Source organism: Coffea eugenioides, chromosome 2 (assembly GCF_003713205.1).
Source record: "Coffea eugenioides isolate CCC68of chromosome 2, Ceug_1.0, whole genome shotgun sequence".
In the NCBI taxonomy this organism is placed as follows: domain Eukaryota; kingdom Viridiplantae; phylum Streptophyta; class Magnoliopsida; order Gentianales; family Rubiaceae; genus Coffea; species Coffea eugenioides.
In genome coordinates this window covers 14,297,195-14,369,045 of record NC_040036.1, presented here as the reverse complement: position 1 = coordinate 14,369,045, position 71,851 = coordinate 14,297,195, and the positions used below count along the sequence as shown (strand labels likewise).

Below are 71,851 nucleotides of genomic sequence, written 5' to 3'. Positions count from 1 at the left end.
ATATCATTTGGCAAGAACCTCTAAAAATCTGGAAAAAGGTGAAGAGGGATCATCATCGAGTAAAGGAAAAGAACTTTTGGAATGGGTTATGGCACCTAAACATTCCTCCAAAAGTCAGGGTGTTCATATGGAGGGCATGCTCAGGTATTTTACCCACTGGACATAATTTAAATGCTAGAATAAGATGTGAAAATAAAAATTGCAAATGCTGTGGGTGTGAAGTGGAAACTAATAAACACATATTTTTTGAGTGTGAGTTTGCCCAAGAAGTGTGGAAAGGACTTGACAAACGGAAGTTGTTGGAGAACTCTTTTGCCCCTAATTTCAAGGAATGGTTTGGTCGGGTTATGATTTCACAAGGAAAGCAAGGAGCAGAGTTAGCAGCAGTAATTACTTGGCTAATTTGGAGATGCAGGAATGAGAGGATTTTTGAAGGAAAAGTAAGGGATGCGCTCAGGGTTGGTGAATATGCAATAGATTTCTTGCAGGAATATTGGAATTGACACTGCAAAGCTGAGTTACCAGAGACTGATAGTCTGACCAAGTGGGTAGCTCCAGAAGAAGGTATTTTAAAAATAAATGTTGATGGAGCCTTCTCTGACACTGGGGCTGGAATTGGAGTTGTGGTGAGAGACCATCAGGGACAAGTGGAAGCATTAATGGCTGAAAGAGTTTCTGAGGCCCTTAATGCAGAGCATGTGGAATGCTTGGCTTTTCTTAAAGCTTTACAGTTTGCCAAAGATTTTGATATTTCTCACCTCATTCTAGAAGGGGATGCCTTGGGCATTATCCAGAGAATCAATAGTACGAGTCTTGAGTTATCGGTGTTAGGTAACTTGATCAGAGGCATTAGAGATATGCGGAAGGATTTTTGTTACATACAGGTTTCACATGTAAGAAGGAAGAATAATTAATGTTTCTGCTCATTTATTGTCTCATTTGTCTCTGTCACTTGAGGGAAGTCACGTTTGGTTTGTAAACATCCCAAAGGAGATTATGTACGCTGCAAATGCAGATGTACTTTAATGAAGTTCAGTTTCATTATAAAATAAAAAAATGAAAAAATCTATCCCAATCTCAGAAGTCAGAATATCGAGATAACCACGAGCGTGTTGATATTTTAAAGACACTATTTTGAGATTCTTAATATTTAGGATCAGTTTGCAGCCTCCCACATGCAATGTTGGCTGGCTAGAAAGTGGACAACTAAAACCCTTGTACAACAAGCAGTTGGGATCCTCTGTGCCACTATTCGGTGCCAATCTCACTTATCACGTGATGGTAGAAGAAATTTAAATAAACAGCACATGACAAATTAAATAAACAGGACACTTGGCATAAATATAAAAGTGACACTGAATTGCCACTGAAAAAGTGGCGCTGAGGATCCTGTGTGGTACAACAAGAGATCTTGTGTTCAAATCTTAAAATTATGAGCAAATTATCCGGATAGTCATTCAACTTTTCGAATAGTATAGTTTTGACCATCTAACTTTTAAAAATACGTATTTATCCGCTAATCTATCAAAATGATATCACATTATTGATTAGTTCATCAAGTAAGAGTATATGTAATTATGTATAGTGCTTCTGAAGTCAATTATGTTTTCTTTAATTCGTCAACTGTTGGAAGTCACAAATATTTATTTTTTTTCTTTTTCTTGAAGATCACAAGTAGTTGATTTCAGTGTTTAGTTCTAAGGCATTGCATCTTCCTATGCAATTTATCAATACAATATTGCTTTCCGGACTTCCTAACTTTATATTCTTATTAGTTTCCAATAGTTCTTTCTGTTATCAGTTTCGTCTATGAAGCACCAGGGCAACTTTAAATTAAGTCATGGTTGAGAAGTCTACACTCCGACATCAAAAACAGGGAAATGAAGCCTCTCAAGTTTCAGTTCTTTCTAGTTATGTAAACGAATGGAATTCGGTGTAAATTTGTATAATTTTGGTGTAAACGTGATTTATAACTGAATTGATATAAAATTTAGGATTACACCAAAAATATATCAATTCATACCAAAATTATGCCGAATTATACAACTGATCAGCGAAATTGGAAACTCGAGAGGCCCAAATCCCAAAAACAGTCTGTCGTGGGCACCATACCCCCTTTCAATTATTCACGGAAAGCTGTGATCTGAAGGCTTCAGAGGGCAACTTTAAATCAAGTCATGGTTGAGTAGTCTGCATTCTAACATCAAAGACAGTCTGTCATGAGCACCATGCCCCCTTTTAATTCTGGACGAGGGGCCTGGACGGTTGTCAGGCAGTTCTGGACAAGAGACAACCGTCCCAGGCAGTTCACGGCCTGGATGAGGCCTCAAAAATTTGTGCAGTTCAGATCACGTTTTGTAACTCGATTTTCACGCCGTATGAGACCCATAAGAATGTGTTCTATTGTTACTCGCTGTTGTTCTATTGTTACACCTTGTACAGATGATATTACACTATGTATAAATGATGTTACATCTTCCGGAGCGGTTGTCTCCAGCCCCGCGTCCTTTAATTCTTCGCCGTCAACTGTGATCTGTGACCTGCCAAAGACTTCAGAACAATTTTTTCTCTGACAAGACCACAAATCCAGAAGAGTTATTTATTTATATATTTATTTTTTGATAAAATTAATGGACCCATAGTTGTGGGAGCAGTCGAAGAAGAGTGAATTAGATAGGGAAAATTTTGAAAGCATATATATATATATATATATATATGTATGTATATACATACACAACCGATGAAAACTCGAAGGCAATAAATCAAATCAAGACATATTAACAGAAGTATAAACATATTAATGTTAAGTCGGATTCTCTAATTTTTGTTCAAATTCTTCAACAGAAATGCAAATGCCCATGGCCTATTCCTTCAGAGCTAGAAGAGATTTTTCAAATGGTTAGTGTGATTGATAATGTCTCGCATACTTTTCGTGAAACTAATAAGATTGCCGATGCTTTATCTAATGAAGGGTGTGTCATTGGATATTCTTTGATTTACACACAAGAGTCGAAACTTCCAAAGGTATCTAGAGGGGAAATTCAAGTCAATAGATTAGGATTCCCATCTCTAAGGAAATGTAAGCGTTAATTTTATTTTATTTGGAATATTATTGTAACATCTTCATATACTTTCAGAGGTTAGGTTTATGTCTCCATCTATTTTAATAGTTAATAAAATTCGGAGCTGATATCCCTTTCCCGTGTACGGGTTTGCCATTAAAAAAAAAATCAAATCAAGACGTCCAAATGCATCCACATTCTACAACCCAACCTATGCAAGGCGAGTGAAGTTTACATGCCTTACATTAGGACCCAAAGAAATTATAAAGGTGCAATTCTGTTCTACAAATGGTATAACTCTACTGTTTTACAGCAAGAAAGAAATAATTAAGATCTGTATCCTCACTTTAAATTGTATTGTAATCACACAAAGTACATCAAATTTTCTAATGGAAACATGCTATATTCTTCCGATCCATGGCTATTATTGTCTCCCACGTCAACTAAACTTGGTGCTCAACAAAATAAAAAATAACAATAATAATAAGTTTGTGCTTAACGTGAACCTCAATCGCTTGTGCACCAGAATTTAGAGATTCTAGATTCAGATTTCCTTCCAAATTCTTCTTCTGTTGCTTAGAACCTACCCTTTCCCAGTTTGATTTCTTTTCTTTTTGTAAAAAAAAAAACCATAATCACTTCAATTGTTTATATACCTCCGTTCATACCATACTCTATTATGCTCGCTGTCAGCGTTTCTTCTCCCGCTCGTGAAAATTTCCAAACAGATCTTCCAAAACAAAGATGATAATGGAATCCATATTGGCCCTCCAATCAAACTACAGTCCCTACATCATTGCGGTTGTAGTTCTCCTTCTTATTAAAGAACAATTCTCTTACCTAAAAAGGAAAAGCTTCCTACCAGGTCCAGCCCTGGTCCTTCCTTTCATAGGCAATGCAATTCCATTACTAAAAAACCCCACAAAATTATGGGAGAAACAATCCACCTTAGCTCAATCCACCCCTGTGGGAATGTCTACAAACTACTTCTTTGGCAAATTCATCCTTTACATTTATTCAACCGAGCTGTCTCACAAAGTTTTCGCCAATGCCCGCCCTGATACTTTCCACATCGTTGTCCATCCTTTTGGCCAAAAATTATTCGCCGAAACTAGCCCAGTCTATCAATTCGGCCAGGAACACAAAGACCTTCGTCGCCGTGTAGTCCCTAACTTTACTCCTAAGGGTTTAGCCACCTGTAGTTCCATTCAGCAACGTATAATTCTCAAGCACTTGAAATCATGGCTTCTTCTCATCAAATCAGACCAAAAACCAATTCCTCTTCCCTTACTTTGTCGTGAAATGAACTTAGAAACCTCTCAGACAGTGTTTGTCGGGCCTTATTTAAGCGATGAGGCATAGAAAATATTTGACATCGGGTACAGTTTTTTCAATCAGGGCGAGATGACACTTCCTATAGACTTACCTGGATTTGGCTTCAGAAAAAGCTAGATTATCCGTTAAGAAACTTGTGGAAATCCTTGCATTTTGTGCTGTTGAGAGCGAGAAGAAAATGTAGAATTGAGAAGAGCCAACTTGTTTGATTGATTTTTGGATGCAGGAAAATTTGAGGGAGAAGGCTGAGGCTGAAGAAAAATGAGTTGCTGATATTGATAAGAAATTCGATTCTACCAAAGAAGAACTTGGAGGCCATTTATTTGACTTCCTTTTCGCAGCTCAAGATGCATCAACTTCCTCACACTTGTGGGCTGTAAGTGTAACCTTTCTAGATTCACATCCTCGTGTTTCACAAAGAGTTCGATCCGAGATGGAAAAATATTGGAACCCTTTATCCAATGAGCTGATCACGGTGGAGCAGATTAGGGAAGTGAAGTACACCGAGGCTGTGGAGAAGGAGGTGCTGAGAATAAGACCTCCAGCGACACTGAGCTGATCCAATGAGCTGATCACGGTGGAGCAGATTAGGGAAGTGAAGTACACCGAGGCTGTGGAGAAGGAGGTGCTGAGAATAAGACCTCCACCCTTTATCCAATGAGCTGATCACGGTGGAGCAGATTAGGGAAGTGAAGTACACCGAGGCTGTGGAGAAGGAGGTGCTGAGAATAAGAGCTCCAGCGACACTGGTGCCACACACAGTGGCTGAGGATTTTGCATTGCCAGAAGATTATGTGATTACCAAGGGCACAATTGTCTTTCCATCAGTTTTTGATTCTTGTTTTCAAGGTTTCCCTAATGCTGATAAGTTTGATCCAGATCGTTTCGTGGAGGAAAGGCAAGAAGACAAGAGGTTTACAAGAAGAATTTTCTGACTTTTGGATCTGGGGCGCACCAATGTATTGGGCAGAAATATGCAATTAACCATTTGAAGCTCTTTGTTGCAATTTTCACTACATTGATCGACTTCAAGAGGGCACGACAGGATGGTTGTGATGATATTGTTTATGTTTCAACCCTCGTTCCGAAGGACGACCGCAAAGTTTTTCTTTCTCAACGATGCAAGAGATTACCCTCTGTAGCATGAGATAAAGGAAAACATAACTCAGTAGCATGAGGGTTATTGAATGAAATGATATTTTCTATATAAAAAAATGCAGTAATATCCAATAGAAAAAGTTAACTAACTGTCAGAATTAATCAAATTACTCTATCATTTAGACAATTAAAAGTTGAAAGAGATTAGCAATGCAGTAAGAAGTGTGAATGTGTACATCCAAATAGTAAGTTAGGTGTCCATTAGAAGTATTACCAAGTGCTCTGGGCACCTATTAAAAAATTTTTAAAAAATAAAAAACCAAGCATGTGTAAATTTTGAAACTAACTTTGTACATTTTTTTTAAACTAACTTTTACATTTAAATTCCATTTTTACTCGAATCAAAAAAGTACCCAAGCCCAACTGCCTAATTTATTTGATTAATAGCAGTTGGGCGTCATCTTGACCTATCAATGTTAGGTTGAAAGTGTATATACAAAGCCCTAAGAGCATTTGGATTGTAATTTTATAGAATTTTTGTAAAAAAATGATAGGGTGCATATTGGTTAATGAAATAGCTAATACTTGCTTGTGATTTTGACCAAATATTGCATTATTAGATTGATTCTACTCATATTTGGCAATTGGTGTTGATTATGGGAATATGGCAAAAAAAGAGTAAAAAGTAATTTAATGAAGATATTTCCAGCAAAAGACTCTTAACCTATTCCACATAGGCGTGACAAACAAGGTTCCTATTCCAATTTAACTTCTAATTGTATCTTGACAAAAAGGTGGAGGCGTTAGTCCCTATTAATTAGTGTCGGTGACTAGTTAGGAAATATATATTCTTTTCCTATTAGGAATCGGACTCTATTTTCCTTTTTATATAGATTAGTAGGTAGCAATGAAGAGGGAGAGGAGGAACGTCTTTGTTTTTGGGAGATTAGATATTAGTCTCGGCATCAAAAAAACAACGAGCCGCTTGTCTCTTTTCCTGGGTTATTTTCAATGAAGAGCAATTAATTTTCTTAATCTAGTCAAGAGGTAACAAGGATTTGGTTTAACTATAGTTATGAGATTGCATTGTTTTCATCTGTTTCTTTTATTCTTTATTTGTTAATATTCATATGTTTTATAATTTAATTTCTCATGGTTATTTCGTTGTTTGAATATCAAGAGCCTGATATTTAATTCAACCTAACAATCTATTGCTAATTAAGACAGTTAAATCTATAATTGTTTAATTATCTAAAATTAGTGGTAACTAATGTGATTAATTTCATGTGAGAGAATCATATAATCTAATTTATATAAACCCTGGTAGCATGTTTATTGATTAGAATAGGGTTTTTTTAGTTTTTAATGCAATCAAGAAATTAAATTCTATGGGCATATCTAAGATTATTTCTTGGTTAAAAAATAGTGAGCTGACGTGCCTTAACTATCGATACGGTACAAAAAAGAAAAGCTGATTGTAATTTGGATACAGAGCCCTAAGAGATTTGGATTGTAATTTTTAGAATTTTTGTAAAAAAAAAATCATTGTAACATTTTCTGGAGATCTATATCTATATTTATTTATATGTATTAGAGAGCAAGGTTTTGATGAGAAGCCTCTACAGGCATTAGAAATCTAAATCCCCTTTTACTATAATTTTAGATTTATTTTAATTAAGTAATCCCTTCGATATCTATATGTATGAGAGGACAAGTTTTTTACGAGGAGCCTCTACAGGCGTTAGAAACCTAAATCCCTTTTTACTATAATTTTAGATTTATTTTAATTGAGTAATCCATTTTTCTTATCCTTTCCCACTTTCCAATTTACATGGCTCACTAACTCACAAAATCAAAATTTCAAAATTTTAACTATGAATGACCCACTAACCCACAAAATCAAAACTCCAAAATTTTAACTAATGGATGATAACCACCCGTACAAAATCACATCTGTAAATCCCAAATCACGTCTAACACTTAATGACATAACTCAAATAATTTAAGAAACTCATCATTATGAAAATCATATATCCAAAATTTAGAGGCCCATTTGAATTACAATTCCCACAATTCTACATATTTTACTCTCACAATCAATCATAAAATTGACAATCACTAATTGATTTTCATTTGTCATCCATACAAACCAAATATAGTGCGAAAAAAAAAAACTACGTATCATTCTCTCACCATAGATGAATTCCACTTACAAGCATTTCAACAATAACTCAATTCCAAACTTGTAAAATTACAAAGGAGAAAACAACTAATTACAAAGCAAAACCTGTACCGTAGTGATCGCACTGAAATACTTCAAAAAGGTTCAGCACGACACTATCACTTCCACCTACCTAATTTGATCCACCTACCTAATTTGATTGGTATCCTAGCAAAGTATTTTGGTCTTCAATGCCAAACTATTATGCCGAACGCAAGGAAATGTTCTTTCCTTTTGCATGAAAGATGTACATAATTAATATTAAATGAAATGTGGTTATACAATATTTTTCGTTCAAGCATGAACATCAATATATTCTTAGCGTTAGGCAACGGCTCAATTTTCTTTCATATTTTTTTTCATATTCGGGCTCTTAAATTTCAGATTTCAAGGTTCAACATGATCCAACTATAAATGACTTCAATGTCTTCATAGCTAAAGCAAGGTTGCGTACTCTACATCTTAACATTGAAAAGCGTGCCATGAACTCCATCCTTCCTTTTAACTCTTCATGGTCAACTCTGACATGTCACTTTCCAAATGCATAATGCTTAAGAATACATTTCTCACTTATAACACTCTGTAATTCAGGAAGATTTAGTCAGATGAAGAAAACGTTTAAAAGCTAAAAGAACTACTATATGGTTAGCTGAAGAAAATTCTAAGGCAATTAAATGAAGACATTCACATGCATGTACAGATCAACCGATAATTTTCCATTTAAGGCCAATGAATTTTACCAGCCTATACAGCATTGGGACACAGAGAAAATAGATATGTGATTGTGACATACTAGGGTAGGACGCCGACGTCATTGCTTTACTACAAAAGGCAATATCACCGGTGACGTTTAGTTTCAACATGTATACTTGTTTTTATGGTGTATTTATTCACTTTAAGTTCCAAAGTCATAATGTGCTTCAAATAATCTAATGGAAACATGTAATGAGTTTCATATAGATGGCTTTTAATGTCACTTAGGTCAACTATAAATTCATGCTTGTAGACACTAGGGACTATCTAGGGGCCAAATTTTTCTTGCTGCTGATTTTAGTAGTTACTTGTGTATTGTTTCTGTTGTCTCGATTGTTCTTGTGTACAGCTATTGCTCTGTGTGCGAGTTATTTTGCTCTTATCTTGAATTCTTGATCAATAAAATTGCTAGTTATACTTACAAAAATAAAAAATTCATGCTCAGAAAGCACAATCACTTTGAATTGTTTATATAGCCCCCTTCTTCATTGCCTATTGCGCTCTCAAATATCAATCTTTTTTCTCCTTCTCTTGAAAACCTTCAAAAACACACCAGCCACAAACCAGGATTTCAGTGGGATCCATATTTTCCCTTCTGTCAGACTACACTCCATATATCGCAGCCCTTGTAGTTCTCCTTCTCATTCATGAACAAATCTCTTACATAAAGAAGAAAAGTTTCTACCAGGTCCAGCCCTGGTCCTTCCTTTCATAGGCGATGCAATTCCCTTAATTAGTCAAAAACCCCACAAAATTCTGGGATAAACAATCCGCTTTAGCTCAATCCACCCCTCTAGGAATCTCCACAAACTACTTCTTTGGTAAATTCATCCTTTACATTTATTCAACCGAACTTTCCCACAAAGTTTTTGCCACTGTCCGCCCTGATGCCTTCCAACTCGTTGTCCATCCTTTTGGCAAAAAATGTTTGCCAAAACTAACTTAGTCTATCGATTCGGCCAGGCACACAGAGAACTTGGCCGCCGTGTAGCCCCTAACTTTACTCCTAAGGGTTGAGCCACCTATAGTTCCATTCAGCAACGCATAATTGTCAAGCACTTGAATCATGGCTTCTTCTGACAACATCAGGCCAAAAACCCATCCCTCTTCGCTTCCTTTGTCGCGAAATGAACCTAGAAACCTCTCAGACGGTGTTTGTAGGGCCTTATATAAGCGATGAGGGGCGTAAAACATTTAACATTGGGTACGACTTGTTCAACGGGGTTTCGATGAAACTTCCTATAGACTTACCAGGATTTGGCTTCAGAAAAGCTAGATTATCTGTTAAGAAACTAGTGGAAATTCTTGCATTTTGTGCAGGCGAGAGCGAGAAAAAAATGAAGAATGGGGAAGATCCAACTTGTTTGATTGATTTTTGGATGCAGGAAAATAAAAGGCAAAAAGCTGAGGCTGCAGAAAAGGAGTTGCTGATATTGATAAGAAATTCGATTATACCAAAGAAGAACTTGGAGGTCATTTATTCGACTTCCTTTTTGCAGCTCAAGATGCATCAACATCCTCACTGTTGTGGGCTGTAACTTTTCTCGACTCACATCCACATGTTTTAGAAAGAGTCCGATCAGAGGTGGGTAAATATTGGAGCCCTTTATCCGATGAGCTGATCACGGCGGAGCAGCTAAAAGAAATTAAGTATACGGAGGCTGTGGTGAAAGAGGTCCTGAGAATAAGGGCTCCAGCGACACTGCTGCCACACAATATGGCACAGGATTTTGCATTGACAGAAAATTATGTCATTCCCAAGGGGACAATTGTCTTTCCATCAGTTTTTGATTCTTGTTTTCAAGAATTCCCTACTGCTGACAAGTTTGATCCAGATCGTTTCATGGAGGAAAGACAAGAGGACAAGATTTACAAGAAGAATTTTCTGAACTTTGGAGCTGGTGCGCACCAGTGTATTGGACAGAGGTATGCTGTTAACCATTTGAAGCTCTTTGTTGCAATTTTTGCTACATTGATCGACTTCAAGAGGGCACGAGAAGATGGTTGTGATGATGTTGCTTATGTTGCTACCATCATTCCTAAGGACGAATGCAAAGTTTTTCTTTCTCAACGGTGCATGAGATTTTGCATGATATAAATATTCCTGGTTATTTTTGCCACTTTTAGCTCAGGATGCATGTGATCAACAAACACCTTGGATGATGACATACAAATTTTCTGTTTGAGTTTTATGCCATTTCCTTCTTTCTTTCAAGGAAAAGAAATATGTTAGGAGATCGAAGTCTAATTAACGATTCCCAAGAAAAAGGTGGTATGGGTCGTTACCTATGATTTATTTGTTTGCTATATAATCATGTGTATATATCTATTTATATAGATGTACATATACATATATATATACATATATATATATATGTATATGTATATACACATATACACACATATGTATACATATATATGTGTGTGTATGTCTATATATATACATGTGTGTGTACGTACATACATACACATATATGTATGTATATGTGCATGTATATAGATTTAGTATTCTTCTTCAGTGGACGTACGTTTCCATATTTGTCAACAAAACATTCTCTATTTCATGAGTATAACAACCAAACGTCATGGTTAATCCTCAACCTACAGTCCAATTTGTGTTTTAAAAAACCAGCAAATAACAGTAATAGTAGCTCCTGAAGAAAACCAATTTGATTCTCTCATTTGTACATCATGAGGCACTCCTATGGTATTAAATTTTTTACACTTTTTGGATTATCTTTTACTCTTATAGTGAATAGTAAATTAGTCAAACCTTAATCAAAACACTTGTTTCTTGTTGAGAAGTTTTGATCTAATGGTTAAGGTTGAAACGTCAAAATTCAGAGGTCCTAAATTGAAATTCGTCTTCTCATTTCATAAATCCCGCACTTTTCTTGTTGAAAAAAATAAAAAGAAAAGGAAAAACACTAATTCCTTTTCGTGTGATTAGAAATTTTAAGTCGTGTTAGTAAATATCCATATATGTAGCTAAGTATATAAAAAGCTACTCATCTATACTTATTTAATTTCATAAAATTCATTAATAAAAACTGATTTACAAAGTGTAAAACCAATTTCGATGAAAACATCGTTTATTAATAACTACTATTTTTTATTCGCACAAAAGTAGATACATATAAAGTCTAAGAGGCATGTGGTGTTACTTTTTGTTGTTATCATTTGGATTACCTGTTTTTTCCCTTACTACAAAAGGCAAAATAGGACCACCTAATATCTAAAAAAAAAAAATGAATGAAAAAGGACTTGTTAATCAGTAACTACCATAACATGCTTTGATTCTATCAATTGTATCCTAACCAACTGCTAATGCTTCACATTAGTTTTAAGTTGTATATCTAATCAGTCAACAAAATTTCTGCAGCAACCTAATTCCCCTGCCACATGGAAAAACTTAAAAAAGAAGGCATCCTGTCCTAACTTCAAATAACTTAATCCTCTTCCTTTTTACTTTTATCTTCTTTGTAATTTCTTTTTCTCGACCCAATGCTCTAAATTTGTACACAAATTGTGTGTGCTTATATAACTAGTACTGATAATTGTCGTCATGGGAATCAGTTTAAAGTCTATGGTGGATCGAGTTATATTGGATATCTCAAAGTTTTTGTAGTCCAAGATGAACAATCTTTTCAATCGAGATTGACCTTCCAAGCTCTATGGAAACACATATACTCACCCAAATTCTAGCTCATTAGTTTATGTTTAGTTACTTTGTTCAACCTTGGACAATTTGGATTTTTTTTTTTTTTTGGTGACCAAGCTCTCCAGAGAACCTCTTGACCGGTAATAAATCAACAAATTTAGCAAATGGACCAAAGGTTTTCGCCGTGTTTTTTGTGTTAAACTATTCACAACGACATGCACAATGTGCAAGTTTAAAGATTTCACTTGGCTTACTTATGGCCTATTTTCAACCCCTAAATTCTTTTCTTAAATGTTCAGGTTCGGTTTATGAATAAAATCATAAACATCCAATAAAATCTGGAAATTGCATTTTAATATTTATAACAAAACAAACCCCATGATGTATTATTTATAACAAAACAAACCACATTTACCCCCCGGGGGGGGGGAATTCAATTTTTTTTAAACTTTAAAATAACCTATAAAAATTTCAAATTTTAGTATTGTCCTACTTTTGCCCCTCAGAATTTTAATAGAATTCTCTTTAAACTCACAATTGCTCCCCAAAAGTGTTGAAATTTTTTACAATTGTATTCACTATTTCCACAATGGTGAATCTTGAACTAAAATATATTACACTATGCTATTTTTTTCTCTTTGTATTAAATGTAATTTGCCTTATTCTATAAGCAAATGTTATTTATTTAATATATAACTTTTCTTACATGTCCTTTTTATATAAATTACAAGCCAACCAAACATTAATTTGACAATTCAATTATGTATGAATTATTTGCCTACTATATATGTTAATTAGAACAAACATCTTATGTTCTTAAGCAAAATTTAATATCATTGGATGACCTGAAAAAAAATAAATCTCAAACCATAGCCTTGGTTTACTATAACAAATATTTAATAATTCTAGAAATTTGCAAACCAACACCTTATAAACCTAAATTAATACTATCACACCCCTCTGAATAAAGATCTTGGCTCTGTCACTGATCACGAAATAAAAATTGTTAAATATTCGTGAGGTCTAAGTAAGCTTATTTTTCACCGAAGAAAAAAAAAAGAAAACAAAAAAGAACTGAAAAAGCTCTAAGTGATTAAGCTTAACGTCAAAACAATATAGATATGTCTGGTTTAGAGAGAGAGAGATATATATATATATATATATATATATGTAATTGGGAGTTTTTATTAATTTGTTATCGTAGGCCTTTAGAGCACACTGAGGGGCAACGTGAATTAGATTAATTAAACTTTTGTGCAGCAACATCCAAATTTAGTCAGTTCAATAATTTAGCCTTGATCGATTGAACGATCATTTCATTAGAGGAGCATACATGATGAAATCAATCAATATGTATCATGCTTTATGCTATATTATTGATCTCAACAAGCAAAGCATATTTTTACAGCAATATAAATTAATAGCTCTAACGAATGTAAATTGCACAAAGCAAGTAGCCACAAAGTAAACGACAACTATACGTGCACCCAATTTAATGTGGTTAGGATATCCTTCTTAATGTCTATGTCCATTCTATGACCTCCTCCTACTTTCGAGCTGGACATTTCTTCAGGGGTGGAACAAAAGACCTGTTTAGAACGAAGACAATTCAACTCCTTTTAGACTATACCAAACTCTTCAGTTTTGGATTTTAATCCTTGGCATTAATTTTAGTAATGAGTTAGGTGAAAGTTAATATATATAATACGAGCAGCAGATAAGTCCCATCTAGGAAATTTAAGAGTATAAATTTCTAGAGTCGCAATTAATAGAAGAGATGCACCACTTAGAACAGAAGATTTTACATATGGCGTGGTAGCCGTACACTCTGATTGAACGAAACTGATAGTGGGCCTTTTGTGGGAGAGCATAGTATGTTAGTGTTTTAGCATATGCAAACTAAACCCAGTCATTTCAATTCAATGAAATTAAGCTAAAAATTTGCTATAAACTAAGCCTTATATTGTAGCTTCTTTATTACACACACATATGTGTATATATATATATATATATATATATATATAAAGCCTTATGTTTCTCAAGGATGAACTCTATATACAGATTCCCGGGTAAAAATTCTTAAAATTTGTATAATTTGTTATGCATGACCTTTGAAACAAAGTTTTGTAACTTTCTAGTCACTGATAAATAAGACAAAAATTATGTCTACGTAAAAAATAACAATACAAATTTGCAATAAAAAAAAAATTCATAAGATGTAAAGTGCTAAAGCATCAGAAATATAGATGTAGTATAAAATATGTACGTAATACCCAAAAAAAAAAAAGAAACATTCAAAGGTGTGATAAACTCTGCTAATTTGATTTTAGTTGTGTACAAAATATGAAGGCTTAAAATCCAAATTCACATTATTATGCACTCATTGAATAAAATTATGATCATGTCCAACTTTTACATTTGAAACATACAACCAAATCATCATTCCTAATATAATTAAGTGAAAAAAAAAGATAAGAAGTAGGTTTGAGAGGAAATATTTAAATTTGCTTAATGGGAGCATAAGACAGGCTAGGGGAAGAAAAGGGCCCATTGATCAAGCCCATAGCGACATAACGATAAGCTGCATCCGTTAGGTGGATACCATCCCAATTTGCATGAGTAGAAGGACTTGTACAAGTTGTGGATCCAGTATGACCACATCTTGCCGAATTGTTGAAATTGTACGGCCCACCTCCTCCACAACAAGCCACTAACCTATCCTCAGAAAATCCTGCAGAAGAATATCATTAAGTAACAAAAGTTCATGAATGATAGTATTCTGTTATCTGTCAGGAGAAGTACTCTCCATCGGAGCTGCAAACGAATAGAGTCGAATCAAATTTTGGCCTAATCGAATCGAATCTTGACTTAATTTTATTAAAGTTAAACTTGAGCTCGAGCTCGACTTGATTCGAACCGAGCTCGAGTTCGAAAAAAATAAAAAATAATTATTTTATTTTTAAAAAATAAATAAAATAATATTTTTTTAATAAATAATAAAATATTAAGGATATAAATGTAATTTTACTATTATATATATATATATATACTCGAGGCTCGCGAGCTAACGAGCTTAATATTTTGAGCTCGAGTTCGAGCTCGATTTCGACTCGAGTCGCTCACGAGCGGTTCGATTCGTTTGCAGCCCTACTTTCCATCCATAAATATAATGTAGACCTACTTTTATTTTTACACATATTAAGAAGTGTTAGTTAATATTTCATACGAGAGAAGACAGGGTTGGATGGTACAGAAAAAAGAGAATACAAGTGAGATGTTCGAAATTTAAAACCTTTCATTTACACTTAAAAAAAATTTTATGGGTATTTGCAGACATTGTTACATTGAAATTGAAGTAAATATAATATTTAAAATTGGAAGGGAGCCAAGTGAAATGGGAGGTTTATGAAATTATTCCAAAACAAAATCATTTATTGGTCATATTAGGGCTCATTTTGTTTATGTAACTAGTCTTATTTTTTCCTTTTTTTTGTTGCAGTGAATAGAAAAGTAATAAATCCGAAAAGGAAAAAGGAAATTAGATGAAATTTTTATGGCATTTTGTTTGCATGGCAAGCTTTTCATTACTGTGTTTCTTAAAAACTCTAAACATTTTTAATCTCATTTTTATCTTACAATTACATTTATAAACAAATGCAACTATAAATATTTCATAAAAACATACTTGCAATCAACACATCTATAAACGGAATAATGTCAAAAAAGCTCGAGTATTTTTTTTTCACTAACTTCTTTATAAGTTCAGAAGTAAAACTCACCATAATGCTTGGGTGAATGCACAAATCTCTTAGCTGCACCATAGTAATCGGCATAGATGATTTTGGCTTGAGGGTACTTCTGCCTTAGTTTCTCCAAGCCAAGTCTAAGTTGAGCATTGTGATACTTGGCAAAGGCATTATACACTTTCAAACACCCATGTTCGTCATATGCTGCTTTATTAGGGGTTTCAAACAGTGTCAAGTACACTGCTGAACATCCAATTGGGAAATTTCCTGGTACCACCAATTCTACGGCACCGTCGTCTATCAATGCCTAGGAGGAAATATAGACAAAAAGAAAAGAAAATAAAAAAGGATAAAGATACTCTTTTAAATCTCAGAACAAAAAAAGGAAAAAAGATTAATTGGATTTAATGGTGATAAAAAGAAAATCGAGACAGGAAATTTTAAGTACTAATATCTAAGCTCACACTTATGGTTGCAGCAATGGCTTCAACTACCACAGGGACCGTGGCTTTGACTTGTTTAATGGTTCCACCAATAAAAAATGGGTAATTATAGTCGTTTCCACCAATTTCACCCACTAGAAAGAGAGACCTCTTGAAAAAGTTTTTGCACTCTGTTGAACGAAAACAAAAGTTGGGCTGGAGAATTAGCAAAATGTACAAAAGTAAGTAGTAACTAGGAATTGATGAAAAAGGTTTACAGTTTACCTTGAGGAGTGGTGCAAAGGGTGGATTTCACCTTCTTGAACCAGCCAAGCTGAACACTCAACGAATCATTTGTCCATAAAATGGGTCCAAGCTTCTGGTGGTAGAAGAATTCAGGATCTAATGCTGTAGCCCCAGCAACAGCAAAATTCACCCCATGTTGGAAATTCCCATCTCTTGCAACCGCTAAGTACGGTTTTAGGTATGGTAATCCATATGCATCGGCTGTCATTTAGTTGATTATCAGCACAAAACATAGATATTAGTATTTCGTTGATCAAGCATGTTACCATATTCGAAAACAGAAAAAGCTGGACACCCATTTGACAAATCCTTTCGAGTAAACTGACTCCCAGGGTACTGAATCTTGGCCTCAATAGCATTAAAATTACACCAAAAAAAAAAAAAAAGAGATGGAGAAGTAATCCTTACCAAAAAAGTCGACTACTAGGCGGCCATCTGAGCAACGACCAGTTGCATGGCGAAAGAATGTTTCCCCATAAGGAAGTCTTTCAATGACTGGAAATGCAAGTGCACCCGTTCGAAGAAAGTTTCCAGTATCAGCAAGGGAGTCACCAAAGCTAAAGATTGAGTCATACCCTAAAGAATTTGCTGATACGGCCTTCAAAAGAACAACAACCATTAAGACAACGATTTTCATTGTGCGGATGGACGATGAGACCGTTGGGATAGACCTTGAGATACAGCAAAAGGCCCCAGTCGAGTCGAATTGAAGGAAAAATGATTCTTGTGAAGGCATTAAATAGAACGTGTTGAACCGTACGTTATGAGCTGTTGATTTGGTTGTGTGATGTCAAATAAATGGCCGATCTCTTTATTTTGCTCATTTATTTCTTGCTGTTTTGCTTAATGAGGCCGTCACATCTACAGTATTTCATTTAGGCAATTAGGATTTCGAAACAGACTCAGGTAGACAAGGGGTGATGTTTTAGTGCTTGACGCCTGGATAAAAAATACGTGCAAGTTCGTGGCTGGTAACTCTTTTCTTAAATCTTCAAAACATGAATCCGAAGGACGAAAATGATAGTAGTAAAAGTGTGATAGGTTGCAGTTTTAGAAGTGAAACACGACTCTTTTGTAATGTATTTTATAAATATTTGTCTAAAATTTTATTATAGTTTACCGTACATTTTTAGAAAAAAAAATGCTAGTGGTCATCTAAAACATTCAAAATATCCTTTATTTTTTTAAAAAAAAAAGTTTACCTTCTCTTTACCCAATACCAGCTAATCACCAGGCAGTCTCTACCACCTGTTACTAGTCTTTACCACCAACTACTAGTACAAACCACCTTCTCTTCGCCCCGACGTCCGCCCAGATAGGATCCTCTATCCATTATATCTATTTATTTTTTCTGTCCAATGCAAAATTACGTAGTTTCACTTATTAATATTACTGATGTGGTACATAACATTGAATGCATATTTAGGGGGTGTTTGGTGAATGTGTTTCAAATTCAATAATATCTTAATTGTACTCATAGTCTTCTACTTTGGGATTTCACGCCGCACAATTCAGATGAGATTAGACAAGCATTTGAGGACCAGATCCTTGAATTTATCATAGTTATAGTTACATGCAATCATGTTGATTCAGAAAGTAGGCCATCCATGCTAAAATTGAATATGAAATCCATTTACCAAACATCCTCTAAATATGTATTCAATATTATGTGCTACATTATCATTATTAATAAGTGAAACTACGTAGTTTTGCATTGAACAGAAAAAATAGACAAATATAAAGGACAGAGGATCCGTCTGACGCCCACCAATCACTGACAGTCTCTACCACCTATTACCAGTACTCACCTCCGCCACTGATGCCTTGTGTCATGTACTTTCTTTTTTGGCATTTTTTTTAAAATTTGTGAGTGTTTTAGACTTTTAGTGTGTCACCGTGGATGATGTTTTAAACAAATTTTGTTTTTCTAAATCATGCCAAAAAGAGGTCATTTGAATAGAGCCCCTTTTTTGAATATTTCAGCTCTGAGACTTTTTTTTTTTCTCTCAATGAATATTTCTTTAACCTGTCCATTTTCCCTCATCTTTTGGAGAATATTAGACTGTCAAACTAGTTGTTTGTTTAATTTGAGGACCAGGCAATTTCTTACTTTTTTATTTTCAAGTCATAATTTAATTAATTCTCATCTCGGCCATCGTCTTACTACTGCATACAGTTAAGACATCTCACAGTAATTCAGAGAATGGCGTATTTAATGGCCAAAAGAAGTTTAGTTCTCCATCATTTTTCATAATGATCAATTTGGTACCTCATGTTTTTCCCAAAATTAAATGTTTTCATCATCTCTTCTATCGTAATTAGTTTATGGTATTTGACAACATTCGCCACATGTAACGTGACATGCTCAAATTTCCGCTAGAAAAATTAGTCCAAGTTAGAAATATAAGAGACAAATCTAGTTTTTTCTTTGTTTGTCCTTTTCTTTTTTGGCAAAATTTTGTACAGTGGTAAAAATTTTGAGCTAGAGATGAATATGTAAGTTTTAGTCAAGTATCAGGGGACCAAATTGTTTAATACTAAAGCGCCCCGGGGGGGGGGGAACAAAAATGATAATTATCTAAATCTTTTAAACTCAATTTTTTTTTAAACAAAATTCACTAGTAAAAGTTGTTAACCACAACACAATTATATTGACCCGTTCTAATCTGCCCTTTAATAAGTAAATTTGGGTATGCAATAAGTTTTGAATGAATCTAAATAGGTGACCCAATTAAACTCATTTAATTGGTGAATAGTAGGTTGATTCGGCTCAGTTATTTATATCCATTTAAAAATAATTATACATGTAAACTTAATTTTTAGTGGGGGTTAAGTAGATAAATTGAAATTTTCTTTCACTTTAATAACAATACAATTTCATTATTTCTTGTTAAATAACATGTGAAAAATAAAAAAAAATACGTAAAATTTTAAGTAAGTCATAAATGGGTAATTGGCTATACCCTCACCCATTTATTAAATGTGCATAAATGAGTTGATCCATTTTGACTTATTTATCAAATGAATAAAAATGAATTAACTTAATTATATCTATTATTCAATTATGATTCACCTAGACTCGTCCGAATCATCAATTTTGACACCGCTACTCACTCGGGCCTTTTACAATTCATTCGCATAATGAACATTGACAAATTTCTTACTCGTACACGTGATTTTGGACGTATCAAACCCATTTCATGATTTTCGATTCTCATAAATCTAAAAATCTAAAATGCGTTATGGTTGTCATCATTTTCCAATACGAAACTCTATGTTGACTTACTCAACCTGAACGGGTACATGTTTAATGAAATTCCTACTCTTCTAGTTGACATTTATTAATATTCAATCTTCTAAGGCCATCCACAAAGTGATTTGTGGCATTAAATGACGGATTTCCGTTTTGCGTGAAGATTGATTTAAATCAACTCATGGAGTTGACATAAATTTGAGAAGCAATAGCATTATTAGTCATGCTGGGTTGGTGGGCTGCTGCACCAATTTCATTAACCAATACCAGAAAATGTTCAAAAAGAGAGGCTATTAAAGACATTGGCAAATTATTATTCTGAACCTGAGTAGACAAAAAAAAAAATCCTTATATTAAAAAAAAAGAGGAATTCCTAGAAATATGTCTTAAGCATAAATATTATATAGCTTCCCAATGTGTTTGAGTGAATGACTATTACAATAATTTTGTCAGAAAAAAAAACTCCAAATTTGAGCAATCAACCTAAGGAATGGATTAACCACTGAGGTCATCCCAGTGACCAGAGAGGATTTTTAGAATTTTTTTCATTCAAAATTCAAATCTTGTGCCTGACAATTAAGAGTTGGAAAAAAAAAACGTAGGAATTTGAAACTGATTTCCAGTTGGCATCATTATTTGTCTTCCATTGAAGACAACAAGTCACACAACAGAAGAGAGTCCAGAGACATGCTAAAGGCCTAAAGGACACAAGTTGTTATATGACTTAGTGAAGGCCCTTGAAACTCAAACACAACCCGAAAGAGCCCAAAAGACTAGGTAGATTTATTCAGGGGAAGAAAAAGAAGGAAGGTCGTTGCTTTATTTATGATCGTTTCAATTTTTGTGTTGATGGCAGTATAATATTTGGAAGTTGCTAGTATTGTTTTGGAAGAAAAAAAAAAAAAGAAAAAAAATGAGTAACGTAACAGATGAATGTGTTGATTTTTCACCACTATAGATTGTATTAAATATTCTACCTCATTTGACGTCCATGAAGTTACAAGAGGCAAAGAAGTTTTGGCTGCCTGCTAATGCTTTTATGTCACTTCCAAATAAAAGCTATAATAGTAGGATTCAACTAACTAAATCAACTCAAAGTAACATACACACAATACATTCAAAAAAAAATTTCATAAAATAATTTATACACACAATACATTCTTTGTATTTATACACTTTTCTAATTCATCTATAATTTTTCATAAAATCAACATCTAAACGAGTGTCACTAGACCTATGACAGTAATACAAGTTAGGATTTTGAGCACTTTAGTATATTTTTTGGTGCGAAATTTAGTATATTTTTGTTACAGATAAGATAAGAAAAGAAGGGACTGCCTCACGAGAAGCTAGTATGCAAGCCGGGGATCTAAATTGGTGGATGCAGGACTGCAAACTGTATTAATAGGAGGAGTTGAAGATGGTCCTTCAAGCAGCCCTCGGGCTATCCACCTGTAAGCAGCTTCTGTCAAGTGCAAACCATCCCAAGAAACATACAAAGACGGGTCATCACAACTAGTTGCTGGTTGGTAGCCACAAGGCACAGAGGAATTGTAGTTGTATGGGCCTCCAGCTCCACAGCAAGCCTTGAGAACTTCTCCTTTGAATCCTGTGCGACGACAATTTTCATCAGTTGATAAATTTAAAGCATGGATCAACTCAATGATAGAGCCAAGTTTAAACAAATAGAAGCTGAAGTCTTTGTTTTGGAAGACTTCCCAAGGCTTACAAAGTTAAATTTGTTGAAAGAACTGCAGTTTGATCCTCTCTATTTCTGTCCTTCCCGTTAGAATGGTTATATATAACTACCACAACCGTAAATAATCAAAATGACCGAAATCATAGGTCATAAAAAATGTAGTCCTGAGTTCAAATCTCGCTCCATACGAAATTTTCCTCCCATTATTAGTGTATTTATTTGTAGTGTTGCAAAGTTATAATTCCCCGTATGTGTGGGTTGGTTTATTGAGTATAATACCTATAATCAATAAAACCTATAATGTCAGCTACTATGGTTTCAAAAGAAATGTGACGCTTATTACCAACCTTAACCCAATGATTAGCAAGTTCATAATCGTTTTTTGCAAGTATATACATGTATGTGTGTGTGTGTGTGTAATGTGTAATGTGAATGAAGTTGAAAATTAGAGAAATACCATATTTGTTTGGAAAGCGATATAACCGCATCGCAGCGCTGTAGTAATCAGCATAGATAATGGTGGCGTGAGGGTTAAGTTCTCTAATGCGATTCATTTCTGATTGAAGAACTTGATTATGGTACTTTGCAAAATTGTTTAACCACTTAATGCAACCAGTATCCGTGTCGTAGTCTTGCTTCTTGGAACTTTGATAATAAGTCAGGTAGGATGCCGAGCATCCGATTGGAAAATTCCCTGGAACTACCAAAGTCACTGCTCCAAGCTCAATCAACTCCTGAAATCATTAAACAAGTGTTTATTATTGATCATGTTCGCAAGAAAAATATAAAGGAGTTTCTAATACAACATTATTCTCATTGAGATTCTAATGCAACAAATGCATGCTAATTACTCATGCACGCAAGGAAAAAGGTTATAGAGATTCCGATTTCGTATTCTTGTTTAAGATTAATTAGCCACATGCCCAGACCACTGTACTCAATGAGTTAAGTGCAGATCTTACTTGGATAGCTGAACTGATAGTTTGCACGACGAGAGGAACAAATGACTGAACCTCTTCTATGTTTCTTCCTTGAAGAAGTGCATAATTATAATCATTCCCACCAATCTCTCCCATTAGAACTAGCGAGCTTTGGAGAAAATCCTTGCAATCTGCTCATAGAAGCACATGATTGGACTGATACATGTTAAAATGAGAAGTTCTTCGAAAAAAATAAAAAGAGAGGTCAAAATACTTAAGAAGCAGAATTTGGGCTCGAACTTCTAATCATTATTTAAAAATGGCAATTTTAGAGCCATCAAATCCAATGTCAACATCTGCATGGATACTCTTTTTACTCATATTCTTCTTCAATTCAATTGTCCTTTCTACAACATGAACAATCCATGCTTTAAATGATGTGATTTAGAATTTGATGGTTGGAATTAAATTCGTGGGCACAAATTTCACAAATTTTTAATAAATGACAGAAGTTATCGCTGTTTTTACATGTCGTTATCTTAATGTCTACGTTATTAATTTAGTGTCTACGTTTTTGTGTTAGAGTCTACTTTGCATGGTGCAGTTGTCACTGATAAAAGCAGAAACCCTGAATCCTTTTGACAACATGAAGGTAGGCCTGAAACGTCTCTGAATGCACTAGCCTTTCATTATTGTTTCTTCTAGTAAAATTCCATTTTTAAGGAGCAGAAGATTCGTATTAGTACCAAATAAGTATTAAAAAATCGGGATAAGAGATAATTACTTACTAAACCGATTACTTAATTAATGGAGTATCAATAGTGAATAACTTGTGCAGTGGAGATTTTTCAAAGTCGCTATCCTAACCTAATGCTTTGAGATTATGCCTTTTGCATTCATCTTATTAAATGGCATATAAAATTTTGATGCTCACAAGTATTATAAAAAATGAGTCAATAAAGTGGGAAATATTTCCCTTAATGTCACGGCTATGTAGCGCATTACGACGGCTCACCTGCTCTGTTTTGAAACTCGGACCGGACCGGCCGGTCGAACCGGGAACCGGCCAAGTATCCGGTCCGAGTCATGGTAAAAAACCGGAAATTTAAAGCCCGGTCAAAAATCGGATTTGACCAGGTTTGACCCGAAAAAAATCGGTTTTTCCGGTTCAATGGGCATTTTTTTAAAAAAAAAACTCAATCTTTTCAATATTATGTTTTGGCCCCCTAAATTGTTAAAACTTATTAATATACCTCAAATATTTCATACTTTATAAATATTGTCCTAAAATTTGATGTTATTTTTCAATTAAATTCATAATTTTAATTCTAAACTTGTTAATATTTATTAAATAACATAAATTGCTACTTGATTGTTCTAATTTCTTTGTATTTTCTTGTTAAATATATTTGAAACATCAAATATATATGAATATACCTTTATTAATATTAACATATTATTAGATATTTTATATATAATATTTTAATTTTTAAATAATTTTTATTTATGACGTCATCCGGTTCGACCCCCGGTCGAACCCATTGACTCCTGACCCCTGACCTCGGCCGAGTCGATACCCGGTCCGGTTCTGAAAACATAGCTCACCTGTCCTCAAATATAAAAAAGATTTATTATTAATTGCTGACCTGTTCCGTAGTGGCGCGTTGGTCCACCCGAGTCCTTACTTTCACTTACCGCTGGCGGACAACCACCATAGGTTTGTTTATGACCACAAAATTTTGGGTGGATCTTTCGAATGTTTTATTTAGGGAAAATCGTTCAAAATACTATTCATATTTTACTAAATAAAATTTTTCATTCTTTATTTTTAAGATATTAATTTTAAATTTTTTAAAAATTTAAAATTAGCATAATTTAGTCCCAAACTTAAATTCTCGATCACTTTTTAGACTAAAATCACCATGTGACCTACATACAACCATTTTTTAATATACAAAAAGGCCAAATCCACTTTTTAGTAGAAAAAATGAATATAAATTAGATCAGATCTCTTTTTTTTTATGATAAAAATGAATATGGATTGGAATATTTCTTTAACTATAAATAGGATCTAATATTTTTGCCTCTAAAAAATGACCATATGCGGGTCACGTGATGGATTTAAGGTAAAACGTGGTCGAGATTTAGATTGAAACCAAATTTTATCAATTTGATTTTCTCAAAATTACCATTTTAAACGTGAATGGCGAGAAAACTCATTTGGTGAAATGTGATGGGCATTTAAAATGATTTTTCCTTTTGTTTACGAAGACAGTTCATTGCAATGTTAAAGAGCATACTAAATTATAAATGAACAAATTACCTAATTACTCACTAAACTTTTGGAATGATGTAGCTTTGATCACTCAACTTTTATGAGTATGAAATTACCCACTCAACTTCCAAACATATATATTTTTGACCATTCCGTCTGTTTTCACCAATCTCTCTTTTTGGACCAAAGAATCTATTTCTCAATCTTGAATCACTATTTATGTCTTATTTAGAAGATAAACAGGAGATAAATTACGGGACATGAATTACCAAATGAGATGGTGGACGAATCACGTGGCAAATGTAAAAGAATCTAGTTAATGTGATGTCTTAGACCATTTAAGAATTTCTTTCCCACATTACCGCTGCAATAATAATGATGATAGCAGTAATAACAAAATGGAATACAAGATGCGAAAGCACGCATCTACTTGCCTGATTTCTTGCAAAAAGACTGCAACATATCTTTGAACCAACCCAACTCAGTTGCCAAAGACGCATTGGTCGCAGGATTATCAATTCCTCTTTCCCGGAAAAATGAGCCATCGAGTGCTGTAGCTCCTACTACTGCAAAATTCACGCCTTCGAGAAAATCTAAACTTCCACTTGTATCTTTTCTGGCAAGATACGGAGGTAATAAAGGAAGCCCAAGACTCTCAGCTACCAAGCAAAATTTTCAATCCATTAGAAACTAATAGATCATCAGACAAAGCAATGACTATCTATCTGATTAAACTGTTGCTTCATAATCATAACTGAAAAAACTGCTTAAAAAAAGTAGAAGTGCAAATGTGACCGTGAGAATCAAACTTTTTTTTTTTTTTTTTCAGGTAAGAAGTGAACACTTATTCTAACACCATCAGATAAAGTAGTCCATGTAATGCCTGTTGAATTTTTGCATACCAATGAAATCGACGACGAGACGGCCATCGGAACAACGACCTGTAGGATGTTGAAAGTAGGTTTCTCCGTAAGGTGGCAGGGACAAGTGAGGAGTATCGGACGATGAGGAGGGGCTGTCTAGGTGGAATAAGTTGCCTGTATCAGCGAGGGAGTCACCAAAACTGATTATGGATTTGTAGCATATTCCGGCTGATGCACTTACTGTAATTGATGAGTTTAAGAAAGTAAGTATGATTATTGTGAATGCAGTTGTTAATGGTGCGAGAGAAGTTGAAGCCATATTTTGCTACTGTAAAGGTTAAAGAAGTTGGAAGATCTTGGAATTGGTACTTTCCTTCAAGCAAGGAAGACCTGCGATTTTAAAAGGTTTCTTGGACCCTCATCCAAATTTTATAAATAAATGGTTAGAGGACGTCACCGATCATATCTTCACATTATCCACCTAATATATATATTATCCACCTAATATACATTATCCACCTAATATATATATATATATTGTAATGTTAAGCATAATTTTAATTACATACAATTTTATATTATTAGATGGCGCGATAATTTTTGCAAATACCCAATCACAACTGTAGATGCTTTTAAAATTTTTTTCTTGTAAAACTGAATAAATTGAGGTACTTATAACAAATGTTTACTTATAACCATTAGAGGAGAGCTATCCTGTATTGTCATTACAATAATTATTAGGTAGTGGAATATTATAATTTGTCAGATAAACAAAACTTCTTTGAGTAGGTCAAGTTTATGGGTGCACTAGGATTCAATAAATTACTATGCTTAGTTGTCAAACAATATAATCAAATGTTGTTCAATCAAATTTTGTTCTTTAAGCATCAAATACGCACCATGTCATGCGAATTGCAAGAGGACGTCAAGTCACTACCAACCATGACATATGTACATTTTTTTTTTTGCTATCTAAGGGGTGTCCATTAGGCACTCGTTAAAATATATTTCAGATGTTATAATTTTAAAAATATAAGATTAATCAGAGAAAATAAATAAATACAAAGAAAAGTAAATAAGATTAAATAGAGAAAATATATAAATACAAGAGAGGTTAATAATTGTAGTACATTATATGCGTGGTAGATCAGATGAATTTTAGGTATGTTAATGAATGCCCAATGGGTACCCATTAGATAAACCACTTTTTCGGGTTTTGTTGGGCACCAATTAACATATATAAAATTCACCTAACCTATCATGTATATATGCATACTAACAATTACTATTTTCTCCTGAATTTATATACTTTTTGTATTTAATTTTACCTATCCTCTATTGTATTTATTTAGTTTTTAAACTAATCTTACATTTCTAAAAATATGACACCTGAAATATATTTTGACGAGTGTTCAGTGAGTACCCGTTGGACAGACTTTTTTTTTTTTAATGTGCGGCAAGAGATATTATAGGCTCTGCTGATGAAGTGCTATTGGAAGTAAAAGATTATCCCTTCAACTTGTATAGATTGTATAGAAATAAAAAAAAAAAAACATTAACCCTTAAAAAAAAAGATTATCCCTTTAACTAGTATAGGTTGTATGGCAAGTTTTTGGTTACTGCTATGTAGCATACTGTGCTACTGAGGAGGGGGAGGACAAAGCCACAAATAGTGACCGGTGAAAGGCAATGATTCAACCTTGACCTTCCACCTCCGCTAAAACTTAAAGATGTCTTGATCATTAACAGCCCGATGGGCTGTTGACACCTCAATTTATCCTTTCAATTTGTAGAATCTGTTCCAAACCGATTGGTGACAACTATAAGCATTGAAAATGCATTTACCGTTTGTACAGTGCTAAATTAAAAGTAATCCATCACAGTTTCGAATAGTGATGAAGCCAGGAATATATAAAAGGGGACGACTGATGACTGTTGATACAAATACTTTTTAAGTCTTAAAAAGAGTAAACATCGAATTTTTTCATAGAGAAAAAGTAAAAGAAGAGAGCCAATATATAGTCTTAAATCAAAATTTTAGGGGAGGCAAGAAAGGATTTCTTAGAAAAAAAAATTGAAATTTTCCATAAGAATTAAAATAAATTTTTATTATTCAGGGGAGCGGGGCCGTTGGCCCCTGTTGCCTCGACTCTTGAGATTTACTACAATCTGACAGCAATTCATGCATCCCTTAGAAAAAAGGCCATTGTCCCCCGGCAAAAGAAATATTTTTTTTTTTTTGAGGAATTCCCTGGCAATTGGTACATCAACAAAACTTTTTTGAGCAGCTAAAGTTTATAGGTGCAATTTCGTTATACGATCATGCGTTGTTGTCAAACGGTCAAATGTCTTTTATGCTCACCAGAAGGCCACGCATTGAATTGACTCTCCTTAGTAAAATCACTCTTAAGTGGGGTGTTCACACTTCGCAATTGAGATCACACACTTAGTAAAATCACACTTAAAATAACCGCCGTCCAATTGAGATCAAGAGTAGGATATTGGTAAAATGGAATTCTAGAAAATTGATTACATCTCAATCATAAAATTTGGTAAAACAGTTTGGGGATGAATGTTGAAATTCGATTCCGAATTCTCGATTATCGACTGAATTATCGAATTTCATATTATAATTAAATATTTTATATATTTTATTGCCTATTTATATATCATATTACATATTAACTTATTAGTCAACAGTGTTATAAGTTATAATTTATACTTATAAACAAATACGTGACCTTAAAAGCATATTAATTAACATATTAAAAACTTTATGTATTATTAATTACATATTAAATATACTTCACTAATCTATATTAAAAAAATCAATCTAAAACTTTGGATATTTTACTGAAATACCGATCTAATTGCCAAATAAAATTTTGGACGGTAATTGGATGTTGACCCTATTGCAAAAAAATCAAAAAAATTTTTTTTTTTTTACTAAATTACCAATTATCAGTCGATGAACACTCCTACTCTTAAGTTGAAGGAAATTTGTTAGTTACTTAAATATCGTTAATAATTATCACTAATTGCTTAAAGCACTTGAACCGGGGGGTACTAGGGCGGCTATCTAAGGAGTTTAGAGATTGTCTTTTGTACCAGTGGAAATTTTTTTAATTTTCAATTACACCCTTATCAAAATCAGAATTCGTCCTTTCTGAAACTTAAGAAAAGCTATCAAGTTTTCCCTGCTGCTCGTGTAAAATTCCTGCATCAGTCTTTTTAATACGCTTGACGCCAACATCCTTTTTAACGTAATATGCATAAATTTCTCTCAGATTCATTAGACCGTGTATTAAAGCCAGAGAAGTTCATGCGTATAATGAACACTATAAATCTTTTAGTGCAACTAGTGTTTTTGACGGAGGTTGGTACTTAGGTGTAATCTCGATTAGATTAATCTTGTTTCAAAATGAAGTCAGTTAACTTGTGGTATTAAGCTATTATTTAATTAGAAAATTACACAGTAAAAGCAATCCTGTGAAATAGAATCAAATCGAGAGCGGTGACAGAATGATGTTCTGTCGAAGTGTTATGTGGCCATAGAAAAAATACAATTTAGTCTTTAATTTATCGGGTGTGAACCAAATTGGCCCTCCATGTTTCTGCTAAAAGAAATATGGTCATTAAAAATTTTCCTTTTAGTCAAATTCATCTCTAATGTTTTGCCTAGACAAGTATTTTTTCCATGATCTTATCTAAAAAATTACAAAAATTCATAAAAATATAATAGTACATAAAAATTTGAAAAGATTATTAAAAATCTGTAGAGTGAAAATAAAAAATCAGTAACTATGAAAATTTATAAAAACGTAATACAAGTATAAAGTATTCAATTTTGAGCAAATGAGCATGTGCTCAACTTACTATCTTTTATACTTTAGATAGCTATAAACATAATGTTGAAAAGTTGGTTGTAAAGTTTATACATGGATCACTATCCCCTTTTTTTTTTTTTACTATCCCATCCCTCCCCCACACTCTTTCTACTCGCAAATGTCAGATTTAAGATTTGAATCTGAATCTGACAATGCAGAGAACCTTAAAAACCCTTCCCTTACCCGCCATTGAACCGACCCCCCCAATGGTTCACTATCTATTTATTAAACATATATCGCAAATACAGAAAATTTAAGAATAGAAGTTGCAAGTAATTTAGAGCCATCCCTAATAATTTTTTCCTTTAGAACTCAAGCCGAAGACCTGAAGCTCGTGGATGCAGGAGGACAGAATCTATTAATACGAAGGGCAGAATATGGTCCTTGAAGTAACCCTCGGGCTATGAATCTGTAAGCAGCTTCTGTTAAGTGCAAACCATCCCAAGCAACATATAAAGACGGGTCATCACAACTGGTTGCTGGTGCGTAGCCACATGGCGCAGAGGCATTATAGTTGTATGGGCCTCCAGCTCCACAGCAAGCCTTCAGAGCCCCAGCTTTGAATCCTGTCCAATAACATTTGATCTGTTAATTGCCTTGTTCTTGATTATTTTAGATTTTGCAAAATTAGATTATCGAAAGTGATTATAGAAAACAATTAGAATCAGCAAAAAGTTGTTTTTTTTTTCTCTTAACTTTTTTGTTATTAACAAATACATAATCTAAACAGAAAAGCAAATGCGAACATCACAAAAACTGATTATCCAAAATCAGAATCTGTAATCAATTGAAAACAAGCCCTACATGTGAGCTAATTATTGATTATTATTGCAAAGGGATGATTTTTGAAAAAAAAAAAATGTTCAACAAAATTTAGAGCGGATTGTAAACGAAGGTCGAAACTAAAAAGTTACTAAAATCTTTCTTTAAATTTTGTTAAAAAAATTGCTGTTCGATCCTCTATAGTTTTGTCCATCCCGCTAGAATAAATTAATTGTGTGTATACGTTACTTCTCAATTGTAATTAATCAAACTCACAGGATATTAAAGCTGTCGTTGAGCTCAAATATCATTTCGAAAGAAATCTGGTGGGTTTTAGCTTCTTGTCCCATCATCATTATGTACAAAGAGAAATAGTGATAATAATAAAGTCAAGGAAGAATGCAAATGAACTTGAAAAATCACAGAAATACGTACCGTATTTTTGTGGGGAGCGGTATAAGGTCATTGCAGCGTTGTAGTAATCAGCATAGACAATCAGGGCATGAGGATTGAGTTCTCTAATGCGATTAATTTCTGTCAGCAGAAGTTTATTGTGGTACTTTGCAAACTCGTTTAACCACTTAATGCAACCGGTTTCCATGTCGTAATCATGCTTGTTGGAACTCTGAAAATAAGTTAGGTAAGATGACGAACATCCGATTGGTAGGTTCCCTGGAACCACCAAAGTGTCAGCTCCAAGCTCAATCAACTCCTGAATTATTGCAAAACAAGGTGTGTTGATTATTCATGTTCTCATAAAAAGCATTAAAGAAAAGAAATTCTAATTAATCTTCTTCGTTAAGATTAAGTCACATCGATGTACTAAAAGAAATTAGCGCAAATCTTACTTGGATGGCTGAACTGATAGTCTGCACAACTAGAGGAACAAATGATTCAACCTCTTTAATCTTTAGTCCTTGAAAAAGTGCATGATTATAATCATTCCCACCAATCTCTCCCATTACAACAAGTGAGCTCTCAAGTAATTCCTTGCAATCTGTTCATGAAGTAGTGGATGATTAGATTTAGGGATCGCCCGCGCCACCCCCGCCCCATTGCGACCCCTAAATAGATTAGGATCATAAATGTCAGAAACTTGTGAGAAGCATATTCCACGGTCGAACTCCTTATAATCATATGAAAAATTGAAATCTTGGAGCCATCAAATGGTAATGTCAACACTTGTAATGATATTCTACTTTATGAATATTCTCCTTGACTCAATTGTCCTTTCTCAAATCTGGACTGGCAGCTTCAATTGACAGCAAGAAGTTTTGCCATCATCTACTTTAGGACCATTGGAATGAATCTGATGACTTTGAGGCCCCATTCCGATCGAGGGTGCAGAAAATGAGCATGGGCTGGTTGAAATAAGTTTTGCATGTCATAACTGAAAAAACTCCTCGTCTACTTCAAAAGTGTTACTAAGATTTGTGCCAAACACGAAGAAATTAACCGTACTTTTTTATCTTTTGGCTTGTTCCGTCAGAACTCACAAGTCAAGTTTAATTCAAATTAATTATTTTGACTAATTGTTTTTACGTAAATGATAAGAAGTCTTTGATATAATTGATGGTGAAGCTGGTAATAAAGCCTTAATTTTCTAATCACTCAAGCTGACTAATGACTAAATGAAAGAGAAAACCTAATTTCAATACCAAACGAAAAAGAAAATTCGACTCAAGTGCTAGCCTGCCGCCCATGACCATTTACTGATAGCGAGTGACCTCTTTGTAAAAAGGCCTTTCTGTCAATAAATTGAACTGTTACCAAAACCAAAAAAGAAAAATTTTCCGTGTAAATCAACTTAGTATTCGAAACATTTTTGCCCCTATCATGTCTCATTTAGCAACCATGAATATTCAATTTTCAGGGAGCAGGCGTTCCAAATTCATATAATATCTTATTCTTTAAAAGTCAAGTTGAGTTAAGCTTCATTATAGTGCAGTGCATGTATGAGGATGAAATAGGCATTACGGAAAAATCAAAGCAATGATCAAATGCTGACCCAATTACTTAGAACTTAGTCAAGTATCCATGTTATAAATAGTACTCCGTGATAACTTGTGTGGGTGGAAAATTTACAAAGTTGCTATCGTAACCTACTACTTTGACATTAAAGTCTTTTCCATTCATCTTATCAAATGGCATAAAAGTTTAAATAAATCTTATATATATTAACAGTGTATATATTATTACAGTTGACTATATGACTCATTTATAAATTTTAAAATTTAAATTTAAATTTAAATTATGTGTCATATATTTATACACTATCAGTATATAGAAGATTAATTTTAAAACTTTCCATGATCAGAAATATTTTAAGAGCATAAGTTTTGGCATTTCTAAACAGTGAATCGCTGATGTGGCAAATATTTCTTTTAAAGTATGGTGGACAGCTTGCATATTCTGGTCTGAGTCTTACATGTTGGACTGATTATGAGTCTTTACATTCACCTACCGCTAACGGACAACCACCATGGTTGCGTTGGTTTATGACAATAATTAGCTCCTTTGATTAAGAGCACAAGAAACTATAAATTGATTGAACAACAATATAAAAATTCAGCCAATTTGATTTCTTCATAGATAGAAGGGATAATTTCACAAACCTTTATTGATGTTTTAAATAATTGCAAAAAAAAAATCCCCTCAAGTTATAAAAATTACATATATCTCCCTTACTTTTACTATTTATGTAACAATGTAGGTCCAATAAACTAGATTTTCTCTCAAAATCCTAAATTATCCTTTCCTACAAAACTAAAAAAGAAAAATATATTATACTCAATTACTTCTTTCCACACTGTGCATAAATCCACTATCCTAATCTCTAACAATCACTCAAGTATAAACTCCAATTCCAAATTCAAGTAGATGTCAAAAAGATCCCACATTATATATATAGCATCAATACTTACCATGCAAAATAAAAAACACATACACATATGCCTACACCTACCTCTCCCCATTTTCAGCTAATTTTATATTCCAAAATTAAATTTCAACGCCCCAACACCTTTCCAATACAAACTAATCTAACCTAGAACCACCATTGTAATGCTCTCATATCTTTAAAAATATTAACATTTAAGAAATATAGAATAAATTCTACCTCTACAACAAAATCATAAGCAACAATTACTAATCAAATGAAAGAAATTCTTATGCAAGTTATTGACATTTTACAAAAATTTTTCTTGATAACAGAATTCCATACCTTTCATCATTCTTCCTATTTCAATCATTAATTTCATTATTTTTTCTCTATCACCACGAGTCTGTTCATTTCATTCGAGTTTGACACATAATATGCTCCCTTTGTTGATATTACAATTTCAATTTGCTAATATCCATAAAACTAAAAACAACAAAAAGAGGGTATAACAATATAACATCTAGGGAAGAGAGGAGCGAAAATAGACACGAGGTAGAAATAGGATTTTTTTGAGTTTTATAAATATATTACCTTAAATTGTGAATTGTCTACCAAGTGGAGAGTATTATAGGTACTTTACTATGTTAAAGAAGGTAAGTGTAGTTACTTAAATCTGAGAGGAGTCGAGTGAAATTGTCAAAAACCTCAAACGAGGTTTCTAAAATTATCCCTAGATAGAATGGTCAGAAACCAACAGCATCCTAGCAATTAGGATTCTAATCTAGGGTTATCCAAGTTCAATAATTTTAATTAACAAGAAGGTCCGGATTTAATGGCTAAATTTAAGGTTTCAGGAATTAGATGTTTTGGGTTCTAATTTATCTAATTCCTATTCTCTTTCTCCGCTTCTTAAATCCTACCTCTTTCCGATTGAAATTTTTTTAAAAAAGTTCAGCAACTTCATTTATCAGGGGAAATTGTTTAAAACATCATTCATATTTTGTTAGATGAATTTTTTCAACCTTCACTTTTAAAAGGGTTAATCACAATTAATTCCCTTAAAATACATCCTATTTCTCACTTTATCCTCTAACCTTTTATTTGTCTCACTTTATACCTTATTGGACAAAATTATCCCTTTATCATTCTAATTTTTTTTAAAATTTTTTCTCTCTTTTGTTATTTTTGTTTCTCTTTTATCCTTCCTCAATTTTCTTTGTCTTTTTCTTCTTTGTTTATTTCTTCCTTTTTCCTAGAAGAAACATCATCTAAGTGATTGAAGCTAAAAATAAGAAATCCCAAAGATTTATATTTTTCCTCAAATGATCATAAAATATTCAAACCCTTTCCCCAAAATACCATATTCAACCTTTCAGTTCTTTTTCTTTCCCCTTCCTGTCCCATTTCTCAGTTCATTCTCAAGAAATCATCATAAGATGAATTTGTAATCTGATTAACAATCATTAGTTGTAATTTGTAATACATGGCATCGTATATAGATTGAAATTAGCTTTTGATACTTTTGAAAGCTTCATCCAGAAATCCAATTACAAACTTTAGATAAAATGTTCTGTTGAGATGAAGTTTTCTGTTTAGAAGGATGGAAGAGAGAAGAAAGAATAAAGAGGAAAAGAAATAAAGGAGGGGAAAAATAGGAAAAGATAAAAGATAAATGAAAAGTCAAACTAATGAAAGGGTAATTTTGTCATGTAGATGGTTAAGTGACAAAATTTAAAGCTTAAGGGGTGAAGCGAGAAATGAGATATACCTTAAAAGGATTAATTGTAATTGACCCCTTTTAAAATGATAATTTTACGTGTTTTACAAAATTAAATAGGTAAAGTTTGATCCCAACCTAAATTTTCGATCATTTTTTTCCTTGAATCAATCACGTGATCCACACATGTTCATCTTTTTTGGGACAAAAAGTTAAATCCCATTTATAATTAAATAAATGATTCTATTCATATTTATTTTTGCCATTAGAAAAGTAAGATCTGATCCGAACTATATTTTTTTTTCCTAAAAAAGTAAGATCTGATCCAATCTATATTTATTTTTACCATTAAAATGGTGGTATCAACATTTTTGACATAAAAAATAACTGTATGTTGATCACATGGTAATTTCAAACTAAAAAGTATTCAAAAAATTAGGTTGATACCAAATTTTGCTAATTTAGATTTGCAAGGGATGTTAAGTTAACATTTTAACAAGTGAAAGATGAAAAAATTAATTTGATAAAATGTAAGAGATGTTTTGAATGTTTTTCCCCAATTATTATAACTTGTAAGTGTATATGGATTGTACTAGGAATGCTCCAGAATAACTTGTAACCATCAGTAGAATAATACCAAGCATTCTACTATCCACTTATCTTCGAAACACCATTCGGTACAAACAAGTGGTGTACAAGTTCTCCAGAATTTTTGGATTTCTATGCTGTAAGATTTTTTCCATTACAATCTTTTTAGACGGATTGTTTTTTGTCTGTAATGAAACGGATGATAATATATACGTCTTGACTTTTTCAAAAACACAATTAGCAACAGAATAAACTGAATCTGCCTCGAGAAAGATCCTTTTTTTTTTTTTTTTGGAGAATGAGTACTAGATAGAGTTGAACGTCATTTCTAGTTCAAAATAGTGAAAATTTCGTTCTACGGAAGTTAACTAATTAGCAGGGTAGAAACTCAATCAACTAAAAAAGTCTTGATTCGTGAATGTAAAAAAATACATAAAGAAATAAAATTGTAAAAAAATAAAATAAATATAAAAAAATACACATATAATAGGAAAAAGAGAGCAACTAAAGTACATAAAGAATAAAACAGAAAGAGCAGGTGCAGTTTCAACCTTGGGTTAATTTTACTTTCCACCCTTTAACTATGTCTAAATTTTTATTTTAGTCCTTAAGTTTTTTTTTTAAGGATTTTAGTCCTTAAGTTTAAAAAAAAAGATACTTTAAATTCTAAAATATAAAATTTATTTCAGTTTAATCTGTAAAGTATAAAATGTGTCCCTCATTAGCCCCAAATATATAAAGTTTGCTCCACTTTAATCCCTAAAATATACAATTAGTATCATCTAAGTATAAAATCTATCTCACTTACGTTAATCATTTTACTTAAGTTGGAGAAATTTTATATTTTAAGAACCAAAGTGTCCCATTCAAAAGTTTATCAGATCAAAATAGAAATTCGAGAATAATTTAAGGACACAAAGTGGAATTAACCCTTCAACTTTCAGTGCGCGTAAGCATGACCACTACTTACCAGATGACTCTTTGCAAAAAGAAGCCAACATCTCTTTGAACCACCCCAATTGAGTTCCCAAAGACACATTCGTGAAAGGATTATGAATTCCTCTTTCCCTGAAAACTGAATCGTCTATCGCTGTAGCTCCTATTACTGCAAAATTCGAGCATTTAATAAAATCTGACCTTCCCCTTATGTCTTTTCCGGCAAAATATGGCCGTATCAGTGGAAACCCGAGACTCTCAGCTACAGTAAGAAATTTTCAATACATTAATACCTATACAAAACAAAGAAATGGCTAACCAGCCAATAGAACAACAATTTAGCAGTCATATTTGATAATTTTTCTAAGAGAAGTAGGAATCGAACGCTTGCCTTGGCACGAAAAGAATAAATTAATGTGTGCATGCACATGCGTATGTATATATGTGTGTGTGTGCGGTGATTTAGTCTTTTGACCTACCAATGAAGTCGATGACAAGACGACCATCGGAGCAACGACCAGTAGGGTGGTGAAAGAAGGTTTCACCATAAGGTGGTAGGAAAAAGTGTGGAGGAGTATTGGAGGAGGAGGAGGAGAGGCGGTCCAGGCGGAGTAAGTTGCCAGTGTCAGCAAGGGAATCACCAAAACTGATGATGGATTTGTAGCATGTTCCAGCTGATGATGCTCTTGCTGTAATTGATGGATTTAGGCAGGTAAGTATGATTGTTGTGAACACAGATGTTAGTAATGGGATAGAAGATGAGGCCATAATCTAGTGCCAAATGGCAATAATGGTAAAGGTTTAAGAACTTAAAAAGAATCTGCAATAAAGTTTGCTAGATGCTGAATGCTTCTTATTTAAAAAAGTGGTGTCCTTTTTATGCTGATTGATTGAACCACTCCACTCCACTAACTTGTTGCAACTGTGAGAGAACGTCACCACCAAGCAAGGGCTTGTTGGCCTCACGTCACCACCAAGCAAGAGATTGTTGACACGGGACTAATAAAGACTAGTATTCTTCGGAGTATGACAATAACTATACGATTTGACATCTAATTGTCTTTTTTTTTTGGGTTAAATTTCACTTGAAACCCATCAACTATAAACACACATCTATTTTTAGTCCTTAAACTTCAATGTTGGGTACTTTGTCTGCTAAAATATAAAATCAATCTCGCTCTAGTCCTTTAATTTCAATTTTGGACACTTTACTCCCAAAATTCATCCCACTTTAGTATTTAAATTTTGAGTACCATACTTGCCTACTAGATTTCATAGGATGTATTTGAAAATTTCGTAGGATGTATTTTATACTTTAGGGGATAACATATCCAAAGTTAAAGTTTAAGGATTAAAATAGGATGAATTTCATATTTTTAAGGCATAAAGTATCCCAAATGAAAGTCTAGGAATTAATGTGAGAGTGTTTCCATAGTTTAAGAACGTAATGTGAAATTTAGCCCTTTTCTCTTGGGAAAAAAGATCCTCCAACCTTTCTATACGCACAAGTCATGGATATGCCGTACGTGTGTTTACATAAACGTCTATTTTGTGTTTTTAGATGCATGCATGCGTCAATAATGAATAAATTCCAAAATTTCAAGCTTTAAAGTTTTGCTATAGAGAAAGAAAAGATTATCCCTATCAAAATTAAAAAGAGTTATGGAAAATTGAGTAGTTTCAATTTAACCTCTAAAAATTGTTACTATCTCAAATAAGCCCCCATAAATCATTTGCCACAATTTATGCCTTTGACTATTAAAATATGTTTAAAAAACGTATTTAAAAAAAAAAAGACTTTTAAAGTACGTTGTAATCCAACCTCTCTTGATAACACTATAATCTAACATACGTATAAGGACTCTTCATGGTGTTTTTTTTTCCAATCATACGAAGACTTAAAATTGTGCGACGGAAAGATGAAGCCTACATGTGCAAAAAGAAAAGGAAGAAAGAAAATAAAAAGATTCTATTCTCTAGAAGAAATATTATCTAACTCCCCAATCCAATTGGTGATAACTAAAAGCTTTGAAAATGTTCAAGGGCTTAATTGAGATCATTGTTAACTTTGATGGGCTAAATTGATTTTTTTGATAGTTTTAGAAAAATTATTATTATTATTATTATTATTTTGTATAAGGACCAGGCATCATAGATATAGGTAACGTGGAAAATAGCGGATTGTAAGAGGGTGAGATTTATTAGATGGCACTAATTCGCTGACTTGCACTATTATATTTTGGATTATTACGATTAAATTTGTACAATATGGTATGCATATTTCAATTAGTGTTTTGGCATATTGAACAGGTAAAGAATGAGATAATAATAAGCTAGATATATTTACATATAATATCAAACTAGAAATGAGCATGTTCATTACAAGTATATTGGACACCAATTATGACCTTGGATTATTTATTTGTGCACAAAGACTGTAAAAATTTGGCTTGGCCTCAAGCCAAATTATGACCAATTATGAGTATGTGCATTGCAAGTGTACTGGACAGCAATTATGGCCTTGGATTATTTACGCTCTCTACTTATCCGTTTTCTCTTTACTCTCAACCTTTTCTCTACCATTTTTCCTCCATACGGTAAAAAATCTTGATCTCAAATCAAGGTCTCCCTTCCACTTCCTCTGTTGACAGGTCGTCAGCCTGTGCAATAATAAAACCTGCTCAAACTAAAGTTAATTTCTGTAGATAGCGGTAAGCAGGGTCGAATCCACAGGGACTGGGAGTAATTGTTTCTTTTTAAATTCACAGTGACAAAGGGGGATGTTCTTATCTCAGGGGTGACAATTTAAGCAATTCAACTAAAATCTAAGAAACTACTAAAAAATTAAATAACCAATTACTAAAATCAAATGAGTGATAATTAAGGATCTAGCCAAGAAATAACTTCAGCAATGGTTCACCTAGTTGATCATTGAAGCAAAGGCAATTCCAATTATTCATCAATAAATAGGTTATAACTACCAAACAAGCGATGGCAGTCAACCCCTCCTTACGGTGTCGGTGATCAAGGTACGCCCGTTAATCACTGCTCTAATTGAGAAATAATCCTAGGTACGCCCATAGAATTTAATTCCCCAATTGCCTTACGTATTAGAGGAGCCCTATTCTAACCAAATAACACACTATCAGGGTTATTTTAGATTTGCCCGCGTATTCCCCTGACACAAACCTAATCATGCCAGTTGCCACTATTTTAGAGCAATTAAACAATTACGGATTTAATGCCCTAATTGACAATAGATTACCCAATCAACTAATTATCTGGATCCAAGACAATCAATTAATTAAATAACCATAAGCATAGCAATCAAGAAATGTGCGGATACCAATAAATAAAAGGAAAAGATTAAATTAAAACGATCTCACAATTTTTAGGTGAATCAGAGCCTTCGTTGCTCCTTGACTAGAACTGGAAAATTAGTTCATAATTGATGAACTAAACCCACCAGAAATTGAAGTGATAGTTGCGGCCATTATGTGGTAGGAGGAATTCACTACAGACCGCAAGGAAAAATCAAATGAAAAAGCTACAGGGAAATGATTCAATGCTTCAATGGCTCCTGACATCCGAGAGGCAACTACTACTAAGAAGCAAAGGAAGGAAAAGTCAAAAAGTGAAAGCTAAGCTACAGGACGAAAGGCTAAGGGAAGCCAGCCGTCTTCAGTCCTCTGTTGCTCTTGCCTTGTGCGGCGGCTCCCCCAAGGGAAAAGAACCACTCCCTTTCGGTTTTAGCCCTTCCAAAATAAAGGGCAAAAGATCTTTTTTTCTTTGCCAACACTGCCCTTGGGCTAAACTCTGTGACTTGGGCTCCTTTTCCCCACAAATTGGCACTTGTTATCGTATTTTCGTTCTACTCCCTGAAATAAATGTAAACTACGAAAAGTGAGTAGAATCTAATAATTAATCCATATCAGGTCAGGTAATAGGGAAAATTAATAATAAAATAAATGACAAAATCGCACCCTATCATCTGTTTTTGTTTTTTAGTTTAATAAAATCTCTCCTACAATATTTTAATGAGAGTTTTGTCTCTCCTAGTATTTATTAGTAAAAATTTTCCGCTCTCTAAGACTATTCTAATGGGAGTTTTGTTTAGTTTTTTGTTATTTTTTCTTAGATTTAATTTTTTCATATCTATATGTTAAATCTAAAATTTCTTATGGTTTCTTGTCAGATCTCATCACTAGTTTTGAGTTTGAACCAATTGGATAGCAGATTTGAAGAAATAGACATGCACATATATTTATGAAACAACTCGTGCAGTTAATCAAATCTGATGGTTTGTAATTCACAATATAATCTTTAATGATTTTTCATATCAGATATATCTGTGACATGTTTTATGTATTTTTTGCTATTAGTTTAGATGGTTTTGTCCAGCAAATCATGCTGGATGATTTTCAGCTATTTTATTAATAATAATTACTTTTTTATCAAAAAAAGGGCTGTAAGAATTTGTAGACCCTCTTGTCTGATATAATGACATTTTTTTTTAGAAAATTTTTAAGTTGAATCTTTAAATACCTAAGAAAAGAAATCTCACATGAGATTGATGCGAACAAAATAAATAAATGCTCCATTTATTTTTCCCTTTTTGGCACTTGTTATTTGCTATGCAAATTGAAGTTTAGAAAAAGTATTGGAGTGGCAATTTATTTAAGAAGAGCAATAGGATGACAGACACTGTGAATTTCACCCTCAAAGACGTCAATGAAGACGGTTTCTTCAATTTTACAAATTTAGTTTCTTAATTATGCTTAATTATTAAGCGAGCCCTAAAGCTTTTTTCTTCTCCATCTGATTCTTCCTCGTCCCTTTTTGGTGCCCATATCACAATATCCCTATTCTCTATTCTCCTTTCTCCTAATGTAATCCACCCTGCTGTGGAAACGAATCTTTAGTTATTATTATACGACAAAATTTCATAGTAAATAATCAATTGAATCAACTTACAAGAAACCAACCCAGCTCCGCCAACGACAAATTTAAAGAAATCTTTCACTCTTTCACGAAACCCAACCCAGCTCTGTCAACTTCGAATCCAATCAAAGATTCGTTTTCTTATCTCCAATTTAAATAAATCTTTCATGTAATTCCTTTTAAATACTTCAAACACTCCACTTCTTAGGTTAAGACTTTTATGGCTTACTCATGGAAATTTTGCCCTTCATAGTTTCCATGAAAATACTCATTCATAATCATAACACACGCATACATATATTTTCTAGTTTACATGTATATATACATTATTCACCGATGGACACAAGTTAACATTTTAGAGAGGTTAAAATAAAGTGATATAGATAATTATTGCATCATAAAACTATGACCATTGCTTGTGGAGTTGAGGGGTTCATTTTATTTTATTTTTTTTCCTCTCTCACCCGTCTCAACACCCTTCCCACCATTAACTTTCAAGTCCATGATTCAAACTCTAAACCTGATAGTGGGGTGAACTCTAAGAACCACTTGATCAACCCTAATAGTCGGTTCATTTTAGTTTTAATTATGCAATCTACTAAAAAGTTTTGGAAAATGGCCAATTTAATCCCTAAATTTTTTTTCGTCGATTTAGTCCCTATATATTATTTGTAGCAAATTTGATCTTTAAACTTATATTTCGGTTCTAATCAAGGAACTTAGCAGTGGCATCACAGCATAATTTCCATCAAGCTCCTAATCGAGCAACCCAAAAGGGGTATTTTAAGGATTTTAATGTTGGGGTTGTGACCAAAAAGAGTAAATCGATAAAAAATTTCATTTCTAAACCTAGAGTTCTTTCAAGAAAGAGATATCTACTCAATTTTCCCAAACACGCGTACAAAAAGCACTGCAATTAAATGAATCCGAGAAGGAATTGGGACAAAGCATGCTCAAGCTTAGCTAGCAATCAAGTTTCTAACACTGTCGTCTGCTCCAATGGATGTTCAATGTCCTTCCCAAGATGGATTTGATGAAAGATTTTGTTGGTAACTGTGTAGATATATCAGATAATATACTGGTTGTTGTTGAAAATAGTAAAAAGTTTGATTCTGCTTTCTAGGGTCTGAAGGTAAAGCTTATAGAAGTCACGGCAAAAGTATTGAAAGTAGTCGGATATGGAAACGTGATTCTTCTTGCACAATGCCGAGTATATTTGCTAAAGACATGGCTTCCTGTTAGGAAATTGGCTTAATTTCTTTTAGATAGAATTCTTATTTGTATGGAAGTAACTAGTTTCCTAATTGGTTTTAGTTACTTGAAGTAGTAGTCAAGTAAAGCCCTATTTAGCTAGATGCTATTTTCTACTCTATATGAGTTTAGGAAATAGTATTGGTTTCCTATTGTTATTTGATTTTTTGGCAGTAATGTTCTCTATAAATAGGTGGGTTGGCATACTACACAAAGAGAAACACAAGGAGACACAAGGAGCATCATGTAACCTTATACATAGGGTGTGAGAGAGGCTTCTTGGGAGATGAGAGATGGTATACAAGGGTTGGGTTTGGGTTTAAGTTGTATTCTTGTATAGGGTTTTTCCCTCATAATAAAGAACGGATTTCTCTCCGTGGACGTAGGCTCAATGGTGGAGCCGAACCACGTTAAATATTGTGTGTCGTCTATCTTTCATACTTGTGGCTTGTTCCTCATTAAATTGTTGTGCACTTGATATCTCAATAGTTGTTTGTTCCGCGTTTGGATCCTAACAAGTGGTATCAGAGCCTGGTTGCGAGACTGGGCAATAGAGCAAAGTTCATGGTTGGATCCTAGTTAACTATTGAGATCAAGTGAATTTGTAGCTGTTACTAATTGAACAATTTAATGAGTGGTATCCTTGTTTCAATGGTTTTGGCAAAAAGCATTGATGGTGAAGGATGAAAAGTCGAAAAGTATGGAGATGCTTGATGGTGAATCTAGGCAGGTGATTCAATGGTCAAGAAAAAGGTGGAGTCCAATGTTGATTTTGGACGTGAATCGGTAGAGACTTTCTCACACCTCCAACGGTTGATACTTCATTCCGGTGGATTTTAGATTTTGGTTGTGTTTTTTGGGTGGTGTGGCACGTGTCCCAAAAAAATAAGGAGATCTAATTTCTATGCGCCAGAAGACTCTGATAGTTACGAGTTTTTCGTTTTAGATGGAGTCTTGAAAACCATACATAGCGAGATAGTCCTGAGGATGGGAAGAAGTATGGTGATTTTACCACTTGATTGCCTCAATGGTTAGGGTTAGAGCTCATAGAAGGGGATCCCAAATTGCAAGTGGTGGTGAGAAGAAATCTTGCAAAGGGAGATGGTAAATTGGGGCACCGTCTCACGAGTCAACTGGAGGTTGGATTCGGGGTAACTACACATGTTTATTTGCCGATTGAATCAATTTGGTGTCAAGACTGTATTGATTCGGGTGTGTAGTTTGGTACTATATTATTTGGTAGTTGAAGGCAAATGGTTGCTAAAAGAAATTTTCGCCAAGGTGGAGATTTGTTAGGAAATTGGCTTAATTTCTTTTAGGTAGAAATCTTATTTGTGTGGAAGTAACTAGTTTCCTAATTGGTTTTAGTTACTTGAAGTAGTAGTCAAGTAAAGTCCTATTTAGCTAGATGCTATTTTCTACTCTATATGAGTTTAGGAAATAGTATTGGTTTCCTATTGTTATTTGGTTTTTTGGCAGTAATGTTATCTATAAATAGGTGGGTTGGCATACTACACAAAGAGAAACACAAGGAGACACAAGGGGCATCATGTAGCCTTATACATGGGGTGTGAGAGAGGGTTCTTGGGAGATGAGAGATGGTATACAAGGGTTGGGTTTGGGTTTAAGTTGTATTCTTTCTTGTATAGGGTTTTCCCCTCATAATAAAGAACGGATTTCTCTCCGTGGACGTAGGCTCAATGGTGGAGCCGAACCACGTTAAATATTGTATGTCGTCTATCTTTCATACTTGTGGCTTGTTCCTCATTAAATTGTTATGCACTTGATATCTCAATAGTTATTTGTTCCGCGCTTGGATCCTAACACTTCCGTACATACGGTAGATAAAGCCCCTTTTAGATTCCATGGCCGACAAGGAGACCGAGTTCCCATTCAAGTTGGATGAACATCTGTGCCAGAGCATTGAGAGAGCCATGGTCCCATTGATTTTGGCATTGCCATCGAGTGATCAAGCCGACATCCTTGTGAACTGGATGAGCTCTGTGCAGTTAAGGTATCCTAATCTGAGCGAGGCTTTTTGAGGTCTGGCGTTATCGAACCAAGTCAGCAAAGAGAAGATTGGTGGAGGGCTTAAACAATGTTGGTAACACCGCTGTCAGCCTCTAACTCATCTAAGCGTATTTTGTGTTGCATGATTAAATTTTGACGGAGGTGGAAAAGAAGCCTCCACTTTATGTATTTTTTGATTGATGTATGGTTTCAGAGATGGTTTTTTTTTTGGCTTCATTCTTACTTTTTGGAAAAATTCCAGTGGTAAGTTTTGATATAACAAATTTGTTTTAGTGATAAGTTTTCTCAAAAAGACTTCTCTGTCAGTTAATTTGATATAATTTTTGTTATAGTCCCAGCATCGAAGTCTCTAAAATACCCCTTCTGGGCTGCTCGATTATGAGCCTGATGAAAATTATACGGTGACATCGCCATTGAGTTCCTTGATTGAAACCAAAATATAAGTTTAAGGATTAAATTGACTACAAAAAATATATAGGGACCAAATCTATGAAAAAAAAGTTTAGAAACTAAATTGGCCATTTTTCCAAAAGTTTTTGGTATCATTTCTTAACATTTAGTGTAGTAATCTTCAAGCCAAGTAAAAGTTCCGACAAACACAAATGCAATGACAATTAAAATTCGTTACAGAATCCGTCAAAATATAAAACCTCGTGTTATGCCATGGTGTGCAATTGACTAAAAAACACTTAAAATCCTCATTTATATAGCTAAATTCAGTCACATACTCAAACAAAGATTTACCAGTTGTGGTACGGAATCTCGCATCGCTGTTGTTATTTTGAATAGATAATGTACGTATTTCTTCTATTTTTATCACTTAAAAGTTTACTTGCAATATTAGAATAATATTATAATGCGCATAATGAGCATTAAAGAATCTTAAAATTATAATTTGTAGACTGAATCTTTTTATTTGTTTTGAAGTAACAATTCTTTTTGGAAGATGACCTTTAATTCTTGACCTAAAACTTTCATCTATCCTGTACGACGGGTGGAAGGGTAAGACGCAACCGGATTGGACTTGGGTCATCGTACTCATTTCAACATGAAGGTACTCGACATCTTGATGTCAAAGTCAAACGAATACAGCAGTCCTGTGAGATAACATTGAAGAGGAAATTGGCATGGGCTCCAAAATTTAATGAGTGCAAGGCGGCCTCATTACTACTGATGGCGAGAGTAGAAAATTGCATTTTCAATCGCCTTATTTGCCAAATGTTTTTGTGGTACAAAAACAGCTAAGCTAAATTAGTGCAATGGTGATGGAGGATCATATGCAGTTGTCTAGCAATTAAGGGCAGAAGTTATTAGTAGCCTCCCGATTAAATTGATGCTCTCCAGAAAGGGGAAAAAGAAAAGAAGAAGAGAGAAATCTCATGACATTTTAGGGGCTGGTGAAAAAAATGCTTATTAAAATGTTAATTAGCAAGTGAAAAAAATTTATAGGCATGTTTGGATAACTAATTTCTTTTAAAATAATATTTCGCTTATATTATAAACACATTTTTAAACTCACGTTTTTATATTTTTAATCACATTTTTAATTTACATGCACTATATCACAAAAAAATGCTACGACAATTATTTCAAATAATACAACATTTATTTGGACAGAATCCTCGTACTCAACTCAACCTGCTCATACCCCTGTGAGCCTACTAAAATACCCGGACCTTAAATAATCTTCAATTCCAGAAAAAATCAATGATTGGTCAAACCAGAATAGCATCCTTAAACTTACCAGCAAATTAATCCAGTTTCCGATTTAATAATTTCACTTGGCATTAAAATTTTATAGTCCTTGCACGCTGAAAAATGTATATATGATGGACACACCAACTCAACAAAAATAGATTCAAACAAAAAAAGTACTATTTCACGGCTTGTATAGTGACATGTACACATAAATCTACTTGACTTGCAACCCAGCAAATGATCGATAGAACACTTGCCCTAAAAAATTAAGTGATGGAACCTAATCTTGAAGCAAAAGCCCTGAACTTGTGGATGCAAGAGCACAGATTGTATTCATCGGAGGAGTAGAAAATGGTCCTTGAAGTAGGCCCCCGGCTATCGATTGGTAGGCAGCTTCCGTCAAGTGCAAACCATCCCAGCAGACATACAAAGACGGGTCGTCACAGCTAGTTGCTGGTGGGTAGCCACATTCCACGGAGGAATTATAATTGTAGGGGCCTCCACCACCGCAGCAAGCCTTTAGAGCTCCTCCTCTAAATCCTGTTATGTAACAACGTTTGAGATATCAATAATATATGTTCCAATTTTGGGATTATAAAAGCAAGAGAGCAAATTTATATTGTGAGCTTTATTTATGATAATTTTGGGGGGAAAAAAAGGAAATGGTTTATCAGAATTAGCAGAACTGACATTTTATATTATTTTACGGTCCAGATTAGATTGAAAAGAAAACCAGAAAAAGAGTAAAAAAAAAAAAAAGAAGTAAACTTGCACCTTTGATTCTTTATATTATTGTCAAACTCCATTGACTACATTTAGTTACCCTACATTATCACTAAAATTTGCAGTAATTAATCCAAATTGTAGGGCCAAGGCGGCTTAATTTTGTCTTCCTTCGTTCTTCATCATTATATATTATGATAGGAGAGCAGCATTGGATAGGAAGGGGAAAAAAAAAAAGAGTCCAACGCAAAAGTAAAATGTAAATCAAGTTGAAAAAAAAAAGAGAAATACCATATTTGTTTGGGGAACGATATAATCTCATTGCAGCATTGTAGTAATCGGCATAGATAATGGTGGCATGAGGATGAAGTTTTCTGATGCGATTAAGTTCTTTCTGCAGCAATCTGTTATGGTACTTTGAAAAATCATTTAACCAGTTTATGCAACCAGTAGCCTTGTCATAGTCTTGCTGGTTGGAACCTTGAAAATAGGTCAGATAGACAGCTGAGCAGCCGATTGGAAAGTTCCCGGGAACAATCAATGTCACGGCTCCGAGCTTAATCACTTCCTGCATTATTACCATGGAATTGTTCATTTACAAACTTCTGCAACAAGAACATAGGAGCTACTACTCCCAAGTCCCAACAATGGATGGATGAATTTAAGAAAATTGTCACTGTAGTAATTTTTTTGTTTTTTGAATACATGTGATGTAATCTTCAAGAATTACATTCTAATTAGTTTATGTGATTCTGCCGGGTTTTAGCCAAAAAAAAGAAAAAGAAAAAGAAAGGGACTACCAGACTAGTTGTTAAACAATTTCAGGTTGTTATTTACCTCGATGGCTGAACTGATCTCGCTAACAACAGCAGGAACAAATGATTTGATCTGATCTATTTTTATTCCTTGAACAAGTGCATGGTTGTAATCATTTCCTCCAATCTCTCCCATAAGAACAAGCGAGGTTCGAAGAAATTCCCTGCAATCTGTTCATGATGTACACATTTGAATTAGAATCCTATATGTTATTGCTACTATCTTTTTCTTTCTTTCTTTTGGGATAATAATCATACAGGTTGAATTACCAAAGATGCATAATTCACATAAAGTTGGTTTTCTCATCATTTTCTGGATAATGCAATTTCAGATTAATCAAATCTAAGATCAACACGTCTACATATAATTGTCTACATGTTCAAAAACTTTCTTGGCTTGATTGTCCTTTCTCGATGTCATGAAGGAAAGCTTTGTCTAATTACGTGAAGACAGCATTTGAAAATTAACAAAAAAAAAATCAATTTCTTTAGGCCAATCAATGACTCATCACTATGTGATCCTATTGTGGCCTGCAGAAACTGACTACCGGTCGCTTTTGAAATTAATCATCTGATTAAATACTAAAGTGATCACTAATCAGGTCTTAATCTTCAAAAAGGCCAACATCCCGTGAGAAATCAGCTTGAATAGTTTTTTTTTTTTTTTTCTCGATATTGTGCCCCGCCTACAAAGCTGGTACAAGTGTCGATGCAATTTGGAGGTATTTAGGTATGCAATTTGGAATATAATAGGCTATCTACTAATTTTTCATATCCAAAACTTATGTCCCCCAATATACTGAGGATGAATGGACCAAGTTTTCTTTATTTAAGATTTTTTTTTGATAAGTGAAAAGTATCTTCTGTTTATAATTCTTCCCACCTTACCATCTAATTCAACTCTCTTTTGAGTAAACCAAGGTTAGAACACAAAATACCAATACTCAAAATTTTTTGAACATCTATTTTCATTTCTCCCCTCTTTTCTTCTTCATTCCTTGCAAAAGAAAGATGGTTATCAATTGAAAAGTATAACCAATTCAGTGTATTGAATTCAAATTAGCAAAGATTTCGAAGAGACATGCATGTTAAGATAGAAGATTAAAGCAGCAATCCACCAATGGGATATAGAAACATGATGTGCCCTCTTTGCTCTTGAAAGACACAGGCATTTACATGCTTCATCGCGTCTATTATTCCTAAACCTTCACTAAATATTCCGGGTCCGTTTGGATTCCTTGTTTTTGGGCCTGTTTTTAAAAAAACTGTTTTTCACATTCCAAACGCTACAGTAAATGTGTATTTCAAAAACAACTCTAAAAACACCATATCCAAACAATATATCAAAAACAACTCCAAATACATATTTAATATGTTTATTTCAATTTGTATATCTCAATAATGTATAGGATATATATATATATTATATTAATTTAAATATATTTATTTATACATATTATAAATATTTTATTTTATATAAAATATATTTTTATACATTTATAATATATTTATATAAATATTATATATTATATAAATTATATATAATATAAATATGTAATTATACATTTATATAAATTTTATATATTTAATATATACATAATATATATTATATATATTATACATTTCTATAAATGTACATTTATACATAATATATATATTTATGTATATTTATAATATACATTTATATTATGTATTATATATAATATAATACATTTATACATTTATATTAATATACATAATATTAATTATACATTTATATTTATTATATTAATACATTTATACATAATATTAATATATATTTATAATATATTAATTTATACATTTATATATTTATTTATAAATATATAAATGTATTATATTATAAATATATAAATGTATTATATATATATTTATATATAATACATTTATATATTTATTTATAAATATGTAAATATATTTATTTATAAATATGTAAATATATTTATTTATAAATATTTATAAATGTATTATAAATGCATAAATGTATATAAATACAAAAATATATAAATTATAATATACATTTATATAATATTCATTTATAATAATATACATTTATACATTTGTAAATATTTTTGTATTATGTATTATATATAATATAATACATTTATAAATATTTATAAATAAATGTATTTATAAATATAAAAATTTATAATTTATAATTTATACATTTATATAATATTCATTTATAATTTATACGTTTATAATAATATACATTTATACATTTATAAATATATTTATATTATGTATTATATCTAACATAATACATTTATATATTTTTTATATAAATATATAAATATATTTATTTATAAATATTTATAAATGTATAAATATATATTGTTATAATAATATATAAATTATAAATTATAAAAATAATCGAAAATATGTTTTAAAAATACATCTAAAAATAATCCATAAAACATCTACAGTAAAAGATTTTCATATAGTTTTTGAAAAACAACCCCAAAAATAACTAATCCAAACGGACTTGTATTTGAAAAATGAAATGCTACAGTGCTGTTTTTGAAAAATAACCCCAAAAACAGCTAATCCAAACGGACCCCATTTTTAGGGATTGAAAACTCCAAAAATTAAATAAAATACTCTTTTGTTTGCTCGTTTTAATAACATAACTTAAATGATAAGGACGTTTACCAAATGAAAAGTTGGTGGATGATCTTATCCAAACGTTTGGGGCAGGCCAACTGTGGTTGATAACCAAAGTGCTTGGCCGATTTTGACATTTTTGGCAAAATAATTAGTTAAGAACTTTGTGTGTTGGACAATTGGCAAAGTCGCCATCATCACCTACCTCCTTTTGGCGTTGTCTTCCTAATCGTTTTACCATTGAAATGGACAAAATTTTCTTTAATCAGAAACGTTTCTATCTAATTAACTAACTTAAAAAGTCTGATAAAGAAAAAAAGAAACGTTTCTATCTTTTACTTTTACTTTTACTTTTTCCTTTCCCATAATCAGAAAAAGACAGGTAGACACCAACCGACGCTCGCAATAGAGCATCTGTTAAAAGTAGTTTGGGAAGAATGGATCAATAAAATAGCAAAATTCATGTTATGAACGTCTAGCGGATTGGCGGTACGTTCCATTTTGAGACGGTCCACAGCACTCTCGCCTACTACTACATGCCAACCCCATCATTTTCTTTGCAAACTAAGGCCTCCTCTGATGCATTTTTTTGGAAATCTATCTAAAACTTTATTGTAGTGTATTATAGAAGTTTGTCAAAAATCTTTTTGATACCGCAAGTTTTTAAAATTAATTAATGTTTTAGGAGAATAATGAACAAATCAATAAATAAGTTATAAACATGATAAGAAATTATCCTAAAATTTGTTTGGATTGTCAATTTTTTCTCAAAAAAATTTTACGTTTTTTATGAACACATTTTTTGATCATTTTTTTAATTTGACACATATCAAATCGTTATAGTATATTTTTCTATGAAAATTTCAAAAAATAGCAATCCAAACGCTTGTAAAATAGAAGAACCACAAATCAAAAGGGTTGTTGCTCTTTCCATTTTTTATTTAAATTGCCGACTACTTTTCGCTTTCCGGCGAGTTAGGTGTCTTTTTCGAGGGTTATCCACATTCAACAACTTCATTCCTCTGACTCACCTGGCCACACTTGGACCAAAACCATTAAACTCTTACCAACCACAGCTAACCAGAATCTCAACTTCTACAGTTGGCTTAACTTTGTAAAGATCATCCCTTAGAATTGACTCCTGTATACCAAGTAAATTCTTGATCTAATTAATGACAAAACCAAACAAGTTAAATTATTAAACTATCAAACACACAAGAGTTTTTTATCTAAAAATTCTGCCCACAAGTAATTTACCTAGCATGTGCATGGGTCCATCTGTGACATTTTGTCATCAAACCTGTGTGCCAGTACCCATATATTGTCGGACCCCAAAAGGGTTGCAAAGGAAAATTTACATCATTATTAGATAATGCTTGTAAGAATTGAGCATTTCCCTTTTCAGTCGGGATTCCTACTCAATTGTTGTCTACATAATGAAACTTAATTTAACGTTATAATATTGAAATTAATTATTTACAAGTCCCATTACCGTGCTAGAATTGGGTAAGAAAAGTGTATCTTGGACTATATTTTCGTTTGGTGTTATTTGCCCGTGGTTAGAGTCATTAACAACTTATAGGTTTGAGGAATAGCTTTTTAGATACACCAAAATCTAGGCATGTATTACTATTTTTAATCATATAAAGAAAAACATTGAAGTAAAAAAATAAGACAACTGTAAAAAATTTGGAGGCAAATATGGTTAATCATATCAATGTAAAGCTAAGGTGTCACATCCAAGCTGGCATTGAACAATTGCAAGAACTCAGAAGAGATTATTGACCCCCACTCAAACTAGTACAGAATATTTGACTTATGATCAGATGGACGAATTTTAAAAATGTGTAAATATAACCGCGTAAGGTTATAAATCAGCTCTAAATTTTCCACCAATAAATTTAAAATTAAATTATACTATGAAGATCAAAGGAATAGACAAGAAGGGAATGGAGCAAGACAAATTCCAAATGAACATGCAAATTAAACGAGTAAAAGGACGAGATTCATTTCAACTACCCAGTAAATAAAGAAGAAAGCACTTACCTGAAGAGTTGCTGCAGAAAGACGGCATCACATCTTTGAACCACCTTAACTGAGTTCCCAATGACACATTCGTCAGAGGATTACGTACTCCTCTTTCCCTGAAAAATGAACTGTCAAGTGCTGTAGCTCCTGCTACTGCAAAATTTACGCCTTGACGAAAATCCCTTCCCCTTGCATCTTCTCCGGCAAGATATGGTGGTATTAACGGAAGCCCAAAGCTCTCAGCTGCAATGCCAAAAGATATACATTTATAACAGATTAACATGAAGCCCTACATATGAATTTAAGGAATATTAAGGTTTGAGATGATCTCAGAATCGAATACTCGTTCTAAAACAAGAGAGAAAAATCTTCATATATCGCGACATGGAGCAACAAGAGTGCGTGATGCACTTATGTGTTACTGCTTACCAATGAAATCAATGACAAGACGTCCATTGGAGAAGCGACCAGTAGGTCGGTGAAAGAAGCTTTCGCCGTATGGTGGTAGGGAAAAGTGGGGAGGATGATTGGAGGGGCAGAGGCGGAGTAAGTTGCCAGTATCAGCGATGGAATCACCAAAGCTGATGATGGATTTGTAGCATATTCCAGCTGATGCTCTTGTTGAAGTACATAATTTCAATAAAGTAAGTATGAGTATTGCTAATGCAGGTGTTAGTAATTGGATAGAAGATGAAGCGGCCATATTTTACTAGTAACTATGGTGAAGGATCGAAGGTTAAAGAAGTTAAAGATTCTGCAATATGGTTTGCTTGTAATCAAGCCAAAGGCATAAAATGAGTTTTAGATGCTCCCTTGCTTTTCTTAATTGGCTTTAAGGAGAAGCCTTTTATGTGGATTTGTTGGACCATCCACCAAGTTTTAAAAAAGGATAATAGGAATGTTACATATTATTACCCTTATTAGTCACTAGTTTGCTTATATCTATTGTTATTTTACCCCTTTATCTTTACATTTTATATATTTTCACCCTTGAATTGTAGATGACTAGTTACTTTGAGAAACGTTTAAAATTCTAAACAATACAAATTAAGTATTAAGAGAGTTTTATTACGTATGCAACATCGAAAGTTCCACTACCAGAATCCTTTTACAGATTGTAATAGGATGTCAGGATATCACTATTCCCCACCAACCAAGACTTGGTTTGAGACACGGTTGAACTTATAGAACTTACCATAACGGGTAAAGTAATGGAGTATCCGACAGGAGAAGAATAGAATCGTTCCATTTTGATTATGAAAGAGTAAAACTTCTGATTGCTTCTTCAAAAGTTGTTAGGAAGAAGTTTCTATTAAGTTTCCACCATTCTTTTTCTAGTGTTATTTCTTAAAAGTTTATCTTTTACATATTTGTCATCAGAAACAAATTTTGAAAGATTAAAGTAACGCTATATAGGTTATCCGGCAAGAAAGAGAGAGAGAGTATAGGATTTTTGGGGAACAAATAGTGGATGGCTATAGTTGGAGAAAATGATTGTTGCTAGGTGGAGGACCATGCAAGATACGCACATCATGTGGTTATAGGATGGAAAAGAGGTTGAGATATGTGAAGTCCATACGTAAGTAGCATGCTTTAATTAATTCCCGGAAGGAAGTTGTCAAGCAGATGGTATTTTAGTTCTGAGACCATGCAGCCATTAAGAAAGGGAGTTGAGTGAGGACTTGAAATTGTTCCCTAATTCATTGATACTATAGTATGATTTGTTGAAAGTAGGATGTACTACTTCTTGGATAGTTGAAGTGTTTAGGTGAACTAATAATCACCTTATTGAGTAGAGCACATGTCGTTGTCAAACTAGAGAAAGTTAATGCAGTGATAATAATGGTCACAGAAATTATGTCAATTTTTTTAAAAAAAAAAATAAAGAAAAAATCTCTGATACTTCAATGGCGGCGATGAGGGTGGGAAGTGTTTTCTTGAATTAATAAAGAGCATGAAATCAATCTCTTAATCAATAGCTTTAAATTGAAACAAAGCTTGCTAGGGAGAAAAGCATTTTAGGGTTCACCAAACAAATGGGACATAGTCACCGTATGAGCAGAAGATGTGTAGAAAATGTGTAGAGAGGGTAAAACGAATTAAAAGATGATTTCCGACATTATATATGTGGTGTTAAATGCTAGAATTTAGGCCATTGGAGTAGGTAAAATTTAGGGTCAGACAAAAGACTCAGTAGCATAACAATGTGGTGCAATTCTGCTGGACCGTTCACCAATGTTGTAATTTAGATGAATACTAAACAAACACCAATGGTGCAAATACGATCATCACCAAAACGAAGAATTATATGACGACCCAAATTAGAGGAATTCAGCACATTCATTGTTGTCCCATTCATATTTATTACCCTTCCTTCATAAGAGACATTCATTGTTGTCCCATTCATATGTATTACCCTTCATAAGAGTGCTAGGCTTAACAAAAGTTAAATATGGATGTCAATTTAAATATAATTTTCATTATAAATTTTAAGCACAATTTAGTAGTTTCAAAAACATATTTAACATAGAAATAAATGAATTTTTAAGATAGACGTATTCATTAGTTTCAAACTCTATTATATATTACAACAATTCTTGTGCTAATGGAGTTTGATCTCTCTAATTCTGGGTCCTGACTTCGCCACTGATCCATTCCCTTTCAAGATAGAATTATATATTAGTAGTAAGCTAGGAAGTGGGGAAATTTGATGGGGATTAGATGGTATCTTATACGTCACTTATTTAAATTAGATTGCTTTTGAAGATAGCACTCTACCACCTGTCCGCAAGAAAAGTTCAGCAGGCAATGTGGCCAAGCTTGGAGCAATCAGACAATGACTGGGCTAAACAAACTTCCTCAAATGCATCAAATGGAGAGTGGCAGTTGACGGCTGGAAGAAGTTTAATTTGGGCAGTAATCAAAGTCCACGTTCGATTGTGCTTATGAAGCTACATGGATCACATCCTTAATAATTGGTCTATAAAGGATTTTTTCTTGTTTTAAGGATTGGTTTCAGAAATGAAGCAATATCCTAGTGGACGGTACCCCTCATCCAATACAAGAAAAGATCAAAACCAATCAAACCAAAATAATAAACCGGTAAAAATCTCTACCATATGCAACCAGCTATCCTAGATTGCTCAACGTTGTATGGTTACACTTGCCCAGCAGAAAGTACAGTACATCAATTTAAACTAACCATTTTGTAGTTTCTGAAATTTTCAGCCAGGTTCGAAGGACCACATAATAAGCATTTCTACAAACAGGCAAAGTTGAAATAAAATTTCTCCGACGAAAGAAGAGTTCAGATTAAAGTCTTCCATTCTTTTCCCGTTGATCATAATATCCGTGGATCTTGGCATTCATTTTTGTGTCTTCAAATTTTGTTTGTGCTCGTACATGAGATTGAGGGAAATCATTTAAAACGTCCATCACATTTTGCTAAATAATTTTTTTTTATCATTCATTTTTAAAATGCTAACTTGGCATTCCTTACAAATTCAAATTAACAAAATTTTGGTCCCAACCAAAGTTTCTGATCACTTTTTAACTTAAAATTGTCACGTCGCTCACATGCAATCATTTTTTATGTACAAAAAAATGATCGAAAACCTAAATTGGAACTAAATTTTATCGATTTGATTTAATTTATCAGGAGTGTAAAATTAATATTTTAAAAATGAAGCACAAAAATTTTCATTGATTGAAATGTGAGATGAGGCTTGAATGATTTTTCCTAAGACTGAATATATAAGTGGTTGAAAGATGGCCATGCAAGAGTAAATTTGACTGGATTTGCCACTTTGGGCTGGACAATGAAGTCAAACGTTTCAAAATGGCACGTATAATTGGTTATTGGGTTGGATCACATAATCTAAGAAAAGCTGAAGAAAGCCTGCTGCGAAAAGCCACTCAAGCATACGAACGAACATATCCGTGAAGCCTGTTTCAAATCTACAGTAAGTCCATGAAATGGCAATCATATTCCTGGGGAAATCCATGGCCAAGCCACCTTTCGATCAAGGTGTATCTTGCCACATTGGGCTGCAATTCTTGGATCAGGAGTTCATGATGGTTAAAACTATCTTTAACAATGGTGATGACATCATCATGGATCATTTCTTGGGTAAACTGCTATATTCTGTCATATGATTTTGCAGATTACTATAATACTCTCTTAACGTTTTAATGTATTGAAATAACTCTCATAGAAAATGAGAAGTAACTCCAGTTATGCAGATTGACTCAAATAAGCTCCAAAAAGATGTGTATTGAAATTATAATATCCATTTAAACTTGTTCTATTGTTCGCATATATTCGAGTAATTTTTTCTATCGTTTTTTGCGAAGTAATCAGCACCACGTTATCTTTAGCATTTAAGAAAAATAGCATTTCAACCAATGATAATATGGAAGCCATTTTTTTTTTTTATCAAATTTCCTCTTTATATGAAATTACAAGAAAGTCATGTAATGTTTTAAAAGATTTGGAGATCATGTCGTAAAAAATGAAACCACAGGTTACGTTATAAGTTACCCTTATTTATTCCTGGTGAGGAAAGAACACATTACACATGTTTTCGAGTTATGTTCCAGTAGAAGGGATGAATGAACAATATGGGGCTACTTCATTTGGGCTTATAACGCCTCGAAGTCCAGGATTTTCAATCTCTTAGATACCACTTTCGGGCCTCTTTTAAGGATCGTTGCTTATTTCCCTTTTGCAGTATTAGACAACAGACACCGCTTAGTACTTAGTGGGATTACTGCATGTAGTATTGTTGACTAATTATTCCAAATAAAGTTAGTTGTTCACTTTATTTGTCTTGCAATTTTCTTTAGCTGTCACTTATTTGTCTTGCAATTATATAGCTGTCAATTATTAGATGTCACTTTCCCCTTTGTTTGTCTTCCTCTTGTGAACCTCAAGCCTCTAGGACATGAGGTGGTTGTGCAGGTAGACGATGGGAGAAACTTAATTAATCGTTCAGGGCTTGACAACCTTTCACTTTAGCTCGAGTTTTGAGTTTTAAAATGAAGTTTATTGACTTCGACCTCCAGTTTAACTTTGATAAAATTGAATCAATCTCAGCACGTTCAAGCCCAGACTCGACTCAATGAGCCCCTTGTTTCCAACAACGATGTGAACTAGATAGTTTCTTGTATAGGCCTTGCTTTAATCGATCGTCACTGACTTCATAGTTATATCGGTGAATCCAAAAAAAACGTCGATTGAACCGTAAATTTAAAATTTTTATTATTTTTATAAGTTATAATGTATTTTTATATTATATAATATAATTGTTATTCAACCTATAATTGAACCATTTAACCCACAATTGAACCGATGATTTAGTGATCCGATCATCTCTCCAAATTGAACTTCGGACTGGGTTTAATAACACTATATGATACGGACAACTACTTTCGCTGGAGGACTCTACGAAAGTGGCGGGTCAACGTTGGCAAAAACAAATGTTCACAGCTTTCGCAAGCACTGTCGCTGGGTGGTTGGAAACAGCTAACTCTAGTACTCGTTCTTTTATTATCCTAGGTGCTGCATTTTTGCCGGTTGTTGGATACAACCATCTCTAGTACTCGTTCCTTATCCATTCTTCACGGGCGTACAACTATCTAGAAGCTCCGGGAGGTAACAGATTCAGATGTACGATCTAGGGTGAAAGAAACCCTTGTGGCGGACATTGTGGTTAGTGTCTAACAAACAACGTCCACGTTTATCAGCTTCAAGAAAAAGTACAATTTGTCGGATTCCGAAAGTAGGAGTTTTGAGTCCATGAGATACATATGGATTCTAAATAGATAATTGGCCTTAATTTCATTTGGGCTAAATTGTATCTTACACCGCTCAACTTTCATCACTTTTCACTTTATATCTTAAACTTTAATTTTGGATATTTAGCATCCTAAATTTTCAAGTTTATCCAACTTAAATCCAATTAATGACTACGTTCTCAAAATTAATGAGATAATATCGGTGAAAATTAACGAAAATGCACTGTTCTGTTTTGATCGCAATCTCTTAATTTTTTGACCACTTTTAGTACACTATGATTGATTTGTAAAGTTTCAATTATTAATATCGTTAGCAAAATTCATTTACTACTATCGTTAGCAAAATTCATGAAATAAAAAATTGTGCAAATTAATGATAATGTATTATTTTATTTTTATTATGAATTTATAATATCTTAGCACCTTTTGACTACTTTCGGTACATTGTCATTGATTTATTGTATTCTTTGTGCCGTTAATTTTGTTAATGTTATTGTTCATTGGATTTAAATAGCACAAATTTAAGAATTTAGTGTGCAAAGGGCTCAAAATTAAGAATTTAAAATACAAAACGTTCAAAATTGAAATTTAGGATGTAAAGTGAAAATGTGATATCGAGGTGCAAAGCGGAGTTCGTCCATTTCATTTTGAGGCTAAGGAGTAAGGATGCATGATAAAACGTGAGTTTCATTTCAGTTTTGTCGAAAAAATATGTTTTTCATTTTCAAAAACTTGTATACAATTCACAAGGTGAGCGTTAATTGTAGACACCTTATAATAGACTCGACCTTTATCTTTCTTTTCAATGTAAACTTCGTTATGAGTGCAGGCAACAGAAATCCTATAGATAAATCCTTCCTTGTATGATCAAAGTAGAAAATTAAAATGAAATGGGTCTATAGCTCCTCGTCTCCAATTGAATACACAAAATGGAAAAGGACTATGGAAGCAATCTTTTGCTTTCAAGTGCTCAAATGGAAGAGATCTAAAATATATAAATTATACAAAACAGAATCTTTTGCTTTCAAGTGCTCAAATTAAAGTGTTTTGCTATGAAGTGGGAGGCCATCTCTTATTAGCCTTCAAGTCGTCATTTCAATTTCACCCTAAATACCGAAGAGCAATTCGACATATCAACTAGGAAAGGAAGGGGATCATACCCCACGTGTACGTGTACAATAACAAAGGGCCCTTGTTCATTACAAACAATTACGACAAAGACAAATTTCAATGTGACAAATAATAATGTTCAGACTCAATCAGTGTCCAATCACTTATCTAAAATTCCCAGCATGATCATTTCACACGTACAAGCATTTCGAACAAATCGTACAAATCATCAAGGGACGCAATTATGCAGCTTCCCTTTAAATCTGTACCTACCTTTCATATTTATATATAAATCTTCTCCATCAATAAATGCCTAAGCAATTTTTCTAAAAATTCTGGCCCTTGAGTTATTGTAAAGCTATTATCAGCACCACTGCATCAAACAGAGAGCATCCAGCTAGGCATCCGTGAAGTGTCTAGCACTGGCAGCCTCAGAAATGCAGGAAGTATCGAGGTGAGGAAGAGTGTATGGCCCTCTCAACAAAGCTGAAGTAATCCATCTGTTGGCAGCCTCTGTGAAATGAGGGCCATCCCAGTTGATATATACGGAAGGATCGGGGCAAACAGTTGTCGGTGGATCACCACACTGCACCTCTTTGTTGTAATTATAGGGGCCCCCATCTCCGCAACAAGCGGCAGTGGTTCTCCTAAACCCTGAAGAAACATATATATGGAATCCAAGGCCATAACTTTTAATCTGTTTCGTGGAATCCAAGGCAAAACCATTACTTTAATCTGTTTTGTGGAACCCAAGAGCGGTGGAGGTTCTTTTATCTACCCGAATATTCTAACCATATCGTATTAATCAAGAAAAAAAAAATAAAAAAAAATATACAATGATTGAGACTTACCATATTCTTCTGGGTTGCGGTAGAGCTGAAGGATAGCATTGTAGTAATCAGCATAAATGATGGCAGCAGTTGGATGGCGTTTTCTAGCCATATTCAACTTTGTTTGAAGTAGCTCGTTGTGATACTCAGCAAACTCATTTAACCAATTTATGCATCCAGTTGAAAGATCATAATTCCCCGTATTCGGACTCCCAAAATATGTGAGACTCACCGCTAAGCACCCATCTGGTACAAGTCCTGGAACCATCACTGCACCAACTCCAAGTTCAACCAATTCCTGTACAAATGGGGTAACCTAGTCAAAACTGTGCTAGTGAGAACAAATGTGAACTGCTTTAGACCATATATATATGATTCGCCAAACTTTCTACTATTTATCTCAATGATTTTTGCACAGATTCTTTCCACTCTGTTTTTTTTTTTTCAGCTTCAACTCTCCTAATAATTACTTCTACTTTTTCTGCCTTTGATTTGTCATAGTCTTACATTGACAGCTGAGACCGCGGCATCAGTAATTAGATGTGCAAGCAGCTTTCTCTCCGCCAGACTTGCTCCCTGAAATAAAGCATAGCGATAATCATTTCCTCCAAATGGTCCTAAAAGGACTAGTGAACTCTTCAGCTGCCCTCCACAATCTGCAAATGATTGAACATGAATTTACAGCGGATTGAGCATTAATTCTTCTATTTTTTTCAGTATGAACATAAACATTTTTTATTAGGGCATTCGAACATAATTTGATTCCAAAGACAATTTAAAAGTACATAGAAACGCATCGATGTAAGAAAATGATGACCACTAAGTTTTGAAATGTATATTTCAGCAAAGGGAAAATGACTCCAGAAGTCCTTCATATTTAATCAATTATCTATTTGATCCACCAACTTGTTAAAGTATCTGTTACTTCCCCCAACATATGTATATTCGATTCTAAATGTTTTATCCAAACCAAATCCAAGTATGGTAAGTGTCAGTTGGCCCGAGATTCGATTTCTTATAGAAGAAAACAATCAAATTTTTAAGCTGAGCCACACATTGGATACTTTTATAGGCAGTGATAGAGCTAGAACCCTGTGATGAGGTAGTGCAGCGGTTAATTTCAGCATAAATCATACTCTTAAATTTATATAAAAAATATATTATGTACTTTGATTTAAAAAGTCAAATCCCTTTTTCCCATTACAATGTCATTAATATTTAATTTGAAATAGGTCCAAAAATTTTGTTAAAGGTAATCAATAGAAAATCTTTTTTTTAGGGGGGGGGGGGGGGGGTTAAATATTGAATAAGGGGGGAATATATAAAACTTCAAAGGCTAATCTTTATAGAGAAAGATTTTTTTTTTTAATTTAAGGGGGAAATACAACAAAAAGAGAATATTTTCTGAAATTCAGGAGGTGTAAAAATGGTGCAAACTTAAAAGAACCACTAGAGTCATTTGCCCTCAGACAAGTAAGGGAAAATTAAGTCAATGAAGCATCAATTGGTATGATTTGGCTTCATTTCGTCAAATAAATCTTGACAGACATGAAAGAGGCATGTTCGTTATTCAGATAATCAAAAGCAAACCCATCCATGGTTGAATTTTCTAAAACCGTGTCTGTCAATCAGGAGGCCAAATTCTTTTAGCTAGGAATTCGACGAATTCGAGTGCTTTACTGTAGAAACTAGAATTTTCTCCGCACCTTAGCACGGTTTCTTTTCTTGTTTATTGTGAATTTATATAAATATGAAAATTAACAACAATCCTATATGTTCATTCATATTCACTTTAAAAAATTAATGTATTCTAAATGTTCAATTATTTACTAATTTTTAAAAATTTGTTCACATACTTTCACTATAAAATGATAGTATATATCAAATAATGTATTCCATATCAAAAACTTGGTAGATATTCTTTTTTTATGAATATTCTTTTAGATAATTTAAATTTTTATAATGACCATAAATCTAGAACTATATATTCACATTTAATTAAGTAGAAAAGATCCAACAATTCAGTTTTTTTATCAATAAATATTTAGTTTCCAACAATACTGATAAATCTGTCGGTATAACAGTTAATTCTCTTTTTTGTACTAAGTTAATTCAAAATTAAGGGAAAAGATGATGAACAAGTTGAATACTAATCAATGATATGGTGATGAAATGAAGTAATTTATGAAATATGTAAGATTTTAATAACAGTGATTTGAAAAAAGTTTTACTATAATTTTATATAATAATTTCATAGAAAGCATTAAGATAAGATTAGTTATTTTAAATATCATTAAGATAAGATTAGTTATTTTAAAATTAAAAATAATTTTTAAATATATAATAATATTCAATATGTGTAAAATCCAAATAACTCATAATTCATTAATTATCTTCAATTAAGCAGAGTGAGAAACAATTCTAATTAAAATAATTATTTTCACACACACACATGCACGTATACTTGTTCCAGGTGCCAGTCCGGCCCCACACGTAAATTGTTGGGTGTGAACTTGGAATGATGATAAATAGTCTTCTGAACCTTCCTCTAAAGTTGCTCGTATTTGTTGACTTCAAGAAATGCCACTTAATTAAAAGAGAATGCACAAATGCGGCATTACTCCAGTGACTAATACGTGATTAGGTTCTGCTTAGTTGTAAAATAATAGGATTGTACTACAATGCTGTCGTTTTCAAAAAGAAAAAAAAAATTACCAAACCAAGAAGGGAGACCAACGTATCGTCGATTAAATAATTAATGGGCCATTTGCAAAGATTTCTGGAAGTTTGACTAGTTACTGGCACTACAAATTCGGTACTGACACTCTAATCCTCTAAGTCGGAAGACGCAAAAAAGACAAAAAAAAAAAAGGTGCCAATGTCACTTGACAGCTCAGATAAAATCAATTCGGTGCCTTTTCTTTCTTTTTTTTTCTTTTTTTTACTATCATAAGGACTAATTCCACTTTGCACCTCTAAATTTACACCACTTTTTACTTTGTGTCATAAACTTCAATTTAGATAATTTGCACCTTAAATGCTCAATTTTAGACACTTCTTATCCTAAATTCTCAAGTTTGTCCATTTAAATTCAATCAATAATAACATTAACAAAATTAACAGAATAGAGATCTAAATCAATAATAATGTACTGAATGTGGTCAAAAGAAGTCAAGAGGTCGCAACTAGAACAAAATGATGTATTATCATTAATTTGCATTGTCTTTTATTTTGTTAATTTTGTTAACAATAATATTAGTGATCAGGATCACATACAAATTAATGATAATGCACTAAAAATGGTCAAAAGGAGTCAAGGAATTAATGATAATCGCATCTAAAACAAAACGCTATACTGTCATTAATTGCTTCATTCTTTATTTCATTAATTTTGTTAATACTGTCATTGATTGGATTTAAATGGGACAAATTTAAGAGTTTAAGATGCAAAGTATCAAAACTTGAGAGTTTATGATAGAAAGTGTCCAAAATTAAAATTTAAGATGCAAAGTGAAAAAAATAATACAAATTCAGAGGTACAAAATAGAGTTAGTCATCTTTCCGAATAATAGTTCCGCTAAAAGATTTTAAAGAAGTTATTCCACTGCCTACTACGGCTCCCTCTCGAGTTATCAAGTGAGAACTGAATCTATACTCTTCAGCAAGCCAGAAACAATATGCACTTGCAATATATACGCATATATGTGTGTGTGTCTCTTATCGCCAAAGAATAAAGTTGTATTTCTCCCCCTAAGTTTTTACATAATTAAAGCAGAAGCAAAATGCATTTCTAAAAATGTAGTCCTCTTTAGATGCCAAATAAATTCATTTTTGGTATGTAGTGATCCATTTGATGTGCATCCGTGGTCTCACCAACCAAGATTCATTCATGCAGAGGATAATGTCGTGATAATCAATGCAAACGTCTGCACCCTTATCTGTATTAACGTCTTGTCAAGTCCGCATGCTGATTGGGAACACGCAAAGTTTACGTAGTGAAATTCTCAATTCAGGACATCCGCTAAAATTCTTAATTAAAAAAAAAAATAATTTGTTACCACCTGCACCTCTTTATTTCATTCTTCTTTTATTTTTCTGATTTTAAGTCACTTGCATTTCCCACAAGGTTACTGATATTTTCGTTCCAATGTGGAGCAAAAATAACATACACATTACTACTGGAAATTTCGACTACAATAAATACGTGTAGTGGGAGGGCTACACATTCTTCAGGGCTAGTTCATTCATCTCCTCAGACCATATGATTAAGCTACATGAGTCCATTTACTCAACAACCTCAACAAGCAAAACCCCAAAAAAATAAAAAAAATAAAATTGTGCTTTATTTTCAGATAATTCAATAAGCCATAATCATGTGCATGAACACGCAAAACTGAGCATCAAATGGGTATCGAAAGCTACTGCACGGTATTGCGTATGTCAACTGTCAAGTAGAAAAAAGGCTTTTCTCATTTGTCAAAGACGGAAACTCTTAGAACCAAGGAAGATGACTATCCCAGCTCAACCTACCCCTATCAAAAGAATTTTGTGAGCGCATTTTACTGAAAAAGTTTACGTAATCCAACAAAAAAAAAAAATTTAAAAGAGAAAAAAAAAACAAAAATAGAGGTGGAGAAATCCTATTTGCTTTTTGTTGTTGTGGAGGGAGCTTGTAGGAAAACGAACTTACCTTTTTCGGGGCCACATATAGATGGCAACATGTGTTTGAACCAATCCAGCTGAACTCGCAGGGTATCATTAGTGACAGGATCAATTATTCCAATCTTATCATAAAAATCAGTGTCCAGAGCTCTTGCTCCTGCCACTGCAAAATTCACCCCAGCACGAACATCCATTGTCCTCTCTTTCGAAACTTCAGTATAAGGTGGTGGAATTGGAAGTCCAAATTGCTGAGCTGCAACATTCCAAAACAGCGTGTGAAAATGTACCATGGCCAGTAGTCATTCGACTAACCAAAATAAAAATATATATATATATATATATATATATATAGAACTTAAATATATAACAGTGCATGATTAACCTAAGAAATCAACGATGAGACGGCCATCGCAGCATCGGCCAGTTGGATGGTGGAAGTAAGTTTCTCCGTTGGGAAGGCGGCCCTGGTGTATAATTCTTGGGGCCGAGAGGGCAAGCAAGTTTCCATTATCCGTGAGGGAATCACCAAAGGCAAAAATGGATGTATAGCACCCTTCGGCTGATTGAGCAATGATTAATAAGATAGGAACAAAACACAGAAATGGATGATTGATCATTGTGAGAACAGAAAATAGTAGTAAATACAGAAACCTTTGGATTTAGCTTTCCACCCTTTTTTTTTTGGAAAGGAATTCGGGATCATTTGAGCAGTGCAATGTAGGTGTGTATATATATTGCGTGTTGGGTCATGCGTGAGGGCATATTGCTTATCCAATATTAGGTAAGAGGACTATGCCGCCCTTAAGCAGTCAAAAGAAAACCATGCATTGGTTCTTCTACCTTTTTAATACTTCACTTTTTCTCTTTAAGTTTCAAGTGGACGGGGCTGCTTGTTGGGTTGTTGGAAGCACAATAATTCCAATTAGTGTCTTAAAACTCAGCTCGCATCGTTCTGTCGGATGGATTGAACCATTGTCCAGTCTACTTTCGGTGCAAGCATGCCTCAAAACTCCAAGTCTTGTTTTGCTTTACAAAGGAAAATTTTTTACATTAAGGTCTGTTTGATTTGGTGTAAGATATTTTCCCTGAAAAATGTTTTCCAAAGAAAAGTTTTTAAAGAAAATAAATGCTTTCCTAGTAATTTTCCTGTGTTTGGTTGACTAGTTTGGCCTCCTAGGAATTTAAGTCCATTAGATCTCGAATATCCAACCCACAGCAGCATCTTGCGTCCTAACATACGTTTTGCTTCGTCATGCCTGCCATCCATTTTCTTTTCCCCTTGTCACCATAGCTGCAATAAACTCCTCCCAGTACCACCATCACCACCACTTCCTCCTTGCCAGTCCCAGCACCATCCCTACCGCATCCCCACGGCAAAAGAAAATTATCATTAATGGGGAAGTCTTATGAAACAACAAGAAGTTTTTCAAAAATACCAATTGCTGGCAAATGGTATTACAGAAATTAAGATTCATCAGATTAGTTCATCAATATTCAGAATTTGCTTGTAAGATGTAAAAGTCGCCCTTGATTGACAAAGCAAGAATTTGGGTGTTTAGAGAGAGATTGCTATGGGAAAATACCGATGCAGCTAGGGTCACCAAGGAATTATATGGGTAAAGATTGTGTGACAGATTTGAGTTCTTAACTATGGCCTTTGAAGGGTAGTGAACACGTCATTATCCTTTCTTTAAATTAAGTGGCGGAACGTGAGTAAAATAACTTCATTAGGGCGAGAAAGGAAGTTGTTTTACACCGTTCGTGTAAAATGTTTTCTGACAGAAAAGATTTTCCCATGCACTTATGCAACCAAGCATTGGAAATTCCAGAAAATATCTTTCGGAAAATATTTTCAGTCCAATCAGATAGACCCTAACACAATTCTCAATTACTTTTTTATATGTCACATACATCAAATCACTATTGAAAGAAACAAGAGATTTTGGAAGAAAAATCTGATTTGTAACTGTACAAGAGAGACCTATTTACAGGTAACTATTTATGAATCTAAACACTGCACATAATGTACCTAGCTCAACTATTGTACATATGAATCTAGACTTGTGGTAAAATGTACAATGAATCTAGACTATAATACAATGAATTTGGACTATAGTAATTATGGTAACAACTATAATAATTTTTGTTTTTTTACAAAAATTTCAAAAAATAGCAATTCAAATGAGACTAGTAAGCCATTTTTTTTGGCAAGGACTTGGGATTTAAGCAATGCTATGTGCCATTTATATAGCTATAGCAACATTTTGTAAAATGATTGTACTTCCCTTGAGCAGTTAACGTCTGTGACACAAAAATTGACAGGGTGTCGAAACCTGTGCAATAATAAAACCTGCTCAAACTAAAAGTGATTTTTGTAGATAGCGGTGAGCAGGGTCGAATCCACAGTGACTGGGAGTAATTATTTCTTTTCAAGTTCACAGTGACAAGGGGATGTTTTTATATCAGGGGTGACAATTTAAGCAATTCAACTAAAAGTAAAATAATAAAAATAAAATAGCCAACTAGAAATTAAATAACAATTTATTAAAATCAAATGAGGGATAATTAAGAATCTAGCCAAGAAATAACTTCAGCAATGACGCACCTAATTGATCATTGAAGCAAAGGCAATTCCAATTATTTATCAATAAATAGGTTATAACTACCAAACAAGCGATGGCAGTCAACCCCTCCTTACTGTGTCGGTGATCAAGGTACGCCCGTTAATCACTATTCTAATTGAGGAATAATCCTAGGTACGCCCGTAGAATTTAATTCCTCAATTGCCTTACGTATTAGAGGAGCCCTATTCTAACCAAATAACGCACTACCAGGGTTATTTCAGATTAGCCCGCATATCCCCCTGACACAAACCCAATCATGCCAGTTATCACTATTTTGAGACAATTAAACAATTACGGATTTAACGTCCCAATTGATAATAGATCATCAAATTAACTAATTATCCGGATCCAAGACAATCAATTAATTAAATAACCATAAACACTGGAATCAGGAAATATGCAAATACCAATAAATAAGAGAAAAAGATAAAATTAAATCGATCTCACAATTTCAGGCGAGCCAAAGCCTCCGTTGTTCCTTGACTAGACAAAGGAATTTAGTTCATCCCTTGTCTACTCCTACCGAAAAGAAAAGAAAAACAACTGAAGATGAAAGGAAAAGTCAAAGGCTACAAAGAATACCCAATTGCTTTCCTTTGCCTCCACATCCGCTGGAAACAAAGGCACAATAAGACGAAAAGAGGAAAAGTCAAAAAGGAAGAAGAACTCCCCAAGAAAGTCTCCATCGTCTGCTATCTATCCTTTTCTTCTTTTAATGCTTAATCTAATTCCTATCTAAGGCCTCTTTTGAGAAGCTCTGCGCGGCGGCTCTCCTTCCGCAGAGGAAGAAGAAGACTCAGCCCTTCGTTTCTTTCCTCCTTTTATTCTATCTTCTGTAAATTACCAAAAAGGACTTGTGTCTCCTTGTTCCAAAAATACCCCTGAAGACCTTTCATTTGAATTCTTTCCCGATGACTGTCAAATTGGCTTTGATTGTGATATTTTTGTTCTACTCCCTGGAATAAATGCAAAATACGAAAAGTGAGTAGAATCTAATAATTAATCCACATCGGGTCAGGTAATAGGAAAAATTAATAATAAAATAAATGATAAAATTGCAACCTATCAACCATGCATGTCTGTTCTATGAATATAGTTTAGTGTTTTGATTGTTTACTTTTGCATCCTGAAGTTTAACGTGAGTGAAGAAGGAACATTTGTAATCCGATGTTTGTAAGAGTTGGTACGTCCCAAATTCTGAAGAACCAGCTGTAAACTTTGTCCACCCTCATTGCATAACAAAGCTTGACCAAATTCAGTCCACCCACCCAAAGTTGTGAAACAAAGCTCTTATCTTTCTTCATTCTTTTTGTTTTTGTTTTTGTTTTTTTGGTTTTTCCAAAGAAAGACTTCAACAATCAATTGTAAGTAATACAGGCATCTTACAACTGAAAAAAAAATACACGCATACAATTGATGTGTTAATTTAATAAAGTGTACATTTGCTATTACTTTTATGATCTTTTGCATTTATTTTTGCACAACGTATGATCACTTGATCTTGTATAGCCCTTAGCGGGCAAAGTTATTTAAACTCACTACTAGTTTATGCAAATTCACTCAAGGTGCCTAAAAAAAAAGGGAAAATTCACTTGTTGGGTTTGATTTTATTGGAATTAAACATTTGAATTTGTGTCTGAAGAAGCACGGAACTTCCCTCGGACAGAGCTGAGCTGATGAGCTCGGCTTGCTGATGGAAAGAGCGCGTCCTAAGCCTGAAAGACAAACAAGAGAGTGAACTAACAGGGGCCCTGAGGTTGTCCCCGAGGGAACTCCGACGGTCAAGTTAGTTTTCCGGTGAGTGGGGTTCACGGGAAGTAGAACGGTCGGGAGTAATCGTCCAATAGTGAGCGTACCTTGCGCAGTCACTGTGCGTTACCATTTATACCTGCTTAGGAGCCCGACCTCCGTACGTTTCGGGACTTGCCCAGAATAGCCTCAATCCCGCTCTGAGGGGATAGGTCGGGATTGTTCTCTAGAGCCCCTTAGAGCCCTAGCGGCGGAGTGCTCGCGGGACAGTTCACATGGGCCCAGGGTCAAAGCCCAGCTCGGAGCTCCCTGGGCTGCCACGTGTACAGGCCCAGGACAGGGCCTCTGCACTAACCCCCTAGATTAGGTAGGGCTTCCAAGCAGACCTGATCTATTCCCTTGCCACGTGGGAGCCCATCATCGCACTGCTCTGCCGCGGTCACCTCCGGTACAATGCTGTCATTGGGAAGTGGCGTCCGCGTCCTTTCAGTTGTCGCGTCCCCTCGGTCTCCGTACCGCTCTTAAATGCGTTCACATGGGGCGGTTCAAATTCAAGCAACCGTTTCTCCCCATTCTTCCCCCTATAAATAGGGACTCCCAAACTCTCTCAAACTCTATTTGCCATTTTTCCTTCCTTCGTGCATTTTCAATTCTCCAGCAACAAGGCTTCCGGCTTCCAACACCCAGATTCCGGCGACTTCTCCATCCTTTTTTCCCTTCGATCATCAGTAAGTTCTTTCCCCTCCTCTTTAACATTTCCTCTTCTCCTTTAGCCACCTTCTGCATTTTATGTCGGATCATTCCGGCGTCACTTCCACAGCATCCCAGATTCCGGTCCGTCGTAGAGCCCCCAGAATCTTCATCTCCTCCTCGTCTTCATCTTCATCGTCTTCATTTTCATCTTCTCCTCCTCCTCCTTCTTCTTCCTCTGCTTCCAATCCCAATTTCCTCATTCCTGACTTGTTAGAACCCATCGACATCATGAGCTCTCCATCCGCCCATTCTCCTTCTGCCCGACTCCTGGAGGAGGTGGCCGAGCTCGATGCCCTCATCGAGCAGCAAGCCACTTCTATCCCCTCCCCCAAGACCCCACATGACTCCCCTGGCGGAGCCCAGGGGGGAGCTGGGGAGGACAGGGACTCCTCCGAGGGGACCCCTGCTTCCGAGCAGGGGGATGACTCTGAGTTTAACTACGGTCACCCCGATCGGGAGGAGGTCACCCTCTCACCCGGGGCGGTGGCCGAACTGGCCGCTTCTTTCTCCATCCCTCCGGCCTTCGAGCCGCAAGCCGCCGGACCCACCGATCGAGCCTGCCGACCTCCCCCGGGCTTTGTAGCCATTTACAAAGAGCAACTGGTCGCGGGGCTCCGACTCCCCATTCCTCCGGCCCTGGCCGAGATCCTGAGCTACTGGGGGCTCAGGATCACCCAGGTCCACCCTAACTCGATCAGGATCATCCTCGGATTCCTGATCTACTGTCAGATCTGCTCCATCCCCTACTATCTCTCTCTCTCTTTCGTGCTTCCTATGCCCTCATGGCTTCTCTCCCTGGGTGGTACTACTTCTCCCGCCGGTCCGCCAGCAATCGCGGCGGGAAGGGCACCCAGGATCTTCTCTACGGGGTCCCCTCTTCCGTAAAAAACTGGAAGGGGGACTTCTTTTTCATTAAAATCGCCCACTTTTCTCCCAATGCGTGGAAGGTTGGGTGGGTCGGGGACGACCACTGTCCAGAGGACCTGGACCCTGAGGCCTTCGGCCAGCTGCTGGACTCTGCGGTGAAGCTGTACGCAGCCAAATTCTCCACCGAGCAGATTTCCGCTACCGGGCTGTTGTCCGGGTCCCCTGGAAAAGTGGGGACGTTGTCCGGGTCCCCTGGAAAAGTGGCGTTCTCCCCCGCCGACCAAGAGACCTGTAATACTGCACATGTTCCTTTGTTATCTGTTGCTTCATCTTCCCTTCTGTTACTGACATTTTTACTGACCTGGCGGTGTTTTGCTGCAGTGAGGAAGCTCTCAAGGCTACTGGGCGCGCCCACCGAGCAGGTCGACCCTACCACGCAGCCGGAGACGGCGAAGAAGGCCCCGGAGGCCTCTGCGACACCTGGGGGCAGCTCGGCCCCCTAGAAGGAGGCCTCCCAGTCTCAGTCCCCCTCCAAGCAGGTCCCCGGCAAAAAGAAGGCGACGGGGCAGAAGAGGGGTCGAGAGGACGAGCCTGCCCAGCCCGGCAAGAAGCCGACGCAGACCTCAGCACAGCGCCCTTTCCAGCTGACGTCGGGGGGCCCTGTCCACTTGGGGGTTGGCGCTGCGGAGGAGCACGCGCGGGAGAGCGCTCCTCCGAGCTTGTGGCACTTCCGCCACGTGGCCCCTTGAAGCCGGGATAGGCCCCCATCATGCACGACCCCCTTCGCTTTTGCCCGTCCTGGGAGCTCTCCCTCAATGACCGAGTCCAGCTCCCCGAGGTGGCTCGCGAGTGGGTTGCGGGATCAGTCCTTCCACGTGACAGAAAGTGGATGGAACTGGCCAGCCCGTCCGAGCTCCAGGACGTGTACTGCACTGCCCAGGCCCAAGTAAGCCCCTTTTCCGCTTA

General features: G+C 34.5%; 5 protein-coding genes and 3 pseudogenes across 5 annotated transcripts; 3 read left to right on the top strand and 5 right to left on the bottom strand.

Moving 5' to 3' along the window:
• The first annotated feature begins 3,812 nt into the window (after positions 1-3,812).
• On the top strand, positions 3,813-5,544 carry LOC113757100 (annotated as a pseudogene).
• Positions 5,545-8,676: 3,132 nt separating this feature from the next.
• LOC113757092 lies at positions 8,677-10,567 on the top strand (annotated as a pseudogene).
• Positions 10,568-14,474: 3,907 nt separating this feature from the next.
• On the bottom strand, positions 14,475-17,300 carry LOC113761115 (GDSL esterase/lipase At5g45910-like). Its single transcript, XM_027303960.1, has 5 exons — positions 17,013-17,300; positions 16,584-16,805; positions 16,341-16,489; positions 15,910-16,183; positions 14,475-14,861 (listed from the first exon to the last, which is right to left on the bottom strand). Exons 1-5 carry the CDS (start codon positions 17,239-17,241, stop codon positions 14,629-14,631), a joined length of 1,107 nt encoding a protein of 368 aa, XP_027159761.1. The 5' UTR covers positions 17,242-17,300; the 3' UTR covers positions 14,475-14,628.
• A 3,906-nt stretch (positions 17,301-21,206) lies between these two features.
• On the bottom strand, positions 21,207-25,933 carry LOC113757084 (GDSL esterase/lipase At1g28580-like). The gene is made up of 5 exons (XM_027300490.1): positions 25,654-25,933; positions 25,186-25,410; positions 22,519-22,670; positions 22,014-22,290; positions 21,207-21,466 (listed from the first exon to the last, which is right to left on the bottom strand). Exons 1-5 carry the CDS (start codon positions 25,931-25,933, stop codon positions 21,207-21,209), a joined length of 1,194 nt encoding a protein of 397 aa, XP_027156291.1.
• A 3,525-nt stretch (positions 25,934-29,458) lies between these two features.
• Positions 29,459-37,229, bottom strand: LOC113761553 (GDSL esterase/lipase At1g28580-like). Its single transcript, XM_027304600.1, has 5 exons — positions 36,865-37,229; positions 36,420-36,647; positions 31,112-31,260; positions 30,699-30,975; positions 29,459-30,067 (listed from the first exon to the last, which is right to left on the bottom strand). Exons 1-5 carry the CDS (start codon positions 37,151-37,153, stop codon positions 29,814-29,816), a joined length of 1,197 nt encoding a protein of 398 aa, XP_027160401.1. The 5' UTR covers positions 37,154-37,229; the 3' UTR covers positions 29,459-29,813.
• Positions 37,230-41,079: 3,850 nt separating this feature from the next.
• Positions 41,080-44,776, top strand: LOC113757077 (annotated as a pseudogene).
• Positions 44,777-46,385: 1,609 nt separating this feature from the next.
• LOC113763088 (GDSL esterase/lipase At1g28580-like) lies at positions 46,386-53,258 on the bottom strand. Its single transcript, XM_027306791.1, has 5 exons — positions 52,924-53,258; positions 52,513-52,737; positions 47,867-48,015; positions 47,321-47,597; positions 46,386-46,846 (listed from the first exon to the last, which is right to left on the bottom strand). Exons 1-5 carry the CDS (start codon positions 53,195-53,197, stop codon positions 46,587-46,589), a joined length of 1,185 nt encoding a protein of 394 aa, XP_027162592.1. The 5' UTR covers positions 53,198-53,258; the 3' UTR covers positions 46,386-46,586.
• A 6,206-nt stretch (positions 53,259-59,464) lies between these two features.
• On the bottom strand, positions 59,465-65,596 carry LOC113762755 (GDSL esterase/lipase At1g28600-like). Its single transcript, XM_027306337.1, has 5 exons — positions 65,275-65,596; positions 64,921-65,145; positions 60,738-60,886; positions 60,252-60,528; positions 59,465-60,054 (listed from the first exon to the last, which is right to left on the bottom strand). The coding sequence occupies exons 1-5, from the start codon at positions 65,507-65,509 to the stop codon at positions 59,798-59,800; spliced, it is 1,143 nt and encodes a 380-aa protein (XP_027162138.1). The 5' UTR covers positions 65,510-65,596; the 3' UTR covers positions 59,465-59,797.
• Positions 65,597-71,851: the final 6,255 nt, after the last annotated feature.

Excerpts from the sequence above, each read along its gene's own strand:
- LOC113761115 (XM_027303960.1), bottom strand. The coding sequence starts at position 17,241 with ATGAAAATCGTTGTCTTAATGGTTGTTGTTCTTTTGAAGGCCGTATCA. Across the intron at positions 16,490-16,583 it reads CCTTTGCACCACTCCTCAAG|AGTGCAAAAACTTTTTCAAG; the intron begins GTAAACTGTAAA and ends TTCGTTCAACAG. Across the intron at positions 14,862-15,909 it reads GCATTCACCCAAGCATTATG|GATTTTCTGAGGATAGGTTA; the intron begins GTGAGTTTTACT and ends ATTCTTCTGCAG.
- LOC113757084 (XM_027300490.1), bottom strand. The coding sequence starts at position 25,933 with ATGGCTTCAACTTCTCTCGCACCATTAACAACTGCATTCACAATAATC. Across the intron at positions 22,291-22,518 it reads CTATCAGTTCAGCTATCCAA|GAGTTGATTGAGCTTGGAGC; the intron begins GTAAGATCTGCA and ends TAATGATTTCAG. Across the intron at positions 21,467-22,013 it reads TCGCTTTCCAAACAAATATG|GATTCAAAGGAGAAGTTCTC; the intron begins GTATTTCTCTAA and ends GTCGTCGCACAG.
- LOC113761553 (XM_027304600.1), bottom strand. The coding sequence starts at position 37,153 with ATGGCCTCATCTTCTATCCCATTACTAACATCTGTGTTCACAACAATC. Across the intron at positions 36,648-36,864 it reads TCTTGTCATCGACTTCATTG|CTGAGAGTCTCGGGTTTCCA; the intron begins GTAGGTCAAAAG and ends TTCTTACTGTAG. Across the intron at positions 31,261-36,419 it reads TTTTTGCAAAGAGTCATCTG|ATTGCAAGGAATTACTTGAG; the intron begins GTAAGTAGTGGT and ends CTTCATGAACAG.
- LOC113763088 (XM_027306791.1), bottom strand. The coding sequence starts at position 53,197 with ATGGCCGCTTCATCTTCTATCCAATTACTAACACCTGCATTAGCAATA. Across the intron at positions 52,738-52,923 it reads TCTTGTCATTGATTTCATTG|CTGAGAGCTTTGGGCTTCCG; the intron begins GTAAGCAGTAAC and ends TTGGCATTGCAG. Across the intron at positions 47,598-47,866 it reads AGATCAGTTCAGCCATCGAG|GAAGTGATTAAGCTCGGAGC; the intron begins GTAAATAACAAC and ends GTAATAATGCAG.
- LOC113762755 (XM_027306337.1), bottom strand. The coding sequence starts at position 65,509 with ATGATCAATCATCCATTTCTGTGTTTTGTTCCTATCTTATTAATCATT. Across the intron at positions 65,146-65,274 it reads TCTCATCGTTGATTTCTTAG|CTCAGCAATTTGGACTTCCA; the intron begins GTTAATCATGCA and ends GGAATGTTGCAG. Across the intron at positions 60,887-64,920 it reads TATATGTGGCCCCGAAAAAG|ATTGTGGAGGGCAGCTGAAG; the intron begins GTAAGTTCGTTT and ends AATCATTTGCAG.